We start from the raw sequence: 59,530 nt of genomic DNA, 5'->3' as shown, positions 1-59,530 counted from the left end.
AAAGAATGGCAAGAACCTGTTGTATTATTAACTGCAATAGCCGGTCGCATGACAGCCTTAGGAAGCCGACGGGTAAAGAGATTGGTTGTTATCGGATTACATCATGGAAGAGAAATTATTCCGTCCACGTTTCCGAAGTAACAAAGAGCCGACGGATGGCCTGGACTGCAGCCATTTGAAGACCAAATATGTTCACATGTTAGTCTGCTCCAAGCATTTCCACAAAGGTAAGTCTTCTGTTGTAGTTATTACGTAATTTATCATAACATCATTGTTGATGTGGGCATAAGTGTTGAGGGGCGATCGGATTACAAGTTCGCCTTGTAATCGGAAGGTTGCTGGTTCAAGCCCCGGCTTGGACAGTCTCAGTCGTTGTGTCCTTGGGCAAGACACTTCACCCGTTGCCTACTGGTGGTGGTCAGAGGGACCGGTGGCGCCAGTGTGGCGCCAATGTCCGGCATCCTCGCCTCTGTCAGTGCACCCCAGGGTGGCTGTGGCTACATGTAGCTTGGCATCACCAGTGTGTGAATGTGTGTGTGAATGGGTGGATGATTGAATGTGTAAAGCGCTGCTATACAAATACAGGCCATTTACCATGTAGGTTACAAATAAGTCTTATATTGATTTGAATTGAATTTGTTGCTATGCTGCTTTGTTCACTGCTTGCGGGCTAATGTTTGTTGTGTTTTGTAGGAAAACCAGCCTACAAAATGCAGGAATGTGATCCAGACTGGGCCCCTCTATCAACCTGGATCATACCGAGTTTAAAGCTGCCACCATAGCCGGATTTGATCGGTTAAGAGAGAGCGATATCAAAACAGCCACGAAAAGCCCGGCATATATGTGCCCAAGTGTTGTATTGAAGCAAGTAACTGTTTTCCATTATGTTGTTTTGCAAGGACCATATAATAATAAATATGTGCGTGATGAAAGTTGGGCAGCACACTAACGTCCTTACTCCACTCTGTATGCTCGTATGGGTCTGACCGTTTCACTCTTTTGAGTTTTTCCTTGTCGTTTTTTTTTTTTGCCTCTTCTTGTCTTTGTACAGACTAGAGATGGACCGATCCGATATTACGTATCGGTATCGGTCCGATACTGACCCAAATTACTGGATCGGATATCGGCGAGAAATAAAAAATGTAATCCGATCCATTAAATATCAAAAAAGCACCTCACAAAACTTGCTACGCGGCGTAACTCGGCTCATAACTGTAGCACGTAGCAGCAGTGTGGTCACGTGATAGAGCCGCTGTGTGTATTTGTAGCCTTGCTAGCAAACCAGCATTTCATCTCCGAGGAAGTTTTCCCAGAGAGAAGTAAAGCAAGTGTGTAAGTTCATCTCTGAATATCTGTAAATCGTTCCTACGTTAAGCTTAACAACCATACCTGGAGCGACTGCCTCTCTCTCTCTCTCTCTCTCTCTCTATCCTGCTGCTTCAATCGTGAAACAGCTTAATGATCAGCTGATTGGCTTTTCTGTCGCGAGTTTTGGCCTACTTCTCACCAGAAAGAGGAAACCAGCGGCTGAACAACAGCAGCACGTTTAAGCTTGATAAGCTGTTGTTAGAATTTATTTAATATTATTTCTACACCAGGATCTTTTTCTACAGCTGACGTAACTGTGCAGGGGCGGAGCTAGCAAAGTTTAGCCAGGGGGGCCGATAGGGCATGAACAGGGAAAAGGGGGCACAAAGACATACTTTTCTTTCTTGTTCTCATTTAAAATGTCGAGCTTTTAATAAATAATTATCTGACTCTTACGCCCAAAGTTTTAATCTGATGTAAAATGTATAGAAGTCCATTACTGTATATAGTAACTGTTAAGTCTAATATACCCTAGTAAGCTATAGTACTTTTTCCTTTGGGAACCATCTGTGCAGTCTGCAATTCTGTTGAAGAAAGATGTTGAATCTATTTAATTATTCTTGAAAAATAATTTATTTCTGTGCATTTTCCCCCTGCATCAAATTAAATTTGATTACATTGATTAAGCATCATGAGGTGGAGGGTGGTTCCCTTTTTTTTTTTTTTTTGCTGGGAGTTTGCAGCCCTATTAGTTAGGTTGCTTAAAATTTCTTCTAAGTACTCTTTAAAATACCAGAATAGGGAGGATGGAGCAGGTTTAACTTTATTAGATTGATCAGTGTTGCTGAACTATGACATATTTTGGACGCAGTGTATTTTTTACATACAGGTATAACAGAATAGCTTTAGTGTTGTTATTTATTTAAACTTGAGTATAAACTTATACAAAATGCAGCAAGATATTAAAAAAACGTTTTGTTGATTAAAAAACACTATATCGGATTCATATCGGTATCGGCAGATATCCAAATTTATGATATCGGTATCGGACATAAAAAAGTGGTATCGTGCCATCTCTAGTACAGACCTGCCGTGTTCTCCGTCGTTTTGTACAGAACTGTTTTTGGGGCAAATAAAATGCAAGTAGGGATTAAAACCGCAGAATTAATGATTACCGGTGCTGGAAATATTAGTGTTTGATGCAGTGTTTTGATTTTGTTGCCACAGGTACCCACAAAGCAATGCATGAAAGTCACATGGTCTGTCAATCTCTATTGCTGAAAAAAACAGTGGAAGTGGGGTGGCCAAAGGGTAAACTTTTAAAAGTAAGTACTGAATATGGTGTCATTTATGTGCGAATGTTTAATAATGAAGAACATTAAAACATTACTGTTGGCCACATGTCGGCAAAGTTATGCGACATTAGCGATGTTTGTAATTTCAGCTTTTACTTGGTTTTAAAGCCTTTACTTTATAATATACGCCGTTCAATAGTCGACCTTAATCTTACAGAGAATGTGATGATTTTATGGATAATTAAAGTCAGTCATATATCCACAAACACAACAAGCTGAAAGTCAGTGATGCTGCTCGGTTTGCAGTCCTGAATATCACGGCACAAGCAGGATTCACTGCACTGTTAATGTTAGCTATGTTATATTGCTGCCTCTGTTCGGTGGTGTCGAGCCAAACGGACTTTAACGTGTGTTTGAACGAGCTGACGGTTCACTCGTTAAGCTGAAAGAAAGATGCTTTAATCACAGCAGTCACACATGTGTCCACTGTACCATCTGGGAACTCTTCTTGTTCAGCACTCGTAATAACACAAACACTAAATCCTCCTGTTTGTAGCAGTGTAAACACCTGAGACTGTCACCTGTGTGTCCTGCACTCTCTCTCTGTTTCTTTCTCTCTGATTGTGGAATAAAAGTATGAACATGTGTTTATAAGTTACACTTGTGTTTGAATCCTGCAGCTTATCATGCATTTGATTTCCATGTGTGACGACTGCAAGTGTCCAGAGTGAGGACAGACTGAGGGACCCACTGCTGCACATCATCTGTGAGGCTTTGCACCCCTGATGATCCACCAGGACAAACTCAGCAGTGTGTGAGGAAGAGGAGGAGGAAGAGCCAGCAGCAGCTGACAGATGGAGAGAATAGACAGACTGTTCCCTGTTTGTGAAGGACTGCTAGGAAAGTTTAACATCACTAACTGTCTGTCCTGAATCAGTCTTATTAGGTAATGTTCAAATAATGTTATCATCCAGTGTTTTCAGTGTGGGAGAAAGTACTCAGGGCCTTCAAGTTACACACTATGAAAGGCAGCAACAAGTTTAATGTTCAGAAACTAAAGTATATCAGCAGCAGAATGGAGCTAAAAATAAATGTTTGTTTCAGTTCTATGAAGCTTTGAGGATTTTGGATCAGTAGCACTGCTGTGTTTGTTGCATCATATTGCTGTAATTATTTATATGCTTTATATATTCTGAGGTAAGTTGATCTATAGTGTTACATCATATTCTATAAGGATGCTATGTGTTTGTAGACTTTCTGCCCAGTTTGACCCATTTAGCAGAAGTCAGCCTGTTTAAGGCTCTGATATCTATTCTGTGTGACTTAAAGCAGTTATGACATGGTCTGATTTTCTCACCCAATAAATGAATATTCAATATATCAGTCTACTCTTCATTCTATCAGACACAGTTTTCACACCTCGTGCATTTTGTTTTATATGTAAGCATTGAGCCAAATTTAGTAATGCCAACATATTATCAGTGCGCATGCGCCAACCAGCGTGCAGCCTGTTACAGTCGCTCCTGCTTTTTCTCTTAGTTTAGCTCTGTTTTCTTATGTTTTCTTTTTTTTCCTACTTGTATTTTCATCCGCTTATTATTTTTCACTCAATCATGTGTATTGAGAGAGTTTTCGTTCTTCTGGTGGCCGTGGAATTACTTTTATCAAGGAACGGGACCACGGCACATCTCCTACATGCACGGACTGTTTACTTCAGAGATCAGCTGATCGCTGAACTATGTGCTGTAGGACTCAGGCCGTATTATTTACCCAGGGAATTCTCTCACGTCATCTTGGTGGCTGTTTATGTTCCTCCCTCTGCTAATCCTACAGCTGCATGTGACACTATCCACTCTGCCATAGCCCGGTTACAGACTCAGCACCCGAGTGCCTTTATTGTGATCTCGGGTGGCTTCAACCATGTATCACTGGACAATACACCAACATTCAGACAATATGTGGACTGTCCAACCAGGGGAGAGAAAATTTTAGACCTACTGTATGCTAATGTCAAGATGCATACAGCTGCTCCTCCCTCCCCCCACTTGGTAGGTCAGATCATAACCTGATTCACCTCACCCCCCGCCCCGCTATGTGCCAATTGTGAGGAGGGAACCTGTGACCACGAGGAGCGTTAGGAGGTGGTCAGTGGAGGTCTTAGCGGAACTACAGGGCTGTTTCGAGGTTACCGACTGGGAAACACTCTGTGAGCCTCACGCCGAGGACATCAATGGGCTTACTGAGTGTGTCACAGACTACATAACTTTCTGCACCGACTCCATTGTTCCAGCTCAGACTGTTCATTGTTACCCAAATAACAAGCCGTGGGTGACTAAGGACATCAAAGCCCTCCTCAACAACAAGAAGAGGGCTTTCAGAGGGGGCAATGAAGAGGAGGTGAGGAAGGTCCAGGTGTTACTAAAGGACAAGATCAGAGAGGCTAAGGACAATTACAGGAGGAAGCTGGAGTGGAAACTCCAGCAGAACAGCATGAGAGAGGTGTGGAGGGACATGAAGACCATCACTGGATTCAGGCCAACCAACAGCAGGGGAGCTGAGGGAGGTGAGAACAGAGCTAACGAGTTGAATCTGTTTTTCAATAGATTCGACACCACAGTGTCTGCTCCCACCCCCACAACCTCACCTGTAGTCAGCCTGGAATCCAGAGCCACACCACTGTGCCAGCCTCTCTCTTCACATGGCGCTGTTGCCTCCTGTAAGATTCCTGACACCCCCACCCATCACCTTCACTCAATACCAGGTTGAGATGCAAATGAGGAGACTTCACTCAGGCAAGTCTGCTGGACCAGATGGAGTGAGTCCCCTCATCCTCAAGGCCTGTGCTCCCCAGCTGTGTGGAGTCTTTCATAAACTGTTCATGCTGAGTCTGAGTCTGCAGAGGGTACCAGTGATGCCCCCAGGATTACAGGCCCGTGGCACTGACCTCCCACATCATGAAGACCCTGGAAACGCTCATCCTGGACATTGTCAGACCACATCTGGATCCCCTTCAATTTTCTTATCAGCCTCGTCTCGGAACTGAGGACGCCATCGTCTACCTGCTCAATCGTGTCTACACCCATCTGGACCAGCCGGCGAGCACTGTGAGGATCATGTTTTTTGACTTTTCTAGTGCTTTCAACACCATCAGGCCGACCCTCCTGGGTGATAAGTTAGCAGCGATGCAGGTGGATGCTTCTCTGGTGTCCTGGATTGTTGATTACCTGACAGGAAGACCACAATATGTACATCTCCCACAGTGTGTGTCTGACAAGGTAATCAGCAACACAGGGGCACCACAGGGGACTGTCCTCCCCCCCGTCCTCTTCACCCTCTACACCACAGACTTCAGCCACTGCACAGAGACCTCCATCTTCTGGGTTGTTGTTAGTTGTAGTGATATGTGCGGCTTAGCTGGAAAGCTGCAGCCAACCCAACAGTGTTTGTACAGCACCTGTGTGGTAATAAAGAGTATGCTGAAAAGAATGGAAACATTGTCAAGTCTGCTGTGATTCTATTGCAGTACCCTTTCAAATAAATCTGTAAAAAGGCCAAAAAAAATATCTTACCCTGCACTCATTATGGCTCTCTGCATCCATAGTAAAAATAGTTTACTGACTTACTGTAAATAGAGTGCAGTAATAGTATCAGGTTCACTGTTTATTCAAAAAATGTGGGGAAGTTTTCCAAATCTTTAACTAATGTTAAGATTTATCCATAAAAAAAAGCTGCCAAAATGAATTAAATAAATAAACCATTAAATAATTAATTAAAACTGTCAATAATTAAATATGTCAATAATTATTTAAATGTGTCAATAATCAATTAATTAAATGTGTCTTAAATATTTATTAAATTAATTATTTCCAATTTTAATTAATTATTTCCATATTTATGTAATTATTTAATGGTGTATTTAATTAATTCATTATGGCATGTCCATATTACTGAACCCTGTGGAACTCTGTAATTAACCTTTGTGAGTCTGTTACATAGATACAAACCACTGCAGCGCAGTACCTGTAATGCCTATAGCATGCTCTAATCGCTCTAATAGAAAATTATGGTCAACAGAACGCTGCACTGAGGTCTAGAAAATCTGTGTGTCATATACTGATTAAACACAATTACTAGTTATGTAATGGTAGTCATTACTGTGCTCGCGGTACATGTAGACAACTTGCAGGGAAATCAACCACTAAATCCTCTGAAATATCATTTCCTTCCTCTCTATGACTAATTCTTTCAGCCACACATACAGTTTAATTCAATTCCATTTTATTTATTATTTATATAGCACCAAATTACAAAACCCCCCAGCTGCCTCAAGACAAAGACTGTACAATATTACAAAGAAAACAGAAAAAAAACAGCAATTATATGACACCCCCCTCCCCCCACGAGCAAGCACTTTGGCAACAATGAGAAGGAAAAACTCCTTTTTAGAAGCAGAAACAGACATGCTGTGGAAGAGAGCCAGAGAGAAGACCCTGAAAACCTGTTTGACCACCTGCTGAAAAAAAGCTGAAGGAAAATGAAAACAACACAACAGGGAAACCACGCGACCAACATAAGCATTAGTAGCAGGAAATAATAAATATTATATGTTAGCATATAGAGATATGTTTAGAGGCAGCAGCCAACCAAGATAGTGTGTTTCCTTGAGTACCTCTTTGCACACCTGTGTGCTTGACTGCGCTTGAGTGCGCTTGTATTCAAAAGGTTTCTCCATGTAAGTGTCTAATAGTATTTGTGGGGAGCCATAGCCCCATCCCCCCGGAACATGAAGCAGGCAAGGAGATCCATGCCCCAGACATCTAGAGGCCCCCAGAGCGCGTGAGCCCAAGGAGAGCCAACGGAGGGGCAGCTGCTCCACCCTTCTAGAAAAGAGTGTTGCCTCTTTGGTCTTTGCAGTGTATAAACAGAATACGCCTCCACGTTAACTGTGCCAGTGTCACCAACACTGCTGCTGTTGTGTTATCAGTGTGTGTATTTAAAACTGGAGGCTGTGTGAGCTTAATATGGTCAGACTTTTTATTCACACTGCTCATAAATAAGGCTTGTCTTGCAGGTCTTTTTTAAGTCACAAATTTGGGTGAAGTGTTTTGCGTTTCCATGGTGACAATGGAGTGCTACAGATCTGTGCTTTAAATGAAGTATTGAAACAAAGAATCTGTGTCGAGGATTTTTATAATGAAATTATTCAAATGGCTCGATGAATCTCTGCACCCCTAATTATAACAAAAGGAAACAGCACAGAGGCAGTGAGGAAAAACACACCCTCGATCATCGTCATTTTGAGCTAATAATGTTAGAGAAACAGCTGCAGAACATCTGGTTGAAGTTAGCTGTTAACTGTTAGCAAAAAAGGCCAAAGCAAAGCTGCATCTTCATCTTCGCCAGGGGTGAATACACAAAAAATACTTTATACTGCATATACATAACATGCTGACACAGAGACTGCTCTTCATCACCAGCTCCTCCTCCTCAGACTCTTGCTTCAGCAATCAGAGGTTGCTGTTCTTGGTTCCTGTTCCTGAGGAGACAGCGGACAGTCACTCACTTGGGTTCATGGGTTTGATGCATGACAGTTTCCCAGCTGTTGGAGAGTGATTAGTATCCTCCAAACAGGTTCATTAGTTTTCTGATTGGTGATTGGTCAGTTGGAATTCCATCGCTTTAATTGATACCTGCACAGGCTGAGTGCAGGTTAGGTTCTGTGACCATGTGACCCTACATGTCCTCATTCACTGAGCTCTGAGCTCCTCGTTCCACTTGTCAGTGGTAAAGTCTTGCTCAGTACACTCACATTTAAACTGGACCAGCTGAACTCACCATGGTGATCTAACAGGTAAACACAGATACCTCTGTGACCCTGAAAACTCTGACTAGAACTTACCTCAGTTCCTCTGGTGCCCTCCTCCTTCTGACACGTGGAAGCATGTCTGCCATGGCTCCCACCAATGTTGCTGCAGAGGAGAAAACAGGAGTGATCCAAACAAGATGCAGAAACACCTCCACCTTCTCAGAGCTCCAGCTAATTTTAGATTCAGATTCCAAACACACAACGTTAGCATCATTCGGTCATTCGAGCTTCTTGTCTCTTTGAAGATTCAAACTTTATAAAATCATCTGTTTCATTTGTCCATGATCCTGCGTGTTTGTATTTCCTTCACTGTCTAAATTCTCAGGACTTCCTGTGTTTGCAGATTTCAGCAGTTCACTGGATCCAACCATGGACAGGTCTGCCAATGCAGACTGTGAGATGGATTTATAAAGCCAACTGGTAATAAAATACATCTGGTTTTTAGGAATATGCTTATTCAATCCGTGAATGAGATAAGGGTGCTAATGAACCGATTAATGTTCCGATTCACTGGTTTCAGTTGTTTGGTGTTGACTTCATCATGTGATAGCAGAGCTGATGCAACATAGAGGAAGCAGTGTGTTTGCTGAAGGTTTTTACTAAAGTGCAGAAATTAAACATGATTTCACTTCAGCTGTTTCCAGTCAGTAACTGGCTGAAAGAGATGGGACAGTAAATAAGGGATTGTGAGTCCAATGGGTTTGTTATTTTTTGCACTCAAATGTTAAATGACCACAGTGTTTTAGCCTAACGTACAAAATATCGTTGGCTGAAGTTACTCAGAGTTTAAAGGTGAAGCTGCTCAAATAACCTTTCATGTTTCTGCCTTCTTTTTTTAAGAAGAAAAACTCAGTGTTATGTTGAAATTTTTATAATTATTACTTGAAGACAATAGCATTTTAAAAATTAACACTTTATTAAATTAACACTTTATTTCTAAGCCGGGATATTTTTTTTATCTGTTTTGCATTGATATGCAGTTTAAATGTTTGTTTTTTTTCCCCAGAAATTAAAAGGGCTTGAGTTTACAATATTCATATCCATGTCTATGATTTGATTCTGTTGCCCACTAAAACTGTTTAAAATAAAACAAAAAAAAAAATTTGCATTTTGGGGAAAATTTTCAGAATCAGAATTAATTAATTACAAAGCCTCTAGTAATTAGATTAAGTTTTTTAATCGAGTCCCACCCCAATACAAATATAATAAATATGACCTGCAAGCATATAAAAATGACTGTATAGAATGTACTTTTTTTTTTTTACAAAATAAAAAAAAAACTCTGTAATGTTTGTTTGATTTTATCCCATCACTGAAACCAACCAGCTGACCATTTACAACAGCGCCATGAAGTGCAAAATGAAAAGTGTGTGAAACTGTGTGCTGTATCCCAGACCACAAAGTCTCCCAGCCTCCTGCCCCGAAACAAGCCACCTTACAAAACTCACATGCCATATTTTTCGGACTATAAACTTACACTGAAATCCTTAAATTTTCTGCAAAGTCGACAGTGTGTCACGGTACTGGGTCATCTGACCCAGTATGTGGGTTGTTATTGTGTCATTTTGTATTGATTTGTGTTCTGGTTTCAGTTTAGCTCATCCAGTCCATTTCAAGGTTGGGGTTTCTTAATTTCTTTGTGTCATCTTCCCCCGTGTTAGAGTTCCCCTTGTTGTTTATTGTGTGTTATTGGTCATGTGTCTTGCCGGCCTGGTTAATGGTGTCATGCCTTCGTCTTATCATGTTTTCCTGTTTATTATGAAAGTTCAGTTTCCATGTCTTTGTGTTTTGGTTTACATTTCCTGTGCATCATTATGTTCATCTTAGTCAGCTGTTTCCTCATGTGTCTCCCTTTCCCCTGATCACCATATGTGTATATTTAAGTCTCTTACTGTCTTTGTCAGGTCGTCTGTTATCCTCACCACTGGTTTCATAGGTTTGTCTCATGGTTTCACTGTGTTTCCTAGTTTACTCAGTGTTCATAGTTTTTCCTAGTTTTTTCACCGAGTGCCATAGCCTTTTGTTAACACAGTGTTCATAGTCTCCTTATTTTCCTTAGTTTCATGTTTTTCTTGTGCCATCAGCCACAATAAAGGTTCACTTTGTTTTTGAAACTTCGTTTTGTCTCCACCATGCCTGCATCTGGGTCTACCTCGTTTTCACACCGGCACACCCCGCCGTGGCAAGTGTGCCTGAATTCTATACGAATTATAAGAGTTCTGGTTGTGCTTACTGACCTGAAATGGATTTCATGTGGTACACAGCGCTCAAAAACATGTCAAAAATGTTTTAGTACGACTTTGGTGAGCTATAAAGCCGCACGGCTTGTTAAATTTTCGGAAAATTACAGCTAGGAGCCTCACGGAGTAATACGTACTAGAGATGGACCGATCCGATATTACATATCGGTATCGGTCCGATACTGACCTAAATTACTGGATCGGATATCGGAGAGAAATAAAAAATGTAATCGATCCATTAAATATCAAAAAAACACCTCACAAAACTTGGCGACATGGCGAGCCGGAGCAGTGTGGTCACGTGATAGAGCGGCTGTGTGTATTTGTAGCCTGCTAGCAAACATTTCATCTCCGAGGAAGTTATCTCAGACAGAAGTAAAGCAAGTGTGTAAGTTCATCTCTGAATGTTTGTAAAGCATTCCCACGTTAAGCTTAACAACCGATATATAGAGCAACTGCCTCTCTCTCTCTCTCTCTCTCTCTCTCTTCTTGCTGCTACTTCAATCATGAAACAGCTTAATGATCAGCTGATCGGCTTTTCTGTCGCGAGTTGTCTCTCTTCTGAGTTTTTGGCTCACTTCTCACCAGAAAGAGGAAACCAGCGGCTGAACAACAGCAGCACGTTTAAGCTTGATAAGCTGTTGTTAGAATTTATTTAATATTATTTCTACACCAGGATCTTTTTCTACGTAGCTGACGTAACTGTGCAGGGGCGGATCTAGCAAAGTTTAGCCAGGGGGGCCGATAGGGCATGAACAGGCAAAAGGGGGCACAAAGACATACTTTTCTTTCTTATTCTCATTTAAAATATCTAGCTTTCAATTATTTAATAATTATCTGAATCTTACACCCAAAGTTTTAATCTGATGTAAAATATATAGAAGTCCATTACTGTATATAGTAACTGTTAAGTCTAATATACCCTAGTACTTTTTAGTAGTAGTACTTTTTCCTTTGGGAAGGTACCATCTGTGCAGTCTGCAGTTCTGTTGAAGAAAGATGTTGAATCTATTTAATTATTCTTGAAAAATAATTTATTTCTGTGAATTTTTTTCACCCTGCATCAAATTAAAGTTGATTACATTGATTAAGCATCATGAGGAAGAGGGTGGTTCCCTATTTTCTTTTGCTGGGAGTTTGCAGCCCTATTAGTTAGGTTGCTTAATATTTCTGCTAAGTACTCTTTAAAATACCAGAATAGGGAGGATGGAGCAGGTTTAACTTTATTAGATTGATCAGTGTTGCTGATCTATGAAATATTTTGGGTGCAGTGTGTTTTTTTTTTGTTTTTTTGTTTTTTACATACAGGTATAACAGAATAGCTTTAGTGTTGTTGTTGTTTTTTAACTTGAGTATGAACTTATACAAAAAGCAGCAAGATATTAAAAAAACTGTTTTACTGATTAAAAAACACTATATCGGATTCATATCGGTATTGGCAGATATCCAAATTTATGATATCGGTATCGGACATAAAAAAGTGGTATCGTGCCATCTCTAATACGTACTGTGCTTCAACATAATATTACTGTATTGTGTGTGTATAAGGACCACAAATGGCACCTGTTAAGAGACATGCTCACGATTTCAAACTCCAGGCTGTCAGTCACACAGCAGAACTTGGGAACAGAGCAGCTGCTTGTTATTACGCTCAGCGTCTGTTAGTTTACATTTTGACTGCACAATCGTGAGCTTTTTGTTATGCACAAAAACAACATTGTTTTCTTTTATTTATGGAGCATTATTATTTAATAAATGCTGATAATTTATTTCTGAGTAATTTTTTTCTTGTTCATCTGCGTTGTATGTTAATAAAAGTGCCTGTGTGAGACTTGGGACACAGCTTTGACTAAGAACTCTCTGTTTGTTCTTACTTTATGGCTTTAAAAAATAGCGAGATATATATCGTATATCACCATCCAGCTAAAGAATATCGAGATATGAATTTTGTGCCATATCGCCCACCCCTAGTTGGTTACAAGATGAACAGCCACAAGGAGCAGTGCCCTCCATGGAGAAGGAGACTAGAGGCCAAGATCAAGGTAGCACAGAGGGAAGTTAGCCAACTATAGGATCTGCAGAAAGGTGTGATGAAGAAAGGGGTGGCTAAGAAGTACAGCAAGCTATCCATACCGGATGCCTTGGAAACTGCCCTCCGGTATGGATTTATAGCCTTGGCTAATCAGTTACCAAGCAGGGCATACATAAAACGCCATAACCAAGTGGCCGGCATAGTATACAGAAACATGCTGACTATTGCCTGGAATGTTCCGAGGTCAAAATGGGAGACGCCCCCTAGGGTGGAGGAGAATGACCGAGCTAAGATCCTGTGGGATTTCCAGATACAGACGGACATGATGGCTAACCAACCAGATAGAGACCTCTACAGCTGGTACATCCATGTTCAGATAAGGTTTTGATGACCCAAGTAGTTTATTGAACTGAAAGGAAAATGTGGTTCGATGATGGTTGATATGTTTTCCAAATGGCTTTTCCTTCTAGTAGAGGTGTCCCAGATTATAGTACAATTATAGCATGTACATTGCACAGCTACTTGACTTGTGTACATTTGGTAAGGTAGCTAGGCTGTTTTCCATGGTTGTTTTTCTGCTAAGCAGAAAACAGGGTCCTAATTTTCTCTCTGTGAAGGTGAAGGTTTGAAGGATGGGGCTGTAGGTATAGCCCCCACCCTGGTGTTTGGCTGTGATGTTTCTCCCCATATTGCAATATGTTATTAAACCACGTCAAAACGTTCTGTGGTGGATTTTTGTATGATATGTATAACTATGTAACTATATACACTATATATCTATGTGCACTGAACATATATATTTTAACTTTCATATAGAGTCTTAAGCACAAGACATTTTGCTTCACCGAGGTTTATTAAGGTGGTACAGTAACAGGGCAGTTAATGCTGTTGAGAGTTCGCCTGAATAACTCACTCTCCAGCTCCGGTAACTAACCTTCCCTAATACACACTCAACGTTTTTCATGCAGCACAACCAAAACAGTAACATTGTAACAGAGATCCTGAACACATCACAATAAAATATCATACGATATAATCACACACACACACACACATACTTTGAACCTACATGTAACCTATGTAGTTATAAGATTATATATTATGCGATTGTGCCACTTGCTGTGTGAGATTTAGTAATTAGGATTAATGTGTGATGTTTGACTATGTCATGACCTATTCTGATAAGCCAGAGCAAGGGGTAGTCAGAGTCCTAACTGGCCTTTGGCCAAGACCCTGGCCTGTACCTGACCCCTGCAGCTGTGTTCGGACGGGTGGGAAAGTTACCCAGCAGCAGGGGGCGGGGATACTGGTCCCTATATATTAGGGGGCCAGCGGACACCCCCAGCAATTTTTCTCCTGCTGCTACTTCCTGTCTGTCTCTGTGTTGCTCTGCTGTCTGTGCTTAAGGCTGTACACGCCGGGGTTTTGCTTTGCTTGCTTTCTGCTATGTAACTCTAAATGTCTGTATGTATTTTTCCTGCTGTTCATATGATTCAGTGTATTAAACTCTGTTCCAAGAATTCTACTCTTTTCCAGAGCATCTTTTTGAGTGTCTTGATTTTAATTGGGTCTAAAGATGTTGGATGTCCACATCGTTGGTGGGAGAAGGTTATCAGGATGGCTTCAACATTTGCGACCACAGTTCACTTGGGGTGTTTGTAGGTTATTTAAAATTTCCACAACAAGAACAAAAACTTCTTCACCTTCATAATTAAGTTCATAATGGGACTGTGTTTTTACTCTCTGCCCCTATCCTTTAAGGACACACATGTCAGCTGAGGACTGTTGACTTTTGCCAAACCGGGTAAAAGGACACTCTTTCTCAAGTTGAACTTCTCAAGTTGAAAGTGGTGTACTCACGTTTGAAATATATATATATGGATGGAGCTGCCGTTGGTGGATTGCAGTCTTTATACATTTCAGCTGCGTAAACAGCAATCAAGTAGGGTTGTTCATAAAATCAAATGTCCAAACTCCGGAAAAATGGTGTGCCTACCTAAGGTAGTTGCAAAACCATTTTCGCTGTATTATTATCAGGAATTATATAAAGAAGAAAATGTCCCAAATAAAATTTAAAAGATTGAACAATTTCTTAACCCGATCAATCTTAGTACACTGTCTCAGGAAGAGGCTGAACTAATAACAAATCCAATCACCATTGAAGAAATAAAAAACATTATTTAAAAACTGAAAAACAAGTCTCCCAGAGTGGATGGCCTGCCTGGGGAGTATTACAAATTTTTTGAAAAAGAGCTAACACCATTGTTATGCAAACTTTATAATTATGCGTTATTGAAAGGTGATCCCCACCAGTCATGGTCTGAAGCTTTTATTAGTGTCATCCATAAAGAAAGCAAAGACCCAACTTTATGCATGTCTTATCACCCTATCAGCCTGCTTTGTGTTGATTTAAAAATTCTTACAGCCATCATTACAAATAGAATCCAAAAACATAAAAAAAACTAGTGAAACCTGACCAAAACAGGTTTTATTTTACCACAGGCAAGGTTCAGATAATGTTAGAAGGGCCCTCAATCTTCAGATTATGGCACAGGAAAGGGACACCTCATCAATGTTCTTGAGCCTGGATGTGGAGAAGGCCTTTGACCAGGTAGATTGGAACTTCCTGCAACAGACTCTCAGGCACATGGGCTTCAATGAGACTTTTATCTCATGGGTCCAAACACTATATAAAAATCCCAGGTCTCGGGTAAGGGTTAATAGTCACTGCTCTGACTTCTTCTCTCTAGGCTGTGGCACTAGACAGGGTGAAGTATTATTGCCGTCCTTATTTGCTCTCAGTATTGAACCGTTAGCTGAACTGATCAGATCCAACCCTCTCATACAAGGAATTAGAGATGAAACCAATACACAACATAAGCTGTCACTTTTCGCAGATGATATTTTGCCATTTTTAGAGAATCGGGTCACCTCTGTCGCGGCCCTTCTGAGCAACCTTAAAGATTATGGTACAGTGTCAGGTTATAAAATAAATACAAATAAATCTGGGGCATTAATGATTGTTGGCAACTGGCCCACACAGCTAGATCATCCTGTATCTTTTAGACAATCCAAACAGGGCTTCAGATACTTGGGGGTAATTATTACTCCTAAAACAAATCAGTTACTTTCACTCAATTATGATCAGTTGTTCAAGGAGATTAGGGGGGACTTGGACAGATGGAACCTACTCACACTCGCTTTTATGGGGAGGATTGAATGTGTATGGATGAATATTCTTCCACGCCTATTATTCCTATTTCAGAACCTGCCCATTTTGATCCCACAGTCTGCATTCAAATTATTAAAAAGCATCACATCTAAATTTATCTGTCAGAATAAACGACCAAGGGTGAGACTCAAAATGTTAATGTCTGGAAAGGAAAAAGGGGGCTTCAAGTTGTCTAACTTCAGAATGAACTACTGGGCAGCTCAATTAAAATCAATGGCTTATTTATGATTCAGAAATGCAGTGGGTATCTATGGAAGAGTATTCATTACCAGGTATCTCCCTTCGGAGTCTCTCATTTCTCAACCCACAATCAGGGAAAAAAATTTAAATAACTAACCCATGGGTCAAGCACATGCTTTATCCTCAGGGGACCATTATAGATATTTGCAGTCAAGGGACTACATAATGAAGCATAAAGATTGGTTCTCTTCTAATATTGTCCCAATCGGGTTAGAAAACCATTTCATAAAAATGCTTGAAAAGTTAGGTACATTGAAAAACCAAGTGTCTTTGATCTACCAGAAACTGCTGATTGATATGTCTGATAATACCTATCATATAAAACAACAATGGGAAATATAATTTTGGATGATGTCACATGGGAGAGTGTCTGTTGTGGCTGCCATAGAGGGGTGGGTAGTCAAATGTGGAAGGAATTCGACTGGAAGGATAATTAAGATTTTTTTTTAGAACTCCACTGAAAACCTTTCTATCCAAAAGTAGTGTCAGTGATAAATGTTGGAGAGGGTGTGGGTCTGTGGGGGACCAGACACATATCTTTTGGGACTGTGTTTGCATACAATAGTACTGGATGGATGTTAAGAACATTATACAAAACATATTGTCAATCAACCTCCCAATGGATCCTCTGATCTTTTTGTTGGATATCTTTCCTGATGGGTTCTCTCATGAGCAGCGATTTCTCCTGCATCTCCTCCTCATGACTGCAAGAAAAATGATAACAATCCACTGGCTCAAACCAGAAGCACCCATAGTTGCCCAGTGGCTTCTGAAAACTAGACATGTCTATACGATGGAACGGATAACAGCTCAACTACAACTGAAAGTGCCAACCTTTTATAGACCAATTATAAAATATCTTGAAAGGACACTCAAGTCTTATCATTGTTACATCTGTGTTTAGGTATGTAAGTATTGGTATGCATGTATGTATGTTTTTCCTTTTAAATTAAGTTTTTGAATAACCCTCACCATTATATACTGCAGATTTGGTCTCAGGTCATGTTGTTGTTGTGAACTGCCTTGTTATTTTTGGCAATAAAAGTTAAAAAGTTAATTGGGTGGATGACTGGATGTGTAAAGCGCTTTGGGGTCCTTAGGGACTAGTAAAGCGCTATACAAATACAGGCCATTTACCATTTTTAAAAAAAAAAAAATAGTGTTATTTTAAGTACGTTAAGTACATTTTCAAAATTGTCTTTAAATAATAATAATGAAAATTTCAACATAAGCTTTTCTTCTAAAAAAAAAATAAGGCAGAAACATAAAAGGTTATTTGACCAGCTTCACCTTTTAACTCTGAGTAACCAAAGGCTGTAACAACAAGGAAGTGTCCAACTACCTGTCTGATCAGGGCTGTGTATGGCTGTTCAACCCTCCCCACTCTTCACACATGGGGGGAAGCTGGGAGAGGATGATCGGTGTCACACGTCGGATACTTGACACAATGTTCCTCAAGCTTGGGTCTGTTCAGCTAACACATGAGGTCCTGACAACATTTATGGCAGAGGTAACTGCAATTGTCAATTCCAGACAACGCACTTCAGTGTCCACAGATCCAGATGAACCTCTCATCCTCACTCCTGCTATGCTGCTAACTCAGAAGATTGCTGTACCCCCTGTTCCTCCTGGTAACTTTGATGATAGTAATATCTTTAGACGTCAGTGGCATCAGGTTCAAAGCTTAGCCAACACATTATGGGGGAGGTGGAAGAGGGAGTACCTCAGTAGTCTACAAGGTCAAAAGAAATGGAGAACAGAGAGACCTAATCTCATGGACGGAGACGTTGTTCTAATGAAAGACAATTCACTGAAGAGACATGACTGGCCCAAAGGACTGATTACAGGGACTTTTCCAAGTGATGATGGAAAGGTCAGGAAGGTCGAGGTGAAAGTTGTCAGAGACAGTGTTCCAAAACTTTACTTAAGGCCAATGTCTGAAGTTATACTCCTGTTGCAAAGAAACTCTGTCAAGTGATGTGCAGTTTGAAATCCTAGGGATGCCAGGTGGGGATTATGCTGCCATTAGGTATTTTCTGTTCCACTGCTAAACCCAAGAACCCAGATGCAGCACCGCGCTCACTGGTGGTCAGATTCTGGGACTCCTCTGTGAAAGAGACCATTCTATGACAAGGATCAGAAATGTGTCTTATACAAAGGGCACGCAGATATATTTTGACCATGATTTTTCCCCGGAACTGCAAAAGAGTAGGGCACTGGTACGAGATGCAGTAAAGCAATTAAAGCTGACAAACATCAGAGCCAAGTGTGTTTGGAATGAATCCAAACAATCATTTTAAATATTAGAGAGCCGATGTATCTATCTTGAATAATGAAACAACTCGACAAGAACTTCAAAAGTGTCTGACTGAATATATTCAATTCAATGATAATAATGAGGTATCCCCTTCAATCTTGTGGGAGAGTGTCAAAAGTTATTTGAGAGGTAATATTATAGCAGTTTCATCAAGAGTGAAAAAAGAGAGACTAGCAGAACAAACAGAACTAGAAAACAAAATTAAAAAATTAGAAAAAAGTCTATCAGGTAACTAAAGACACTGGGACTTTGAACTCATTGAAAGAGCAGAAGCAAGAGTTGGATGATTAACTAATGTATAAGACGGAGGGACAACTACGCTTTGCTAATCAAAAGTACTACCAACACGGCAATCGACAAGCCGACAACACTTATCACTCATTTACTAAAGACCTCTGATTTCTTACACTCACCTCTGACACTGAGAGTCACTGATTTCTGTAGCAGCATGTGTCTATCCTTGTTGTAGACGGTGCAGGTGTAGAATCCACTGTCAGTAAGGCGGAGGTCTTTCAGGGTCAGACTGAGGTCTCCATTTTCTAGTGGCTCTTTATTCATCTCTGTCCGACCTCTGTAAATCTGGTTGTGTTTGTCTGGCTGATCTTTTCCACACTTATACATGTGGACCACCATATACTTGGGTTCAGTGAGCCTCCACTCCACTGTGACATCCTGAGAAAGGACAGATGTGGTTTCAAAGGGAAGCTGCACAGACCTCAACCCCTGTTTCACCTCCACTACCTCTGGCTGACTCTCTGAAAAGAGATCAGACAAACATCAGTGAGGTTGATCCTCCATCATGTCCTCTGCTGTGTAACCAGCAGCTCTTCACTCCTGTTTTCAGTGTTTCTCTGACTTGGAGCTCAACTGCTTGTGTGTTGATGTGTGAGGCTGCACAAACAGCTGTGCAGCTTTCTGCTGCTTTTTTTAGTCTCACACAGCTGACCAAGAACACAATGTTTTTTCTTTAGACAGTGATGTGGACAAAGAGTGTTTTGTTAATGGTTTAATGTATGAACAGTTCACAGACCAGTGTCAGTAATGTAACGTAATGAGCTCCTTATTAACAGTGGTCCAACATGTCAGAGTGATGAAGGAGCTCAGCGAAAAGTGCACTCATCACTTCATTTTTTTCTGACATGATCCAACAGTTTTGAAAACTCAAAATCTGTTGTATGTTCCTCATTTAGATTCAAAAGTTTCTTTTCAGTCAGTTTGTTTGTCATATCAGGTTATCACAGATCCACATTCAGTCTGTGTACAAACAGCTGTTACACTCACCTCTGACTCTGAGAGTCACTGATTTCTGTAGCAGCATGAGTCCATCCTTGTTGTAGACGGTGCAGGTGTAGACTCCACTGTCAGTGAGGTGGAGGTCTTTCAGGGTCAGACTGAGGTCTCCAGTTCTCAGTGCGTCTTCCTTCATCTCTGTGCGACCTCTGTCATCCACATGCTGTGAGTCAACATTTACATCCGTGTACTTGTAGACTTTCACATTGTTGTGTCTCCACTCCACTGTGGTACCCTGAGGAAAGTCACGTGGTATTTTGAAGGGAAGCATTACAAACTTTAGGCCTTGTGTAGACACCATCTCCATCCCAAGATCTGAAAGCAGAATATCAGTGTACAGACAGACAGACATCAGTGAATTTGATCCCCCATCACTCTTCACTTTTGTTTTTAGTCACTGTGGACAAACAGCTGTTACACTCATAGGGGTGGAGCCAAACCTGAATACGGTATTCGGAAAGGCACAAATATCGTGTTTTATACAAATACTTATTTTGCACAAATACTTTTAAAATATTTGTATTCAGGAACAAGAAAAACTTTATCAAAAAGCTGAGTTTCCTTATGAGACCGCAGTGCATGCCCGGATGAGTGAGGGACGTGTGAAAGAGGTGACTGACACGGGCTGCTCCACACAGCAACAGAGAGGCTCGGCTGAGCAAAAAAAGACTGAACTGCATCACTATTTTTGGTGAATATCTTGTTTTGTATCTTTTGTATCTTAACTGGGTTCTGGAGGCTGTTTATATGTTTATAACTTTCGCAAAGATCGGGAGATTATTCCATTGACGTCTGCAGTCGGGTCTCTCGTGTTCGCTCTGTTTACATAGCTCTGTTAGCTCGGTCATTTAGACAATAGGCTGTTAACAGTGTAACTTTAACCTTTGGTTTAAAAGGTTAAAACAATGCTTGTGTAGTTGTGTGGAATTGTATGCACTTGTGGGAGTTATGTGGTACATTTAAGTTACTCTGTCTTTTGCAGACAGCAAGATATAGGCTAGTTAACCTTAGCATAGCTTCCCATTACTCATTAACTGAAACTCCCCACATGGATTTGGGCAACCAAATAAAAAAAAGAGTGTGGCTGCTGCTGAGCCACCTCTTGGTCCTCCAGCAGCCAAAAAAAAACTTGATCAAATTCTGTGTGGAAGCATTTTACACTCAGTGCTGCAGATGAAACCAAAGTGATATGTAATGTGTGCAAAAGTCAAGTCAACAGAGGCAGCGATATCAAACATCTGTCAACATTTGCTATGCATAATCACATGCACTTAAAGCATCCTCTCCTGGTACTGTCTGCCAACCCCCTTCCCCAGCACCAATTCATCATCACAGCCTTGCTCTGCCCCTGCAAGTCAGTTGATGAGATGAGATAGATGAGATAGCCTTTATTTGTCAATTACAAACGAGATGACAGACCTTGCCCACCATACATACAAAACACAAACATCACATTGGGGAGACAGGTCAGGCTAGGTAGCAAGAAAAAAAAACATCGAAATGTGTAACACAGAAGGATAATCCAGGAATGCACAGATATCAACACACCATAGCACAATAAACACAGACAGCAACATGGGAAAGAGTTCCAGTGTGTACATCTGATCTGGGACCGCTGCAATCTTTGACTGCGCCTCCAGCTGATCCGGTGTCCACATTGGATGGGAGGAGGCGTTGTTGTCAGGACAAAGAGTTCTGACAACAATTCTGTTATCATGGGAAGAATTTGTTGTTCCAGTCAGCTTCGACCTTGGCAGGCCTTCAGCTTGTGCCAGTGGGATAGCTGCATGAGTGAAGATGGTGACTGTTTGGGTTTAGTGCGAACAACTGCATGCAATTATTACAGTGGTTCTAATGTCCATCACTGGTCACCAGTTATCTCAATTCCCATTGTTCTTCTCCAAGATCTTATCCATAATTCGTTCAAAACACAGTCTGAGTACTCACAGCCCTGCCAATCGTCTATCATATCAGCCAGCCTTATGGGATTTTGAACAGCTGTAGCCACTTCTTGTTCTTCGATAAGCCAGGTCCAAGCCAGCTCCAATCAGCCAGAACTCTGTTATCGTGGTTCCAAATTGGTAAATGTCATTCAATGTCCTCCATCGAGAGTGTCGCCAGACACACGACGCAACCGACCATCGAGTATCCGGCAGCAAACGTCTCCGCAGGACAATCGGGCTCTCCCAAGCCTAGCAGGGTGTAAATTCCGACCAGCTGATCAAATCCATAATTCTTTAGGTTTTAGAGAACAAGAGTGAGAAACCCTTTGAGGGTTAGAGTTAATCGAGACTAGACAAACACATAGAAGCAGCAGCAGGGAAGATAAGGGAGGGAGAGAGGGAAAGATGCGTCCGCCTCCTCCGAGAGCTGTCTGTTCAGTGTCCTCCAACAAGGACGGGTGGTGGTGAGGTTCATAATGTTCACAATGGTATTTTATAAGTTGTTGGTTTAACCATGGATGAGGCAGTGGCTGTTATGTTATTTTCTTTTCAATTACGTTCCTTGTTACATGTTCATTGCTGGATTTATGGAAAAAGATCAACTAATATTGTATATCCATAATTATTATAATATATATAATTAAAAAACACTTACACTGTAACGTTAATTAGAAGTGGAATGCAAAAAAAATGATTTTTACGCCTATTTTGAATTTTACTCGAATACAAATACAAATACCGGCTGCTTTACACATCTCTATACACTCACCTCTGATACTGAGAGTCAGTGTTTTCTGTAGCAGCATGTCTCCATCGTTGTTGTAGACGGTGCAGGTGTAGACTCCACTGTCAGTCAGGTGGAGGTCTTTCAGGGCCAGACTGAAGTCTTTAGTGGTCAGTGGTTCTTCCGTCATCTCTGTGCGACCTTTGAAATCTTGGTGCTGTTTGTCTGGCTGGCTGTTACCATTCTCATACACATGGACATTCTTGTACTTGGGCCCAGTGAGTGTCCACTCCACTTTAATGTCCTGAGGAAGGTCAGATGTGGTTTGAAAGGGCAGCTGGGCAGACTTTGCAACCTCCACAATCTCTGGCTGAGGAACTGAGAAAAAAACAAAACAAAAGGACAACATGAGGCAGACATAAGTGAGGCTGATCCTCTATCATGTCCTCTGCTGTGTAACCAGCAGCTCTTCACTAATGTTTTCAGTGTTTCTCCGACTTGAATTCACTCACCCCTATGACTGAAGCCGAACTGCTTGTGTGTTGATGTTGTTTGACTTTGTTACTGACAGCGTTCATCACTTTTATGAATAGAGTTTCTAAGTGCAGTTAGGGGTGGAGGGTGTTGGGTTGGGTGGTGTCAGGATCACATGTCTGCTTGTTGTAGATGATGTGGTTTTGTTGGCTTCATGGAGAGATGACCTCCAGCTTGTTGTGGGGACATTTACAGTTTAAAATGTGAGAAAGGTCAAAGTGACTCTGAAGCTTCATCCATCTGTTTCATATTTTTAATTCACTCTCATTTACTGAGAAGAGAATGTTTCGGCAGCTCAGAGAGTCTGTATCTGTAAGGAGACAGCTGAGGTGGTTCAAAATCTGATCAGGATGTTTCATAAATGTCCAACTACTTTACTCAGAACACAGGTTGACCTTCATTAAGCAGGAATCACTACACTCTGAAACTCTCTGAACACTAAAATTAAACCCCTGAAATCACACAACCAAATATTATACTGTACAGAGGTGACAGATGGACCAGAAGAGACTTTAATACTGACTGGTTAGATCCATCCACCAAATATAAAGCTGTTCTTACTCAGTGACCTTTGAAGGTCCAGTTCTATGGCTCTTACCTGTAATGATGGCAGAGATCTTCACACAAAGAGAATATTTATGTTTTTGGATTGAGTCTGAAACCAGACACTAATTCAGTCTTTGATGTTGGTGTGCTATATCCCTCCAGACATAGACAAAGTTTGAAACGTTTTCACAAATATAATACCAATAGATTAGTCAGCTGCAGTGGATTAAATGCCATCTAAAACTAATCTTCATCCTGTTGTATTGTAAATAATACACTGCAGATCTTTTCACTGCTTCCACCATTTTGAAATAGTGAAAAGAGAGGAGAGCATGAGATGTACGGATAGGGCCGGTTCTAGAAAGGCATATATGAGGGGGCAGACAGAAATGTAAAGGGGCACATGGTGGAAATGGAGGCGGGAAATGGGTGAGGGTTAGGTGGGGTGCTATGGATATCTGTTTTTGTCATTTAATTGGATTGCACTTTCTCAGGCCTCTACTCTAAGACCTGGCTTACTTGGATGTCCAACCTGAAGCCTAAGCTTCTACTGATCTAGCTTTTAGCGTCATTGAGGCATGCAAACCCCCTGACAACGTTAAAAACAAAAAAAGAAAAATTCAAATAAAATATTGCTCATGAGATTCTAACAACAAAAGAACATGAAATTTACCTTAATTGTATGTCCTATATTAAACATATTTAAACCCAACAAAAGTACTTCTCACTATTGCCAATATTAACAAAACTAAAAAGGGTAGGCCAAGATATATCTATATATCTATATCTATATCTATATCTATATATATATATATATATATGCTCGCAAAATCGCTAGCTCGACGTCCCGGACCTAGCGATCTATCTGTCTCAGCCCCGCCCGTCAGGTTATCATATAGCCTGACGGGCGAGGCTGAGATAGATTTTGGTCGCCCGACAGGAGTTATCACTAGCTCCGGGATATCTGTGCATTCCTGGATCATCCTGTATATAATATATGCATATATACATATATATACGCATATATACATATATATACATATATATATATATACATATATATATATATATATATATTAAAAAAAGACAATACACAAAGTCTTGAAAAATAGAAATACAGAATAAAATATAATATCCAACCAGATCTTTTTAACCAACAACATAAAATCTATCTTAATTAAATGGCCTAATTCTCAAATAAATGTAAAAAAGTAAGAATAAAATAAGACCTCTGATGTTTACAAAACTAAAAAGGGTTGACATAGTAATAAAAAACATGCCATGTCTTTTTTCCTACAATTCTCAAATTAATTTGTAGAACACAACACATTTTGTCTTGTTTTAAAACGTATTTGTTTTGCAAGGAACTGAACTCTCTGTTTAACTGAACAGCTCCACTCTCTCCTCAATCCACCCTACAATAACAGTCTCCTGCTTCCCTTTCCAAAAACTCTTACAGATTCATCCATATCCAAGTTATTTCTTATGGACTTCTCATGGGCCAAGCTCACCAAATTGATCTCAACCAGCATAGAGCCGGACCATGAAAAGACAGATTTGATTCTTTTTACTGAATTGAGTTTGAATGAGTCACTCACCAAAATGAATCGAGTAATTTGAGTAATTTGAGTCACTGAGTCAGTTGCCCAGAGAGTTCCAAAATTTACATTTTTCACTCTAATTTTTTTCTTTTCATGTAAATCCTACTGCTACGATGAGTGATTGAAAGAGAAAAACAACTATTTTATCGATTAAAAAGGAGAAAAAAAATTTAAGATTTCTGAAGGGAACATTTATTTTATTTTATTAGTATTTTCCTCAAATGTGCCAAATATATATATTTTCTCATCTAAATAATTTAGTGAAATAGTGAATTTCTGATTAATTTTACGTACATTATTGCAGCAGCAGAATGCGAGTCATACACTATTTTTTTTAATAGTGGTGGAACTGAGTTCATATATTTTTTCCTTCAGTCTGCTTATTATCTTTGCAAAACAAACAAAGTGATAGCGTCAGTCAGACTTCATCTCAGGTGACGGAGCAACTCTTCCACTGTAACACGCTCTGAGTTTCAGAAGCTGAGATCCGGGAGGGAGGGGTGACTGAGTCCAATGTAGCACAAGCGTCCACTGAGCTGTGAGCCAGGGGGCGGTAATGCACCTTAACGTTGGTTGCCAACCAAGAAGAAGAAGAAGCTGTGAGCCACGAGGGGGGTGGGATGATTCGTTTATGCTATGATTCAGCACAGGAAAGGAGGGGGTGAGTAACTCAAATGTGCTGTTAGCATATGGGCTCAAATTGTGGTCATAAATATTTTGTACTTGTAAATCAGGATTTGTACGTGTAAAAAGAATTTGTGTGTGTGTAAAAAAATATTTGTATTCCTGATTTACAAGTACAAAACTGATTTACTAGTACAAAATATTTATGACCACAATTTGAGCCCATATTAGCATGTGTGAGTACAAGAAAATAATTATTAGAATGTAATGTGTTAAATTTGTTTAGATCACAGGAGTAGGAAAGGATTTGTCTCTGTGTTTCAGTTTGGCTTAGCTGTAGGCCTGAGAGTGTGTGTAATTGTGTAGAGAGAAAGGAATTTATGGTCTGGTGTCATAAAAAGAGTCAGGAAGCTACAGTTGGGGGGTTGCTGATGCTGATGCTTGTACCTTTAATAAAAACTCATAATTGCCATAACTTAGAAGCAGGTATGCAGGGGACTCTCCACATGATCTGTAAATGTAAGATAACAAGAGGCCAATGGCCCAGTGGATGCAGAGTGGGAGTCTCAGTGTTTGTAATGTTAACTCTGTTTTGTATGTTGTCTAAAAGAATTTGGTGTAGCTTGGGTGAGGAGATTACTTTTATGACCGTCAGGAAGTCACGTGCACAGAGACACACACACATAGTGCTTTGACTGTTATGATGCACCCACATCTACATGCACACTCACTCACGTGCACACACATACACACAGGTACGCGCATACAGTCACTCATGTGCACTCACATAGACATATGAATGAATAAAGGTTTTGTGAAATAACTACTGAGTTCCGGTGCCGTCTCTGGATGCCCGAGGAATAAAAAAGAACCGGGGTAAAACTGATTTCTTAACACATGTTAGCAGAGCGATGATACTGTGAACTGATGACTTATTGTCTTGATGTGAGCTTTCTACTCTGGGTTTTTTCTTCCAGTCCAGAGGAGAAATGTTTCTGTTAAGAAACTGGCTGTTGTTTTTTTCCACAATTTTAATTATAAGCTAGATATATTTCCACTAATGAAATTAGCATGCTAACATTAACAGGAATGAGTCACTAAATGAGTCAGTTGGGCTTGTGAATCATGATTCACAAGTAAGTATTTTCATTGATTTTCGAGTATTGAACGATTCTTTCGTGATTCGCACATCACTAAGACAGACAGTCAGTCTGATGCTCTACTGTTTAACCAGCAGCTCTTCACTCCTGTTTTCATTTAACTTGGACAAACAGCTGTTACACTCACCTCTGACACTGAGAGTCACTGATTTCTGTAGCAGCATGACTCCATCCTTCTTGTAGACGGTGCAGGTGTAGACTCCACTGTCAGTGAGGTGGAGGTCTTTCAGGGTCAGACTGAGGTCTCCAGTTCTCAGTGGATCTTCATTCGTCTCTGTGCGACCTCTGTATTCCTGGTCCTGTTTGTCTGGCTGATTGTTTCCACTCTTATACACATGGACCATCATGTGTTTGGGTTCAGTGAGTCTCCACTCCAGTGTGATGTCCTGAGGAAGGGCAGCTGTAGCTTTAAAGGGCAGCAGGACAGACTCCTTCCCCTGTGTCACCTCCACCATCTCCACCTGGTACTCTGAAGAGAAAACAGAGAAGAACATAGATAGACAGACAATGTCATTTACATCTAGAGGACTCATTGTAGAGGATAAGGTCTGAACTTCCTGGAGCCAGGAGATTTTCTGACTGAGGGCCAGACATATAAAACTGTCAGTAAGGTGAAAGACTTTCTCTGTAATCCAGGTCTTGTTTGTCTGGCTGATATTTTCCACTCTTATACACATGGACCATCTTCCCTTCAGGTTCAGTGAGTCTCCACTCCACTGTGACGCCCTGAGGAAGAGATCTTCACACAGTAGAAAAAATATAATATTCATGTTTTTTAATTGAGTCTGAATTGTAAACCAAATACTGATTCTGTCTTTGATGTTGGTGTGCTGTATCATTCCAGACATTGTTTTACACACAAAGTTTGAGATGTTTCCACAGATCATTCTACCAATAATGGAACAAACCAACTCTTTGTATTAAAATAGGGGTGGGCAATTCCAGTCCTGGATCAACACACCTCAATCGAATGATTAGTTCATCACCAGGCCTCTGGAGAACTTCAAGACATGTTGAGAAGGTAATTTATCCATTTAAATTAGCTGTGTTGAATCAAGGACACATCTAAATCTGCAGCACACCGGCCCTTGAGGCCTGGAGTTGGACACCCCTGTATTAGAATATCTCGGAATTGCTCAAAATATTTTCTGTAATCGACTGTAGATTGTTCGTAGAGCACATCAGTGCACAGTGTGTGGAAGACTCACTGTGTTGTGTTATATATGATGTTGTGTGCTCTTTAACACTTGCTATAAGAATGTGTGTTTGCAGTGAAAACTCTTCCCTGTGGTTATCCAGATAAAAGACATTGATATTACCTCCATGAAGAGTTTGTGGTTTTTATTAGAGCAAAGACAGGCAGCAGGAGCCACCGTCTCTCTGCTGCACTACATGGATCAAACTCACAAACACCAAACCTTTGTATGGACTCTGGAGTGCACTACGCAACATCTCCGTGATGCATCACAGGCTGTTTGATTGGATCTTATTCATGGACAAACGTCTGTGAAGGTTCTCAGTCATCCAGGTCATTGTAGTCAAAGGAGCTTGCAAAGAAAAGCGTCTAAACTTCTTTAAGTTACTTGAAGACGTTTCACCTCTCATCCGAGAAGCTTCTTCAGTTCTAAGGTCAAATGGTGGAGAGTCCCAGATATAACCCTAGTGGGAGTTTCCCCCCACAGAGGGACAAAAGGAACCCCTGATGATCCTCTAATTGCCTGAGCCAAGGTGTGAAAGTGGGTGTGGGTCCCAATCAGCCAGAGTTTCAGGTGAGTTCATTGTGAAACCTGGCCCCACCTTATCATGTGATTTCCTGAGGTCAGATGGCCCAGGATGTGAGTGGGTGTTAAGGCATCTGGGGAGGGATCTCAAAACTGGATTATAGATGGCAGACAGTTGGTGTCGTAAACCACCGCCTCTGTTCAAAGATGGTCGCTCACAGTGGACATAGATGCTTCTTTCACTCCTCTTTCAAACCATCTGTCCTCTCTGTCCAACATGTGAACATTGGCATCCTCAAAAGAGTGACCTTTGACCTTAAGATGCAGATGGATGCTGAGTCTTGTCCTGTGGAGGTGGCTCTTCTGTGTTGTGCCATGCGCTTGTGAAGTGGCTGTTTGGTCTCTCCAATGTAGAGGTCTGGGCATTCCTCGCTGCACTGTACGGCAAACACCACATTGTTAAGTTTGTGTTTTGGAGTTTTGTCTTTCGGGTGAACCAGTTTTTGTCTGAGTGTGTTGCTGGGTCTGAAACCCTGGCTGATTGGGACCAACACCCAGTTTCACACCTTGGCTCAGGCGATTAGAGGATCATCAGGGGGTCCTTTTGTCCCTCTGTGGGGGGAAACTCCCACTAGGTTTAAATCTGGGACTCCCCACCATTTGACCTTAGAACTGAAGAAGCTCCTCGGATGAGAGGTGAAATGTCTTCAAGTAACTTAAAGAAGTCCAGACGCTTTTCTTTGCAAGCTCCTTTGACTAATTGGACAAACAGCTGTTACACTCACCTCTGACTCTGAGAGTCACTGATTTCTGTAGCAGCATGAGTCCATCCTTGTTGTAGACGGTGCAGGTGTAGAATCCACTGTCAGTAAGGCGGAGGTCTTTCAGGGTCAGACTGAAGTCTCCAGTTCTCAATGCGTCTTCCTTCATCTCTGTGCGACCTCTGTATACCTGGTCCAGATTGTCTGGTTGATCTTTTCCACTCTCACACACGTGGACCTTCATGTGTTTGTATGCAGTGAGTCTCCATTCCACTGTGATGTACTCAGGAAGGTTGGGTGTGGTTTTAAAGGGCAGCAGGACAGACTTCACGCCCTGTGTCACCTCCACCACCTCTGGCTGGAGAGCTGAGAGCAGAACATGTACAGACAGACGTCAGTGAGTGAGTGTGAGCCTCCATCATCTTGTCTGCTGTGTAACCAGCAGCTCTTCACTCCAGTTTTCATTTATTCTGGACAAACAGCTGTTACACTCACCTCTGACACTGAGAATTATTACTTTCTGTAGCAGCATGTCTCCATCCTTGTTGTAGATGGTGCAGGTGTAGACTCCACTGTTAGTGAGGTGGAGGTCTTTCAAGGTCAGACTGAAGTCTTTAGTTTTCAGCGGGTCGTTGTTCATCTCTGTGCGACCTTTGTAAACCTGGTCCTGATTATCTGGCTGATTGTTTCCACTCTCATACACGTGGACCTTCATGTAGTTGTGTGTCCACTCCACCCTCACTTCCTGAGGAAGGACAGCTGTGATTTTAAAGGGCAGCAGGACAGACTTCAGCCCCTGTGACACCTCCACCACCCCTGGCTGGAGAACTGAGAGCAGAACATATACAGACAGACGTCAGTGAGTGAGTGTGAGCCTCCATCATCTCCTCTGCTGTGTAACCAGCACCTCTTCACTGTTTTCAGTGTTTTGTTTTTTGGTGCCTGAGGTGCTCTGAATAGACTACATTTGAGTTGGTGAAATTTATTCAGCTCATCTGAGAGCTTTGCTGAAACAAGTGATGATGTCATCAGCGCCAGTTCAGGTAAAGTGTGTGGAACTGTTCTACAGTAATCTTCCTGCTCTTCAATAGCGTCAGAGCCTGGCTCACAGTAAGAGGCTCCTCACGTTCTCACACTTTTCTCTAAACACTGCATCTCTGTGGTTTTTAAACCCCAAAACATGTTGCACAGAAAATTGTTCCACCCCAAGGACTGGGTCCCCCAACACAAACAGAGTAGCATAGTGTACGCTGTTAAGTGCCAGGAGGATTCCCAGGATTTATACATCAGGGAAACCAAACAACCTCTGGCGAAGCGGATGGCACAACACAGAAGAGCTACCTCGTCAGGCCAGGACTCTGCAGTCTATTTACACCTACAGGCCAGTGGACACTCTTTCAATGATGAGGATGTTGTTTTGTTGTTTGTTTATCCGAATCAGAATGTCTTTATTTTCATTGTCACAGTTACAACGAAATTAAAAGTGATCCCCGATCAGTGCATCATCCCTAACAATTTGAAAATTTAAATAAAACAATAATATTTAAAATCAACAAAATCACAAAATAAAATACTTAAAGTACTAATAAGAATAGTATTAGCAAACATTCACATACATTCCCACACACATGCTTAAGTCAGTGCATAGATCAATTCAGGAGTGGCGTGAGTGACACTTTTTTTAGTAGCAGCAATCAGACGTGTTATTGCAGTTGGATAAAAGCTGTGTTTGAGTCTGTTTGTCCTTACACTGATTGCTCTGTACTGGCTGCCCGAGGGCAACAGTTCAAACAGGGAGTGGCAAGGGTGTGAGGTATCTGTTATGATTTTCTGAGCTTTTTTAAGACAGCTGGTATTGTGTAAATCTTCCAGCGTAGGGAGAGGGCAGCCAGTGAACCTTTGGGTCATGTTAATGACCCCTTGGAGTGCTTTCCTCTGAGCCACTGTGCAGCTAGTGTACCAGATGCATATGCAATAGGTTAGTACACTCTCAATGTTGGCTCTGTAGAAGGTCACCAGCAGTCTCTGTGTGATGTTATGCCCCCTGGGAAATTCTCAGGAAGTCTCTGTTTGGCCTTTTTCAGCAGCTCAGAGGTGTTCACTCTCCAGGAAAGGTTCTCCTCTATGCTGATTCCCAGGAAGCAAAAGTTTCCCACCCTTTCTACAAAGTCCCCGTAATAATTAGTGATGGGATCTCTGCCTTTTTACTTCTGAAGTCTATTATGAGTTCTTTGGTCTTTGAAGTATTAAGGAGGAAATTGTTGGCCTTACACCATGACGACAGCTGCTCCACCTTGTCTCTGTAAGCAGACTCGTCACCCCTGGACATGAGCCCCACCACAGTGGTGTCATCTGCAAACTTCACAAAGATGTTGTTCTGGTGGACAGAAGTTCAATCGTGTCTGTAGAGAATAGAGCAGTGGACTGAGCACACAGGCCCCGGGTGAACCAGTGCTCATCCTCAGGGCTGAGGATGTGCGATGGCCAACTCTCACTCTCTGTCTACAGCCTGAGAGAAAGCTGTTGATCCACAAGCAGGTGCTGTATGGAAGCCCCAGGTCCTGTAGCTTGACCACCAGTTTGTGTGGAAGGATGGTGTTAAAAACTGAGCAGTAATCCACGAAAAGCATTCGCACATAGCTCCTGTGCCCCTCCAGGTATGTTACGGCAGCATGGGGTGCTGTGGCTATGGGATCTTCCGTGGACCGGTTTGCTCTAATTGAAAACTGGTGTGGATTCAGGCTGCGAGGCAGGGCTGCTGTAATGTGTCTGCGGAGCAGCTTGTCAAAGCATTTCATTACCACTGGGGTGAGTGCCGCTGGCCTTTAGTCATTCAGGCTGGTGATGTGGGGCTTCTTAGGCAAGGGGACTCCAGTGGCGGAGGACTCCAGGCAAAGTGAGACAGTGGCTTGTGCAAGGGATTTGTTGAAGATCCTGGTGAAGATCCCAGCCAGCTGTTCTACGCTATCACTCAATAGTCAACCTGGCACACCAGGTCCTGCTGCCTTCCTCGGCCTGCAGAGTGCGCCTTACATTGTATTCTTCTAGGGTGACAGTGGTGTTGCTGTGGGCTGCGTGTTGCTGCTGTGGCTCTAATACCTCTGGTACCATGGCCTCAATGCATTCAAAGAAGATATTCAGCTCCTCTACTAGTGTCAGGTCACCTTCCGCAGCTCCGAGGTTGATCTTATAGTCTGTTAGATGCTGGATGCCCTGCCACACCTGCAGGCTGTTGTTACTCTCCAGATGGTCCTCAGTCCTCCTCCTATAGTCCCCCTTGGCCCTCCGATGCCTCTCTTCAGGTTGGATTGGGGTGTGGTGTTGTGGTCACCTGTTGCCAGACCTGAAAGCGATGTTCCTCTCCTTCAGCAGCTGCTTGACCTCGCAGGTCATCCAGGGCTTTTGGTTGGGATAAGCCTGTATACATTTGTCTACTGTAACAGTGTGTATTCAGTGTTTTATGTAGCAGAGAACACTGTCTGTGAACATTTCCAGGTCCTGATGTTCAAAGATATCCCAGTTAGTCCTGTCAAAACAGTCCTGCAGCTGCTGAGAGGGGCCCTCTGGCCATATGGTAATAGTCTTTGTACTAGTAGGAGCAGTTTTCTTGAGGGGGCCATATGCAGGTATTAGAAACAATGACAAATGGTCAGACTGACCCAGATGTGGCAGATGTCTGGCCGTGTAGCCCATTTTGATGTTGGAATAAACTTTGTCCAGAATCTTGTCACCCCTAGTGGCACGTGCTGGTGGAATTTGGGGATTGCTGTTTTTAAGTGCATGATTAAATTCCCTTGCTATGATATGAACTGCTTCAAGGTATATGCTCTGTTTGTTGCAGATGCTTGTATGCAGAAGTGTGATTGCTGAGTTGGCATTAGCATCTGGTGAACAGCTGTTATTATGACAACAGCGACTTTCAGATATTCTATGTCCGGTGAACAGTGACGGTCGGTGATCACTGTGTATGTACACCAACTGTAGTTCACATACATACAGAGCCCCTCTTCGTTGCTCTTACCGGAGTCCACTGTTTGATCATGGTGCTGTGTGGTGTAGCCTGCTAGTTTGATAGCAGAGTCCAGAATGGTTTGATGTAGCCAGGATTCAGTGATAAGAAGGATGCATGAATCTTTGACGTAGTTATTCACTGGTATTTGCAGTCTCAATTCAGCCAATTTGTTCATGCCGGTCCTGCAGCCTCCCCTTCTCCTTCTCTCTCAACGCCGCCTGCACATCCACCCGGGAGTGATAACAATCTATGTGGAGGCCGGTCTCCTAGTTATTTTCACCAGTATGGTTTGCAAGCAGATGAATGTTTTAGTCACACTCTCGTGGTAACTCGGCTATAGTTGTTATTCACTTGACTGGTAGTACACAAAAACAAACAAAGGGGGAAAAAATTTCTAAACACACCATGGATCGGTGGGACACTGAGCTGCTGCAATTACTTGCGCTGCAATCATTCCGTCCATTTGCTTTTGTTTTGTTTTGTGTTGCCTGTCCCATTCGGCACTGTAGCAATCAGAGTTAATATCTGAACGCCAGGGTTTTTTTTGTTTTTTTGTTTTACTTTTAAGTAATTACAAATGGAACAGACATGACTCTCTTTACCCAAGTGTACAGAACATATGGCCGCAGGTCTGGTGATACGTTTACAAAATCGATCTTCGGCCTGTGCTCTAGACGTCCTGGAGCCACGTGCACTTATGGACACACTTATGTTCAAACATGGTGTTTGTTATGGCCAAACTGTGGTTTGCACAGAAGTCCAATAACAAAGCACTGCTCGGGTTCAGATCCGCGAGGCCGTTCCTCCCAATCACGCCCCTCCAGGTCTCGCTGTCATTACCCAAGTGAGCATTGACGTCTGCCAGTAGGACAACAGAGACTCCAGGCAGAGCACCTTCTGGCACCCAACCCAGAGACTCTAAAAAGGCTGGGTACTCTGAGCTACCACTTAGCACATAAGCGCAGACGACAGTCAGGACCCGTTCCATGGCCCAAAGGCACAGGAAACAAACCTTCTCATCCACTGGGAAGAACCCCAATGTACAGGCAGCAAGCTGAGGGGATATTAGGATACGCACCCCAGCCCGCCACCTTTCACCAGGGGCAACTCCAGACTGAGACAGAGTCCAGCCCCTCTCCAGGAGACTAGTTCCAGAGCCCAAGCTGTGAGTTGAGGTGAGCCTGGCTATACCTAGCCCATACCTCTTGACCTCATGCATGAACTCAGGCTTCTTCTCCACCAGAGAGCGCCCCCTGCGGGTGGTGGGCCTGCAGGAAGATGGACCCATGTCCCCTTTTCGGACTACCTGGCTGGGCCCCATGGACTAAGGCCCGGCAAACAGACACTCACCGTTGGGCACCCTACCCAGTCCTGGCTCCAGGGTGGGGCCCCACTGACCTTATCCCGGGCACGGTAAATTGTTCCCTCTGTGGTATTGTCATAAGGGTTTTCTGAATTGCTCTATGTCTGGTCCCTCATCCAGGACCAATTTGCCATGGGAGACCCTACCAGGGGGCAAAAGCCCCCGGACAGCGTAGCCTCTGGGATCCCTGGGACACACAAACCCCTCCACCACCATAAGGTAGCGATTCATCCCGGGTTCCTGAAGGCTCTGGATGTTGTAGGGGTGTTCTGGCTGACATGCCTCTGCAATGTTCCGTGGAGATCAGGGGCAGTACCCTTGGACTGGCAGACTGGGTTGGTGGTTCCCCTTTTTAAGAAGGGGGACTGAAGGGCGTGTTCCAACTACAGGGGGATCACACTCCGGGAAAGTCTATGCCAGGGTGCTGGAAAGGATAGTTGGTCCATTAGTCAAACCTCGGATACAGGAGGAACAATGCGGTTTCTGTCCTGGAACACTGGACCAGCCTTTATCCTCTCAAGAATACTTGAGGGCACATGGGAGTTTGCCCAACCAGTCTAAATTTGTTTTGTGGACTGTGTCCTTCAGGGTATCTTGTGGTAGGTGCTGCAGGAGTTGACGCAGGAGTATGGGGTGTCCGGCCCATTGCTACAGGCCATCCGATCATTATACAACTGTTCCAAGAGCTTGGTCCTCATAGCTGGCAATAAATCCGACACCTTTCCAGTGGCTGATGGACACCACAAGGGCTGCACTTTGTCAATGATTCTGTTCTTAATTTTTAGGGACAGAATTTCTAGGCATAGCCAAGTGACAGCAGGCTTTCACTTGGGTCCTCATCTCTCCTTTTTGCAGATGATGTGGTTCTGTTGGCTTCATCAAGTGATGGCCTCCAGCTTGCACTGGAATCAGTCGCAGCCAAGTGGGATGTGGTGGGAATGAGAATCAGCACCTCCAAATCTGAGGCCATGGAAAAAGACTTTTGGACTGTCTTAAAGAGATTCTGGCAAACCGTCAGGCCACTCATTGCTTACCTGCAATTTATAGTGTGGGTAGAGTGCTGCTGACTTTGACTGAGAACATTGTTGGGCGGCGGATTTCCTCAGCCGAGAAAGGGTGGAGTGCCCACTCCGGGTCAGAGATAAGTTCCTGTCCCAAGAGGAGGAGTTTAAGTATCTCAGTAGTTTGCATCATATCCATCCAATAGAGTCCACTTTGTTCATGTAAACGGAGAGTCCTCTTCACACGCTGAGGATAATTATGGAGTTCCAGAGGGTTCAGTGCTAGGACCAATTCTGTTTACATTATACATGCTTCCCTTAGGCAGTATCATAAGAAGTGTCAGGTTTATATTATTGGATTGTCATTCAGTTGTAGAAATATTTTCTCATATATGCTAAGAGTTTTATAATCAATTGCATATTGATAGAGGTTTGATCCTTAGCAGTCTGTAAAGACTCTGTGTGCCTTCCAGAGTTTTCTGACATGCACACACGCACACACCTTAAGGTCACGAGAGAGGTTATATCTTCTCTTACTGATTTATGGTATAGGAGGACACCTACTCTGTATCTGGCTAAGTATAAGAGCCCTTTGTCTAGATGGACCGCTAGACTCCTGGCACCAGCTTTGGGGAGTCTTCACAGGTTCACATCTTGAACACACACACACACGCACCTACACGACACACAGACAAGGTATTCTTTGTCCAGATGTATACCTATGTAAGACGTCATATGTTAATGAACTTATGCATATTCAGGTAACCTCAAAAAAGAGCAGTGTTATGAGGGAGCAGACGAGAGCAACTGAGGTCAAGCGAAGGAGTGGCGCTCGTCCGGTTCTCTCCCTCATGCATGAGTAACACAAAGAACTTTGCCTACTTGGTCTTACTTTTCAGTGTAGTAGAATTGTCTCGTTCCAGCGGTGGGCTGTGCTAGACAGACCCATCAAGAAGACAGCATACACTTTCACTGCTATGTAGATGACACCCAACTCTATCTATCCATGAAGCCAGATAAACTGGCTAACCTGCAGGAATGTCTTAAAGACATAAAGACCTTGATGACCTCTAATTTTTCTGCTTCTAAAATCAGATCAAACTGAGGTTATTGTACTCGACCCTGAAAATCTTAGAACTATGGTATCTAACCAGATTCTTACTCTGGATGGCTTTGCCCTAGCCTCTGGTAACACTGTGAGGAACTGTGGAGTCATTTTTGACCAGGACATGTCCTTCAATGCACATATTAAACCAATATGTAAGACTGCTTTCTTCCATTTGAGCAATATGTCTAAAATTAGAAATATCCTGTCTCAGAGTGACACTGAAAAACTAGTTCATGCATTTTTGCATTGTTGAAAAAGCTACGTCTAGATGAACAGAATCAACTATTGGAAATAGTTTGTGCATTCATTACTTCTAGGCTGGAATACTGTAATTCATAATTATCAAAAAATTCCCTGAAAAACCTTCAGTTAATCCAAAATGCTGCAGCAAAAGTACTGACAGGGACTAGAAAGAGAGAGCAGATTTATCCCATATTGGCTTCACTTGCTGAATACGGGACAGACTTGACTGGGGGAAAGAAAAGGGAGAAAGAAAGAGGGAAAGAAAGACAGCTGAGAAGAGGGACGGGGGAGAAGGGCAAAAAACAAAAACCAATAGAATAAGCAGAAAAAAAATACATATATCGATCACCTGGATCACCTGTTGAGAAAGAAAAAGGAAAACAAGCAGAAGAAAACGAGAGTAATAGAATAAACAACATCACAATGATATATGGGAATATGACAGTAAATACTAAATATTAAACATTATTGTGCAGCACGTAAGATTGACAGCACACAGTGTGCTTTGAGGTAGGAGCCAAAAAGGGTGTAGTTTGTGTGTGTGATCACCCGTGTGTACACCTGTGAGCATGGACGCGCTTGTTTTTTAAAAGGTTCCTTCATGTAATGATCTGCTAGAGGGTGTGGGGAGCCACTGCCCCGTCCTCCAGGGCATGAAGCAGGTATGGAGGAGATCAAAACTCCAGACATCCAAAGGCCCCCAGAACACAAGAGACCAAGGAAGACCAACAGAGGGGCAGCCGCGCCACTGTCCCAGAAAGAGCTGAGGAGAGCCCCAGATGAGGGGTCACTCAGCAGCCGCGGAGCAGAAGCCAGGGGGGGTTGCAGTGACATGCCCGTGAGCTCCGCCGGCAGCCAGCTGCGCCAGAGTGACCGAGCCCCAGGCCGAGAGGCCAGGGGCACCCCACCTCCGAAGTGGCCTGAGCGAGCCCCAGGCTCCAGGCCCCGACAAGCAGCCGCCAAGGAGTGAGTCGGTGTGTACCTGGACGCCGATCCCCAGACACAAAGAACCACCAACGCACCGATATCTGAGGGAGTCTGCCCCCGGCAGGGGAAGTGGTGGGGGGAGATAGGCCTCCAAACCTTGGAGGGCCTGAGATGTCCCCAGAGAGGTGGCGTCTGATACCCAACCTGACATATAGACACAGACAAACAGGCACACACAGATACAAACATCCATTCCCACCCTCATGCTCTCATATGCAATTACTCCACACTCAACCAACGTGGAGACAGACATAGAGAGACGCTGTACACACAATCACACTCCCCAAGCGTACTCTAAGAACCGGGTCTAGGTACCCTCCCCCTTGGAGGGGGGAACTGCACCCAGACCCAGGTGGTGTTACCCTTTTCCCTGCGGTGGGGAGAAGCAGACCGCCCTGACTCCGCAGCAGCAGGGAGGCCCCACATTTCAACATTCCAGACCCCAGTCGGACAGCCGACGCCTCCTCCTAGCCCCCCCCCCCCGCTCCAGCAGGCCGCAGAGAACGGGGGTGAGAGAACACTCCAAACCTCCCTCCACCCGCTCATTGTAGTGTTGATGTATGTGTGTTCTAAGGTGCATTTAAAACCCAGGAGGGCATGGAGCTACCTGCCAGAGAGCAGCAGGTAAGGTAAGCGCATAGCCCCTCCTGATAGCCCTCAATATCTACCTGTATTTAAAATTGAGAGGTGGGCAACGACGCCAGGGGTGAGGTGTACACCCTGATGGTAATTTGGATTCCGTGTAGCGTGCCCACCCCCAAGATCCTGAATGCATGTGTAATGAGAGTGTGAGTAATGTGAACGTCTAAGTTCTGGGATAAAAATGAGGCAGAGGCAGCCAGAAGGGGACGGGGACGGAGGGTTACCTCCTCTGCACCCTGGTGACACACCCCTACTCAAAGGCCCTGCATGTGTGGGTGGTTGTGGTGGAGCGGAAAGAGGGAGGCAGCTGGAGATGGGGAGGGAAGGAAGGGAGGGGCAAGTGACCCCTCCCTGGGGCCAGCTCCCCCGCTGACCCCAGTAGGCACCCCCATACTCCGCGACCCGCCAGGGAAAGAGGGCCCAGGCCCATCCGAACCGGGGCCCAGTGCAGTAGCGCCGCCCGGCCCCACAAAGCCCGGGACAGTCCACCCAACCCCACCACAGAGAAAACTGCACCCACCCCATCATCCACTCATCTTCCAGACTACATAAGACAATAGACGCCCAGGCTGAGATCTTCCTCCACCTCTCCTGTATCTCCCCCTCCTGCAGAGAGAGTTCCTGAAGAGAGGAAAGCTCCTGCAAGATGTGACAACCTCCCCCACCAGTTGAAGAGCCCCCCAGGTGGCTCGACGCACCGGCGGCACCCTGCGCCAGGGCTGGGCCCCCATACACCGACCCGCCCACAACCCCGGCAACACACCAACCAGGACCCAAGCCCCCGAGGCCCGGCCAGGGCCCCAGGCCAGAGCCGGAGCGCCCCCAGAACCTCACGCCCGTCCCGGACCCACCCAGGGGCAGCCAGGCTACCAGGTCAGTAACCCATGTCCGTCAGCACAGACCCTCCCCTAGCCAACAGAGCCCCTAATTGGCCATGACCGCTACCCCGGGTTGAGACCCCCAAGGAAGATGCTCCTGTGGAATCCCCCGACGCCCTAAGCCTGTCCCTACCCCCTACCCCCACACCAATCACAACAGTGAAGGCGAGACCAAAATATGACCCCCCACCCCCACTAGGTGATGGAGCTGATCAAAGGAGCCCAGAGCAATTGATCTGATGTGGTGGCAAAGGCTGTATCAAGACTAATCTAATCTAATAGATAATTTCTATATTGGTTAGAATTAAGATTATTTTTATTTTTCCAGGTCATGAGGACTGTTTTCTTGGCTATGCATAGGGCAATAAAAACCATATGGGCTATATTCTTTTCTGAAGTGACATTATCTAAGCTGGCCAACAAACACACTAAGGGGGAAGTTGGAATGTTACATTTCAGACACTTTGATAAGTCTTCACATATCTCGCGCCAAAACTTCTGAACTGGTGGACAGAACCAAAGAGCGTGGATATAATTGTCCGGTGAATTGGTTTGGCAGTGTGAGCAGTTGTTGGTAGACGTAAAGCCCATCTTGAACATCCGATGACCTGTATAGTGCACTCTATGTAATATTTTGTATTGAATTAATTGAAGACTTGGATTTCTGATTAGATGAAAGGTTTTTAAGCATATCTGAGACCAGAAGTTTTGGTCTAAGTTAACTGATAAATCCGCTTCCCATTTTGCAATAGGAAGTGATATTGATTCATCTATTTTAGAAAGCATTCTGTATATTTTGGATAGTAATTTGGGGGTTTTAAGAGTAAGAAATTGAACCACACTTGGTGGTGTTTGTAGTTCAACTTGACCCGGTTTAAATTTCTTTTTTATTATGGATTTAATTTGTTGATATTCTAAAAATCTTTTCTTGTTGATCCCATATTGTGTAACTAGTCTGTCAAATGAAATAAATTCTGTTCCTTCTAGTATATGTTCTACATATTTGATTCCTTTACCACTCCAATCTGAAAAGTTTATCATATTATTGTTTTGTAATATGTCAGGGTTGTTCCAGATAGGTGTACGTTTGCATGGGATTAATGAAGACTCTGTCAACTTCAGAAACTCCCACCATGCTGTCAGAGAAGAGCTGATGTTGACGCTTTTGAAGCATTCATGTCGTTGGATGTTTGAGCTGATAAATGGTAGATCTGAAATCTCTAGATTATTGCAAAGTGCTTGTTCTGCATCTAGTCAAGGTTCATCTAAGAGGGTATGTTTTAGCCATGCTGAGATAAACTGAAGCCTGTTGGCTTAGAAGTAGTGCTGAAAGTTAGGTAGTTCTAATCCTCCTTTATCCTTGGTCTTTTGTAGTGTTTTTAAGCGTATACGTGGGGGTTTATCTTTTCAGGAATTTGGACATACATGAATCTAGAGATCTGAACCAATCTTGCGGCGGTTTAGTTGGGATCATTGAGAATAAATAATTTATTTTTGGTAATACCATCATTTTTATAGCAGCAACCCTTCCCATGAGTGATATGGGTAGACATTTCCACCTAGCCAGATCACCTTCTACTTTCTTTAAAAGTGGGATATGGTTTAATTTAGTTAGATCTGCAAGCTTGGGAGAAATATTGATACCTAAATATTTTATATTTCCCGATTGCAGTGGTGTAGAAGAGGAATTATGGAAGGAGCAATTAATCGGAAGGACTGTAGATTTTGACCAGTTAATTGAGTAATCTGATATTCTTGCAAAAGAGTTTATCAATTCAATCACCCCAGAGATATTGGTTTGTGAATTTTGGAGAAAGAGTAACACATCATCTGCATAAAGGCTGATTTTATGTTCCACATTCTTGCATTTTATGCCCTTAATTGCTGAATTCTGTCTAATTGCTGCTGCTAGTGGTTCGATAAAAATTGCAAACAGTGAAGGGGAGAGTGTGCATCCCTACTTGGTGACCCTCAGGAGACATAAGCTGGAGGATGTCTGGTCATTTGTTCTGATACAATCTGTTGGGGAATTATATAATATTTTTAACCAGTTGATGAAAGAAGATCCAAAACCAAATTTGTGTAAAGTTGCAAATAGAAATTTCCAGTTAACTCTGTCAAATGCTTTTTCTGCATCTAAAGAAAATATTGTAGTTTCAAGGTTTTTACTGTATGAGTAGTCTATCAAATTAAGTAATCTACGTGTATTTGTTGATGAGTGCCTACCTTTTATGAAACCAGTTTGGTCAGGATGAATTAAGAGGGGGGTTATTTTCTCTAGTCTCTTCGAGAGAGCTTTGCAGATTATTTTGAGGTCTACATTCATAAGGGATATTGGACGATAGCTTGAGGGATATACAGGGTCTTTGTCTGGTTTTAGCAGGAGATTAATGTTTGCAGAATTCATATTTGATGGAAGTCTGCCCTTTTCTTTGATTTCCAACAATGTTCTGTAGAAAACTGGTGCTAGAATCGTCCAGAATTCTTTGTAGAATTCTGCAGGAAAGCCGTCTGGACCTGGAGCCTTATTATTGGGCATACTTATCAGGGCTTCCTGGAGTTCACCTCGAGAATTGAATTCAAAGCGCTTGCTCATAGGGGGTCATATGATTGTCGGGTTTTACTTTGTATTTATTATTGTATGGTCTACTTTACAATAAAAAGCGCCCTGAGGTGACTGTTGTTGTGATTTGGCGCTGTATGAATAAAATTGAATTGAATTTAAATTGTTCACGAGTTAGGGGCGAAGGAGCGGGAGATTGACAGACGAATTGGTGATAATATAGGTAGGGTGATAGGGTGAGATGTTCGGCCATCCGGGAAGTGGTTAAGGGTGGAGCCACTCCTCCACTTCGAAATGAGCCAGTTGAGGTGGTTTGGGGATCTGACAAGGATGCCTTCTGCAAGCCTCCTGGGTTAGTTATTCCCGGCATGTCCTATCGGGAGGAGGCACCAGGGGAGAACCAGGACATGCTGGAGAAACTATTCCTCTTAGCTTGCCTGGGATGGCTTTAGTGTCTCTCCAAATAAGCTGGAGGATGTGTCCAGGGGGAGAGAGGGCTGGGCATCTCTACTTATGCTGCTGCCCCCACGACCCAGCCTTGGTTAAGCGGAAGAAGATGAATGGAACACCTCCTCAGCATGTCACTGTGAGACATTGTAACATATTACAAAGTAAAGGTGAAGGTGAGAGCACCTCCTGTCCTCAAAAAGCGGAAAGTGGAAACAGCAGAAACAGGAGCTTTATCAGAGATCAGATCGTCAGTGAGTCATGATTCAGATCTACTCATCAGAATCACACACACCACACACACACATACATACCTTTACTCTTTTTTTCTCTTTTATGTGCACAATACACAAAGAGACCACAGACAAGAGCCAGAGTACCTAGGACAGCTGAGAGGATTTTGGGCCAGACTCCAGGAGGTTCTGTAACACAAACACAGGAGAGGTTGTTTCAGTTTCCTTTGTACATAGTGCTCTCCATATTCTGTCTGGACTGTCTTTTTTTCTGTTTACTTAGTCATTTATTTTGGATAACAAATAGTGGATTATTTTCACACTGCTTGGTTTAAATTATTGGTCCTGGGAATATTTTGGAAGAACTGTGTCAGTAGAGAACTAGATTGGGGGTTTCCAGGGTAACACTACATTGCTTGAAGAAATATGGAAGAATTCAACATATGACCTACAAACCCTAAATAATCATTAAACTTAATTGAACACTGGAACAAGCCAGGGTCATCAGAAGCATGGAAGATCTGGACAAATTCTTGTGTTCAACATACACTGGAGGTATGAATACAGACGTGATCCTGAACAAGGCTAATGGGCAAGCTTCCTGACCAGAGGAACAGACTGCCAGAACAGCTTGAGTTGTTTAGTTAGTTTTTCATCAACACAAGTTAGTTGGTTGAACAAGTAAGCAGAAATTGCCAATCATGAAGGCTTGTGAGACTAATAGAAAAGGTTTTTTTTGTTGTTGTTTTTGTCTTTTTAAACATGAAGCTCATTATAGTGGTTTGAATGAACATCCATCTAAATGGTTCACAGATAAAATTCAAAAGTAAGCATATCACACAACAGACTGAGAGGAAAATAGACTCAGGGTGTAACTGAATAAATTATGATATGACTGCAGGCTGAAGCTGCATTATACTGAGGCCTACCTGAAAAACTCGCTGTAGAATTTGGATGAATTTCGCAGATAAACTTGATGAGTTTTGCTAATTTACCACTTGTGAAAAACTCAAAAGCATTTAGCTGATGATGCCTGTGCAGTTCAATTTTTTTGAATACACATCACGACTCTTACAACTAAAAAGACATTTATCTGTGCAGTTCATGTAAAGCATGACCCTGCTGGAAATTTCAAAACAAATGGGTTAAGAAGGAATGCTGAGAAAACACAATTAACGCTTTAGTGAAGAAGACCACTAAGCAGACAAGAAGATGGCTTTTACAACTGTGGCTAGATTTAATTTTGAGTGAATAACTGTAAGCTTTAAATAGCAAAGGGGCTTGAGCCAGTTTCACCATTTTAGGCTGGTTACTCTAAAAGAACGTAATTTACACCTGAACCTAAAGCCGAAAGGAAGGGATGAAAATCAACTGCTGATGACAGTTTCAGGGTGCAAATCATGAGAAAATGAACTTTAAATGTATTCACTTTGGATATGTTGCAACAGCCCTGGGAACTTAGTAGAAGGAAGCTGGAGAGAGTTAAATGCAATAGCTTTTGATAGAATCCTGTTATATGGTTATATGGGATTAAGAAACAAACTTGATGAATGATAGGGCTGCCAGAATAAACGGCCTGAGAGATTTGACTGGGAATTTGAGCTGGTAAACAAGAACAAGGACAGGTGAGTATGAACTGATCTGAAATATACGGTGCATGAATTTAGTGACAACAGGAGTATATTCCAGCCAAAATTAAGATGAGCACTAAAAAGTGATAGAAAAGAAATTAATCATATCTGTGTGCTCAGGGTAAACTGAAGGGAATGACAGCCAGAGACAACTGGAATTGGATATTACCTTGCCGATACTTGGTATCTCATGAAAGAATAAAGTTACATTGAAACCAAGCACACCATTGTTTTTCTTGTGACATTACCAATAAGTTTGATGTGTCACATGGTCCTCTTCCTATTGAAAAAACAAAAGTTGTATCCAAGATGGCCGACTTCTAGATGGCCACCATGGTCACCACCCATCTTGAGGAGTTTGCCCTCTCACATATACTAATGTGCCACAAACAGGACTTTAATATCACCACCATTCCCATGTTATTACGGTGTATCCATATAAATGGCCCACCCTGTATTATTGTAACATGTTCAAAACAAAGCCACAAAATACAGTTAAAAAAAACATTATCCAAAATGAAAAAAACATAACACCCCAGCTTGTGTCATCAATTTGATTGATGACCCCAGCCTTGACCTTTTGACCTTACCGGAAGTACTCCGGAAGTGACTAATCGAATCCAGATGTGTGTAATATGATACATAAGCGCGACGAATTGCATCCGGTGAGGGGACGGGGGTACTCCGGAAGTGTTGGTGGACTCTTTTCAGAGGTACGCTTCATGTACTGTTTAACATACAGTTCAAAGATGTACATTAGGGTGCATACTGGTTATGTGAATTTGCTATATGAATATGCTCAAGAGTCTGTTTAAGCTAAAAACTTGAAATATATATATGTATATTTTAAATCAGTAGCATAGATAAAATGTTTTTGGATAACAAACGAGTCACAATTTAAACACTGTTTGAATAATCAAAGAGATATTTATAAAGGGCAGGCTACAACGGACATGCTTACCAGGAGCTGTATAGTCTCTTCTGCATAAGCCACACCAGAAACACTGTGTGCGGATAGCAAAGTCTGCGCTGTGGGAGTGTCTGGACCCTCCACGCCTGGATCTGCCGCACAACCTCGCACCGGTCCCCAGGGGCACGTCAAACTTGTAAGCCCTAGTTCGGCTCCCGAAAGAAAGATGCTCGAGTTGTTCTTGTGTCCAACAAAAATTAGTTCTAATATGTTTTATTTTTAATGTTACTGCGTTGAAGTTAGCACAATTTAAATTCAAAAAATTATTAGTCTCTTAAATGAATGGCATCTTGACAGGGACTCGGTGAATGGCTTAAAAAACGAATACATTGTTTTACATCTTGTGCACTTGAGTACACTCCAATGAAACTCGGACAGTGGGATACACAATATGGAGATGATGACTTGGCATTTGTTAGGGAGGAGTGTAAGTATAGAGAGGAGGAATTCCTACTTCCCATTCATGTACTCTGCAATGTGCATTGTGTCGAAACTGTCCTTGTAGCATGTTTACTTTTTTTCAAAATAAATAGCTGTGATAAAAAACCATCAAAGTTGAGGTAAGTATTCACCACAGTATCATGTTTTTTTTATTAGGGTCAAATTTCTCTTTGGGTAAAAATTAAGCCAACATCCAAGTGTCAAAGGTCGGTTCTAAAAAATAAATCAGTCCCTGAAGCTTATTTGTGCCACAGATGCTAATTCAGTGACTGTGGGAATGTGTAAGGAATGTTTTGGGACCTGTCTGACCTTAAAAAACTAACTTTGTTGTTACATTACAGCAATATTGAGGAAACATTTTACGGTTGATCATGGAGCAGGATGAAGGTCAAAGGGAAAGTCCCTGCCACGCTTCCGGTTATGCTTCCATCCGGCGTAGTCATCTGACCGGTCTGTGCTATATCGCCCCTCCTGACCCGGAGTGGTATAACGTGTTGTAGAAAAGTTTGATCGACTCGCTCTCTCTCTCTCTCTCTCTCACTCTTACAAAAATAATAAATTCTTTGGGGATTTTTTCTCATACGTTTATGGTACCCAATGGAGGAAGTTGAAGCATCCCGAGCTCTCGGAGGCAATTGACCGGGATGAACAGTCGTCTGACTCCCTCTTGATGTGCGTAAAACAAGGCCGTTTTCTTTTAGGGTTTCTGTTTTTCTGTCTATTGAGAAAACCTGTTGTAAAAGTAGCTCAAAAAATGAAGAAAAACTCTTTACTTTGGTCTGAGAAAGAGTGATAATAATAAAATTATTTAGGACAGTTCTGAATATGTGCACGGTGCTTTTTTTTTTTTTTTACTCTGGGTTATTTTACACGTACAAGGAGTTGAGCGAGCGGCCTGTATGAAATTCTTTGCTAGATTACAAGCATTAAGAAATACTAATATTGATTAGAGGGGTTGTTGACTCCTCCTTGGTGTGTGTAAAACAAGGCAGTTTTCTTTGAGGGTTTCTGTCTATTTTCTGCTACTGAGAAAACCTGATGTAAAAGGAGCTCGAAAAATGAAGAAAAACTCTTTACTTTGGTCTGAGAAGAGTGGCTGCATAAAACCAAAATACCTCATCAGGTTTAATTGTTTAAGTGAGACCGATTTATGAATATGTGCGCGGTGCTCTTTTCACTAAGGGATATAATTTTTTTAAACACATACAAGGATGTAGCTTGCCTCCACCAAGCGCTATATAAATGCAATCCGTTACTAGTCGAATAATATTAAAGGTTTTTATTTTATTGCCTATGTAATAAGGTTAATAAAAGAAAGCAAAATAAAGCCGCTATTGAAAAAAGAAATAGCTCTTTACCGAGAAAATGGTTATCAAGATCATTGTCATAATACTGAAACATTTAAACAGAATTCAAACGATGAATTTGTCTGTGGAAAAACTAACTGCTGCGATCCTTCTCTCTGTCTCTATACAGCAGTGACTCATCAGAAATCTGCTGCATTACCCCCTTGAACTCTCCATGCCCCAGGAACCATACCCCTCCCTCTCTGATCAGAATTATCCCCCCAGGAACCACCCCTCCTTTTTTCCCACCGGATGCGATTAGTCACACATATGGATTCGATTAGACACTTCCGGAGTAGTTCCGGTAAGGTCAAAAGGTCAAGGCTGGGGTCATCAATCAAATTGATGACACAAGCTGGGGTGTTATGTTTTTTTCATGTTTGATGAATTCACAGCAGAGTTTACTTCTACTCTGACCTCTATCCAAAGCACTGACCTGTGACCTTCAGCTGTACTTCAGTCTTGCTCAGGTCTTTTCCTCCTCTGCGGGTGGTGCAGGTGTAGGTTCCACTGTCAGAGACTTTGGGCTTCCGCAGAGTGAGGCTGATGTCTCCAGTCTGCAGAGCGTCGGCTCTCATTGATGTTCGGTTGGTGTAACGTTTGTTCTGATATTCAAATTTGTCATCACGCTGCACACGCACATGGACTGTTGGGTCCTTGAGATCTTCACGGTCCCACACTGCTGTGGAGTTACTGGTAACATTAACTGGTAACTGACAGGGCAGTAGGACAGACTCCGCCCCCTCATACACCTCCACCCCTGAGGCATGCTGGAAAACTGAGGAGAGAAACATGAAGCAGGTGAGACCTCTGATTTCAGATATCTGTTATAACTGCCATGTTTTCATATTTTACCCTACCAGTCAAAAGTTTGGACACATATCCTCATTTAATGTTTTTTCTTTATCTTCATGTAAGCAGTGATACACTTTAGATAAGTGATGGAAATGACAGAAAAGGTAAGTAACAGAGAATGCTGTAGGTGACATTAGATGCCTGAGCTTGGGTGGGGGAAAAAAGTGAATGGTAGCCCAGAATTAAACAACACATCTTACCCAGCCAAGAATGAGACTCTAAAAGAAGTCACCCAGCAGACACCCCCAGTACAACATTGTTGACCGGCAAAGACTTTACTAACAAACTGGAGTCAATCGATAAGTTATTGTCCAGCTTCAATGCAAGGTTGTCCCTGGTGGAGATTTTACACCGGGAATTTATATCCCTGCGGGACTCCCTGGAGTTTATCCCTGGATTAATACTGAAACAAATGATAAAAGAAGGGAAAATATTCCCTCCAAACAAAACTTATTTCCCCTTACAATACTTCCTGCCAGGGGCTGATGCCTCCATCCATCCATGCATTGATGACTCTCAGTGTCTGGGGCTGGGTGCTCGGGGGTGTACTGGCTCACTCCTCACAGCTGCTTGGCATTGCTTTGGGTCACGTTGTGTTGGTAGTGGTAGTGATTGTTATATCACCTGTTCAATTGCTGAGGGAATTTTTTTGAGTGAGTGGGTGATGGGGGACTTTTGGTGAACACTCAAATCTTAAATGTTGTGATCACTGATGTTTTCAATGGATTTTTGAAGATTTTGATAACGAATAACAACACGTTCTCACTCCTTAAGCGTAATATTTTACGCAAGGTGACAAATCATCAACATTTTACGCTTTCGGGTACCCAACACTTCCTAAATGACAACCTCGGAAAAATGAGAACATGAGAACTGTTTGGACTTAATTTACACATGGACATTCATTTTCTTAAAATTGCTTTCTAAAAGACTATTTTACGTAATTTCAGTGCTGGTTAAGGTTACGAATGTGTATTACCGTGGGACCCTCATTCCACTAGAATTCATCCATAACCCGCTGCGTACCATAAGAACACGGAAGGTTACTGTTGGGTCTGTGTTTCCACAAGCCCCGCTAGTTTAGAGACTTATTCATCATGAAGAAAACAAGACAGTCAGCGATCGATCGATTTACTTGCAAGGGAGGCCTCGTTGGTGTCATTTTGTGGTAGACACCGATACGGCCTCCTCTCGCTGCCTTTTATTGGGAAAACACAATACAAAGTACCTCCCATCATAAACCCCCCTTGGTTACAAAGACAAGGCACTGTGTGTGTGTGTGTGTATTAGTGTGATATGTGAGAATGTGTGTGCGTGACCTCCTGCTGACCAAAAGGGTCATAAAAGCAGAAAGCAACATCACAAGAAACAGATCTTTCAGATAGGATGTATCTGCAATAAAAGCCTCTCCCAGCACAGAGTGGCTGGAGAGGTGGTCAGGATCAAAGGAATGTTCCTATAGACTGAACTAAGACCTTACAAATTTAAGAAGCATAATGACAACATTCAACAATTAGACTTAACAGTCACCTTTCGCATTCTTCAGGAACGCCGCGGGACGTGACAAAACGTCGGTATGCTACGCCCCGGGAGTCAGAACGGGCTGCAAATAAAGGAGTCAAATTCCTGTGTATGACTGTACATCTGGTCTTTGACAATAAAGCTGACTTTGAGTCTTAAATTGAAACATTGACTCATGTTTGAACATAAGGCTTGTCAACATTATACTCCTATTCAGCTGCTTGTCGACTTGAAGGTTTGACAGTCTCCAGTTAAGTTTCAACACAACATCAAAAGGTCTATGTACTTGTTTACATGGAGTAACTCAATCAGAGAGGTAAGGTCAGGAGTCTTGATTCTCCACCACAGAGGAGTGGTAGCACACAGCTCTCCAAATGCAGATAGAGATATGTTATCTACAGACAGCCACGGTGGATTTAGTTTTCCTTTCTTCTCATTATCATTATCATCTCGGTTATCACATTCCTATTCTTTAGATGCAACACATACATAATTCAGCAATAAAATCATAAAATCAGTTCTGAAAATTCTACATGAAAACAATCCTGATTATACACAAACTCCACAAGGTTTTCAACACACAGACATGACTTTATTTGTTATACAAACTACAGTAATGAAGTAATATGTACTGCTATAGAGATACGTTTATTTTATATATTTAAACCAAGCTGTTTCTAGCAGACTGATCATATTGCTGTTCAAAATCTCTCTGTAGAAAAGTCACAGACTACTCTAACCTGGTTAAAGGCTTTTTTAATCACCATATAAGTCTGACCCCTCCGATAATCACTATGTTATTGTGGTGGAAGGTTTGTGTGTCCCGGGGGCTATGTTTTCTCCCCTGGTAGAGTTGTCCCATGGCAAATTGGTCCTGGGTGACCAGAAAAAGAATGCTGTTTTGTGCAACCCTATAAATTTGGGGTATCCTTTTGGCCTCTACCCTTTTATACAATTCCCTGTGGGAGAGCGTTTGTTTATAGATATAAATATGACATGAATATTTGTTGGTTTGTTACTTTGGTTGACTTTCAAAAAAAATAACAATTAAACAAATTAAAATACAATTACATCCATCTTTCTCCCCATGTCTGAGGCCCTTTGGCATTATGGGTAATGTAACGCTTCAGTCAGTTTATCATTTCACAGGTTTGTGAGAGATTAATTATATGTTTATCCACCCTGATGTTTCTGACTGTGATTTATAGTTCATTACTGATATCATTACGCCTCTCTTTACAAGATGCTGTGAATATGTGTGTGCAGCATACACTGTGTGCACAGTTATTAGGGAAGTTGTATTTGTGAGGATTCATTTCATTATAGATCGAGGAAAGTGCTCTTCATCAATCCAAAATGTTAATGAACCCAAACCCGAGTGTTTAAGAATGTAAGAGTGAGTTTTTTTCTTTAAGAGAATAAATATATTTATGTACAGAATTATTAGGCAACTAATTGAAAAAAAATAACATTTTCCCATGTCACTAGTTTATTTGCAAATGTTAAACGGAGAATAATAAAACAACTCAAAGTGTACAAACATTTGACATGTCAAAAAAATGCAGTGACCAATATAGCCCCCCTTCTTTTCAATAACTGTCACAAGCCTTCCGTCCATGGAGTCTGTCAGTTTCTAGATCTGATGACGATCAACTTTTTGTGCAGCAGCAACCACAGCCTCCCAGACACTGGTCAGACAGATGTACTGTTTCTCTACACTGTTAATCTCCTGTTTAAGCAAGGCCCACAGGTTCTCAATGGGGTTTAGGTCAGGGGAGGAAGGGGGGCCATGTCATTATCTTTTCATCCTTAAGGCCTTTACTGGCTAGCCATGCAGTGAAGTACTTCGATGCACGCGATGGAGCATTGTCCTGCAAAAAAATCATTGTCTTCTTAAAAGATGCTGACTTTTTCCTGAACAACTGCTTGAAGAAAGTGTCTTCTAAAAACCAGCAGTAGGTTTTGGAGTTGATTTTCAGGCCCCAATATCTTTGCAATTTCAAGAGTGCTGCATCCTTTGGAAAGACTTTTTACAATTTTTGACTTTTCAGAGTCCATTAAATCTCTTTTTTGCCCCTTTTGCCTGAGGGAGAGAAGCTGCCTAATAATTATGCACACCTTCATAAAGGTCAGGGGTGTCAAACTCAATCGCACAGGGGGGCAAAGGTCAAGGCACGCTTTAGGTCGCGGGCCAAACAAGATAAACATTTATTAAACACTAAAACAATGTTTTTAAACATAAATATGAATAAAAACAGACAGGAATATTATTCCAGATTAAATAAACTTAAAAAAAATAAACTTTAACTTTAAATATTTTGCTCTTCATAAAAATATATCCTGTCAAAATTATGCAAGTTAGAAATATGAACATGCTGCCAAAACCCCAGAAAAACTAAATGAAAGCAAACACAAGGTTGGAGCTGCATGTAGACGGAGCTGCATGTAGACGGAGCTGCATGTAGACGGAGCTGCATGTAGACGGAGCTGGGCGTTGCTGCAGGGGTGGAGCTAATAAACTGTGCGGCCCAATCAGTGTCGTACTTTCCCTGAGTGCATCATTACACTGCAGCTCCATCTGAATCTGCACAGCTGCAGCTCAGCAAAGTCGGCTGACTTGGTTCAACATGACTGCAACAGGGAAAGTGAGGCAGGCTGCACTGGTGCATTAGTGACAGCTTCACGTGAAACGCCTTCACAGCATCATACATGTCCATGAACTGACAGGTTTCCTTGCTGAGCTCAAAAACTCTGTTGAGAACTTTTCCCCAACTCAGCCAGCGGACCTCTGTGTGATGAGGAATGTTGGCAAACTCTGAATCTATTTCCCACATAAAAGACTGAAACTGACGGTGATTTAAACTTTTAGCTCAGATAAAATGTACGGTTTGTGTTACGGTGATCATTACATGCTCCATTTTTAGGACTTTACCACACAGCCTTTCCTGGTGTGTGATGCAGTGATGTTAACTCACCGGTACAGTTCTCCTGCATCTTTACTCGCATCCTGATGACTAGTCCGCTTTTTTCACCGCACAGCACCGGCGCTCCATCTGTTGTAAGTCCAACAAGTTTGTCCCAGGACAGTTTCACGTCGTTACACTTTGACATGCGTTTTAAAAAATGTCTTTTCCTGTCGTTGTGCATCAATTTAATGTTCAATATTTCCTCTCCACGGATGAAGATGGTCAGCTGTCCAGTGTCCATCATGTCTGTACTTTTCTTGTCTATACATGTCTGTACTTTTCAGCTTATCCTGACGTTTTGTCTCGTAGTGCCGTCTTAAATTAAATTCCTTCATTACAGCCACATTAGCTCCACTAATAAGACACACGGGTTTACCAGCATGTCTGTAAACATATATTCAGTCTCCCACTGGCGCTGAAAGGCTCTGCTTTCAGAATCAACTTGTCTCTCCACCATTGTGAGCGGCTAGCTTCAATAACAGAAGTTTGACTTGATTGACGCGGGAATGTTCCCAGTTAGCCTAGCCAAGGAGGCTGCAGCGCTGCATTATGGGATCTGTAGTTTGTATATTATTAGCGCCTCATATCACCGGGCCATGCATAACAATAATAATACATCTATATAAAATGATCTCGCAGGCAGGATATAAATGTACGCCAGGCCGGATGTGACTTTGACACATGTGGTTTAGAGTGGCCACACCTTGACTCTTTACGCAAATACAGATCACCTGATATACTTAAATCCAATAAGCATTCAAATTTATACAGCTTGAAGTTGGACAATATGCGTAAAAAATATGATATGGCAAAAATACCCACTTGCATAATAATTGTGCACACAGTGTATGTGTATAGGCTCTGTGAATGCTAGCATGAACAGATAATTCTTGCTAGCTGGGAAGGTGTGGGTTGAGCCAACTCTCCTCCCAACTGTTTATATTTGGTTACAGGAGTTGGAGCAGGCAAGTTATTTACTTGGAGATCTTTCTTTTTACCTTTCATCGTCAGATAACGCAGGAACACACCAGTCACATAAAATTATTCATTACAAGTTACTTCTGTACTTCCAATAGAGACTTATATAACAAAAGTAAAAAATAAAAAAATTTGGCCAGATACTGGCCAAAATAAATAAAATAAATAAAATAAAGTGCGCATTTACATTTTCGGCTCAATGTGTAGCTGGAATTCATGGTGCCTTTAGATGCAGCTCATACAATTTTATGCAGTGTTTTATATAATTATGTGGTAAAATAATAACAATAAAGAACCTTCTAAGAGTCAAAACAAGTCATTGTTTTCACCACATTCCAGAGGACAGCACTGATGTTTTACACAAACTGAAGGGAAATACAGCATACACACTCATACACAGGCTTACTGATGTATTTCTAACAATATTCTAACCAAAAACATGTTGCACCATATTCTTGTCTTTGTAAAAAACACTTGTTGAACGTAGCTAATGTAATTATTAGATGATATATAGGATTATACACACAGACAGATTTAGGTCTATAGTGGATCTGCAATCACTGTACAGTTATTTGGATGCAGCATTTTAACGCTATTAGTTGCCACATTAACCTTATTATATTATCCTCTCCTAAGTGTAGATGATGTGCCTGGGGTGCAGCACTAGTGACGTCACTACGCACAGCATGAGCAACACAGTGGATATAGTGGGGCGTAAAGTTTGGTTTTAAAGCTTGAAATAACAATAATAAAATCAATAACAACAGCTGTTTTGTAACAAAAACTGTGTGTAACTGCAGGTCCTGTTTTTAAACATAGGAGCCGTGAGGAGGTTCAAACAGCGTAATCGGTGTTTCAGATTAACTCGTGGCAGTCAGACTTGCTTTTCAGGAGCCGCTACCAACAAAACAGGAAATAAACACTGAGTATTTCATCTGTGACTTGTGGGTTACCTTTAAGACAATCTGTCACACTTATTAATCTTGAACAGTACAATATTTAAACAGTCGCAAGTTTACCTGGTGATATTCTCATACTCGAGGCGAAAACGGCAAACAAACAAACAATTTGTGGTGGTTTGTCGGTTGCGGCTCCTGAAAAGCAAATCTGTTCGACCGTCAACAGAACACTGGTGTTCCAGGTTAACTGGCGTTGCAGATCAACTCCGTTGATCGAACAGATGTGTGGTAGAGCTGCTTTTCAGGAGCCGGTACCAACAAACCAGCAAATAAACACCAGTGTAAGTGCAGCCACTCAGCCTCTACTCAATGTGGTCATAGAAGCAGGTAGAGCAGGGCGATATGACCAAAGATATTTAATATTTATCACGATAAGATAAGATAAGATAAGTTGACCTTTATTAGTCCCACAGGTGCAAGGGCGTAGATTTCGTTTTGGTGGGGACGAATGATTCAGTTTTTTTTCCTTTTTGTCTTTGCTTCTTGATAACAAAAGGAGAAATTTACTTGCCTAAATATGCTATTCTACATGCTTTTAAACCATTTAAAATTACAATTGATAGTTTTATATGTGAGTTATATAATGCTAAATTTTAGACTTTAGTTTACTTCAGCCATATTCAATATAAATCAGGTATCATACAAAAATAAAAATAACTTCAAATTCAGCAGGGCTGGACTGGGACAAAATATCGGCATCTTGACTAGTGACCGGCCCACCATGGTATTATAGGAAAAGTCATAAATCCTTTAAAGCCTTTATAATAAGTTTAAAACTACACCACCTTCCCTATTCTGGTATTCTGAACAGTAACACCTAATTTATAATTACATATACCTATAACTAAAAGGGTTGCCAACTCCCAGCAAAAAAAGAAAAGAAAAAAAGTAGGGAACCACTCCCCCACCCTCTGACTCAAGATGCTTAACTAACAAAACCGATTTAAATTTAATGTACGTATAAAACAAATGCACATAAAACTATTATTTTTAAATAATAGATTATATTAAAATTATTATTTTTCTCCAGTAATGAAATAGATTCAACATCTTTCTTCAACAGAACTGCAGACTGCACAGATGGTACCTTAACAAAGTAAAGAATACTATAACTTACTAGGGTATATACTAACTAGACTTAATATTTACTGAATACAATAATGGATTTCTATACATTTTACATCAGATGAAAACGTTGGTTGAAAGATTCAGATAATTATTTATTAAAAGCGAGACATTTTAATAAGAAGAAATAAGAATAAGAAAGAAAAGTATTTCTTTGTGCCCCCCTTTCCCTGTTAATGCCTGGCCCCCTGGAAAACTTTGCTAGTTACAGTAATACAGTCATGACAATAAACGAATGAGTTTAAGGACAACATTACTTCAGTTACACCAACATCTCTTATACATCAGCACTAAGCGAACACTGAATGACCTGCTAGTTTATGTCCATCTAAGATTACCACAAAGTAAAAGATCTCTCAGCAAAATTATGAAACATTTTAGGCACTATTGCCCCGATCAAGTCAGTGAGCTGGGATGTTTTATTCTAAGCATGAGCTACTGTTACACCAACAGACATTAATACTACTGGTGTCCCACACAACAACTCAATGTCCACTATGTGAAGCAGCCAAACACCTGCCTGCTCCTCTCGTTAACTGAGATAAACTGCTGGCACATTTGTTTTACATCTATACTGTCCAGTCTCTGCTGGTGGACATACAGCAGCATTGTTTAATCTCATTTGAGTCATTGTTGACTTTAGCCATGTTTTTAGTCTTCTGAGAGCACTGAAGCTTCTTTCAGCCTCAACTGAGGATACTGGGATGACTAAAAGCAGCCTGACAATTGTCATGATAATAAATACTAGTTAATCTACAGCACCAAATCATCAGTCAGTCACCTGTGACCTCGCCTCTTCACCTCTGAGCTACTACATGGCAGAGCTGCCTCTGTCACCTGATGAATAACAGTGAGACATTCCACATACATGCAGTCACACATGAGCTTCAAATACAGCCATGAACCATCAAGTCATCATCCAATCACCTGTGATCTTGTGTCACCATTACTCTCTGAGCTTTGTGCTGGTTCTTCTGTCACCTGACAAATAGGACATACGTGACAATAAGAATAAAATGTTCAGCTGCTTCAGTGTTTCTGTCAGTTTGTGCAGATCTTGACTCATCAGTAATGTTTGTAGGCTGAGTGCATTTTTACAACAATTTGTGCAAACTGCACTACAAGGTGGAATATTTGCACAATCAGGACTACCTCATGATATATTGTCTCAAAAATTAACCCTATGAATACGTCAGTGCCATTAGGATGAAATTATTGTGTCACCAACATTTTAACGATAGACATATAATTCTAACAGCCTCTGTAAACTAATATCCTGGCTGCTCGAGGCTCCGTTTTCTCTGACAGTTTCAATCAAAATTAGAAATGCTGCTCTGAGACTGAGAGAACTAATAGTGCTGCTGTTGTGCAGTTAGTTTCCAAAACACATTATTCATGGTTACAGTTTTAGACTGATGTGGGCCAAAGCCTAGCATAGCCTGTAACGTTATTATGACACATTTTATAAGTGAACTTGACTTTAAGTGACTTACAGGTTTCTTTGAAAAATACTTTGTCATATCCAGCTTCTTCCTCTTTGCTGCCGTCCTCCTCTCCTCCTCGCAGCGCAAGTTTGCCGCTGCTGAAACTAAACAGAGCTCCCTGAAAGGCTCAGCCAATCACATTGGCCATATTTGTCCCATGACGTAGGACTCCGGTAGCGGACGTAATTTAACTCTTTCTGCACCGCTGGGTGAATGAGACGTTGACAGATTGTTTTTTTCTTTCTATCGGGTTAGTTTTTCTTTACTCGAAGAGATCAAATTATTGGTGGGGACAATTCAATAATCGCTGGATATTGGTGACGTGTCCCTTCCGTCCATGCCAAATCTACGCCCTTGGACACAGCCAATTTCACCAGGAAAACTCGCGACATTTTTAAACATTTTCTTGTTAAACAGCAACAAGACTGACGGAGTGTGTTTGACCTCATAAATGTCACAGATTTTTGGCGTTTATTCGCTCGGTAGCTTTATCGGTAGCAGCTCCTGAAAAGAAAATCTGTTCGATCGTCACCAGTCAATCTGGAAATCCGGAACTCACACAGCTGTGCGTGCGCGTGTGTGTTTGTAGGTGCGCGCTCAGAGGATCAGCTTTCTTACCGAAAACGAGGAGCAGAAACATCAACAACATCCTTAAACAGTCCCGTTAATCCTCACCGAACCACCGACACAGGAATCACCGACAGCTCTCAGACACAGACCAGTTACTCTGCCGAAGAAGACGCACAAAGTAAACTGACTTTCGATTTTACAGGAAGTCTGTTCCCTGTTACTTTTTTTTTTTTTGCATTTGCATTTGCATTTGCACAGAAATGTACAACAATTATGGCAATCTCTACAAAGATTCTATTTTCCCAACATGAAATAGTATCAGAACAGGCTGAATTCCAACATATAGAAGATATATAATGAACAGGAAGTACAAACAACAACAAATAAATAAATAAAAACAAACCCCAAACAGAATCAAAGCAAACAAACAAAAAAACCAACAAAAACAAACAAACAAACAAAAAAAGACGTTATACCTTAGGGGTTTTCTAGCAGATCTAGTTCAATAATCATATGATTCAGAACCAGAGCTTGTTTTTTGTCCATAAATGTAACAGATGAGAGGAAGAGGCAGAGTTCTTTGTGAAAAGTAAAAAAGGACAGCTTTGTTTTCAGAAAACGACATTTGTGAATGAAGAATTTGCCTATAATAATTATTACATTTAGAACATTTTCAAGCTTCTTTTCTTTTCTTAGAGAACCAAATATCATATATCCTTTTTAGAAAATTCAAGTAAGTTTGGAATCTTTGGAAAGAGCCAGTACACTCAAAAAAGGGAAATTTGGTGGTTATTGCATTTACAGGACTCTAACATGTAATTTGGACACAATGAATTCATGTTTCTAAGGTGAACGTAATAAAATCATATAAGATCTATGTGAAATTTACCAACTTAGCACCTCTTAAATTTTTTCTTGTTGATATGACATGATAAAATCTAACAAGAGTGGTTCGCTGCCTTAAAGACTCGCGATATCACAAGATCACGTGAGATTTTAAACAACAGGAGGCAGGAAAGCACATGGTTTGCTTCGTGGTCATCTTGGAAAGGTAAGAGTGAATCTATCTTCATCCATTTTGATGAAAATACTTTTTGCACAAAGGTATCATTAGTTTGTTGATTCTTTTCAGTTCTATTTATTCACATTTGTTTTGTTTTTTTAAATATCTGTTTGTTTATGCCATTCTAGCTAGCTAACACGTAAGTGCAAGAATATAGCACAATGTCATGCTAGCACAAGCATGATAGCCAAATATGAAAGACTTAGCTACTCCAAATATTGATATTGTTTATAACTTAACCTCTGCACATAAGCTAGTTTGGGTTTACCACAGAGACTGTTGTGATTAATTTACATTTTATGTGTGGGTTGTTGAAATTTGTAAGTTTGAATGTTGCAACTGATGGACAGTGGTTTATTTAACAATTTATGTGATTTTAGTACACTGAGGAGGAAAGACAAAACATGAACAGATATGTTTTCTTGTTTTTTATTTTTTTTGAAATTAAATATTTTTCTACTTAATAAACTTGGAGACTTGCAGTTCCCTCCTGTAAAGATAATAAATGTTTAATTGTCAAATGGTATTTTAGGTAGATGATCATTTTTAATTCCTTCATTTGAGGTCATCTAGTATGGAAAAAAATGCTCTACAGGTCACAAATGTTTCAACAGTTCCTGTTGGTGTTTGAAAGAAGAAATGGCTACTGCACACAAATTCCCTGGTACATCTGAAATCCACCTTCAAAGTGTGTGTCAAGCAAATGTGTA

At 41.7% G+C, this 59,530-nt stretch overlaps 1 protein-coding gene across 6 annotated transcripts; it reads right to left on the bottom strand.

Annotated features, from left to right (window-relative positions):
* Window positions 1-5,005: 5,005 nt before the first annotated feature.
* Window positions 5,006-57,970, bottom strand: LOC146520967 (muscle M-line assembly protein unc-89-like). 6 transcript variants are annotated; one of them, XM_085154294.1, is made up of 11 exons: window positions 57,806-57,968; window positions 47,736-48,077; window positions 42,993-43,100; window positions 29,930-30,262; window positions 29,459-29,800; window positions 27,080-27,421; window positions 22,533-22,865; window positions 19,812-20,135; window positions 18,944-19,285; window positions 8,503-8,572; window positions 5,006-8,139 (listed from the first exon to the last, which is right to left on the bottom strand). In XM_085154294.1, exons 1-11 carry the CDS (start codon window positions 57,834-57,836, stop codon window positions 8,091-8,093), a joined length of 2,616 nt encoding a protein of 871 aa, XP_085010420.1. In that variant the 5' UTR covers window positions 57,837-57,968; the 3' UTR covers window positions 5,006-8,090. The 6 variants fall into 6 exon arrangements, with proteins under 6 accessions (XP_085010420.1, XP_085010419.1, XP_085010424.1 ...); XM_085154293.1 differs by having other exon boundaries at window positions 5,006-6,057; XM_085154298.1 differs by lacking the exon at window positions 27,080-27,421 and having other exon boundaries at window positions 5,006-6,057; window positions 57,806-57,970.
* Window positions 57,971-59,530: the final 1,560 nt, after the last annotated feature.

Source organism: Neolamprologus multifasciatus, chromosome 3 (genome assembly GCF_963576455.1).
Source record: "Neolamprologus multifasciatus chromosome 3, fNeoMul1.2, whole genome shotgun sequence".
Lineage (NCBI taxonomy): Eukaryota > Metazoa > Chordata > Actinopteri > Cichliformes > Cichlidae > Neolamprologus > Neolamprologus multifasciatus.
This window is presented reverse-complemented; position numbering and strand designations above follow the sequence as displayed.

What these genes read in the sequence shown, in the direction of transcription:
- LOC146520967 (XM_085154293.1), bottom strand. Translation starts at nt 57,836, where the DNA reads ATGTTGTTGATGTTTCTGCTCCTCGTTTTCG. An exon ending in GTTTCTGCTCCTCGTTTTCG is followed by an intron (nt 48,078 to 57,805) that starts GTAAGAAAGCTG and finishes TTCTCTCCTCAG; the next exon opens with TTTTCCAGCATGCCTCAGGG. An exon ending in AATAATTCTCAGTGTCAGAG is followed by an intron (nt 29,801 to 29,929) that starts GTGAGTGTAACA and finishes TTCTGCTCTCAG; the next exon opens with CTCTCCAGCCAGAGGTGGTG.